This window comes from Sciurus vulgaris (genome assembly GCF_902686455.1).
Source record: "Sciurus vulgaris genome assembly, chromosome: 17".
In the NCBI taxonomy this organism is placed as follows: domain Eukaryota; kingdom Metazoa; phylum Chordata; class Mammalia; order Rodentia; family Sciuridae; genus Sciurus; species Sciurus vulgaris.
The window spans coordinates 73115105-73186926 of record NC_136478.1 but is presented as its reverse complement, the minus strand read 5'-3'; the positions used below and the strand labels follow the sequence as shown (position 1 = coordinate 73186926).

The following is a 71822-nucleotide window of genomic DNA, read 5'->3' as shown; positions in this document are numbered from 1 at the left end:
GTCTATAGGGGAAGAAGCAGACCACAGAAAATGAACACTAGTGGCTCTTCCCTGCCCTGGAGCAAAGCGACCTGAGGCTAAGCTTAGCACCTCTGTGACTCTGGACAAGGACAGAACCTCCCCTAAGCCTCAGTGATCGTATCTGTAAAATGAGGACAAAAAATGATTCCCACACGATAAGGTTCATGTTGGCATAAAGATAAGTAGAACATGCTGCATTGGCAATTACAGTCTACAGAATCAAAGTTTTATGTTTTCAATGCAAAAGAAGTGGAAGAATTTTGAAATTTTGGGTATTTCCCCTACTTCTTAAGGTTTACAAAAAAAAATAAATATATAAAAATTTTTATTGTAAGCAAATACTTAAAGGTAAATGAACATCCCAACAATTATGAAGTGCTTAAATATAATCTGTTGATTGCATTAACTTCCAACTGCCTAGCTATGTATACACATGTGGATATGGGTTAATTAGGGTAATAAGTATTTTATAAATTCTTAAATTGTTGGGAGAGGCCAAGCAGGCAGCTCAGTGATTGGTCCCTTCAGCAACCAGGCCTGCGTGTTACATTAATGTTTGGAAGGATGTTTCCTGGAGTCCATGGTATGAGAAAGCACGTCTGGACCAATGTTCCACTATCCCAATTGCTATCTCCCTTGTTTCACAGAGTGGTCCTAGGGGTCTACAGAGCCTATTGGTTTAACAACTTACTTCTCCATTCCAGGCATCCTTACTTCATCCAGGCCTCCTTCTGTACAAACAGAACACTTACCTCAGATCTGCTCTTTTTGAAGGGAGGTCAAGGATATCCTCCTTATCCACTATCCCCCATAGTGTACCTTCCAAGTCTGAGCCCTCACCTTCCTCACTAAAGAGCACATCTGAAATAAAATAAGATTCTTCCTTTTCAATCTGGTCCACAGGCCAGGCCCTGGTCCTGTTCACACCTTCTAACCCTACGAAAGCTCCAGACCTGCTACCTTCTCTGACTTTTGGAAATTATGTCCAATTCCATGGGATGTGTCCACCTGTAATACCTCTGAATCACCATATCCAAAATCCAGCCTAGGACTGAAGCCAGAATTAAGGACAGGTAGTTAGTGTAGAAACAGGGGAATCGGGTCAAATCGAGGAAATGAAGCCACAAAGCCATTTGCCTCTGGAAGTTGGAGACTGCCCCTGGAAGAATGGAATGTCAAGGATCTCCAGAGCCCATTGATTACCAAATTTACCTGCCTTTATCAAAGACTGCAAGCATGGAGCTGCTAATTAATGCCCCCTGTGCCCTCCCCCTGCCCATGGCTTCACACTTAATGCAAAACCAGGCCTAGTCAGGCAGGCAGGAAGGAGAGATAAGTGGGGAGAGAACTGGAGAACAAAAGAGACTTTAACCTATAAAAGATGTAGGGTGGGAGAGCGCCAGGGTGACCCACTGGAAATTTAAAATAGTTTGGAGTCAACACTGATTCCAACCATGGGTTTGTCAGCCTCTACTCCTGCTGTTCCAGTTCAGACCTCAAAAGCTTCAGATCATGAGGCAGCATCACCACCTTCAGGATGCCCAATGCATGAAGGGAAAAATGAAAGGCTGTCCAGTGAGTGCGGAACCCTCTGCTCAAACCTGTGAGAGCAAAACATACTCTGTGCCTGCCCACCAAGATCGTGCATATGAGTATGTGGAGTGTCCTGTTACAGGCGCTGCTGCTAAGAATGAGAACCTGGATCCTTCAAATCTGATGCCACCACCTAATCAAACACCAGCTCCAGATCAGCCCTTTCCTTTGTCTACCATCATAGAGGAGTCATCCATTCCACAAGCAGATTCAGAGAAAAAGTGGGTTTATCCTTCTGAACAGATGTTCTGGAATGCAATGTTGAGGAAAGGGTGGAAGTGGAAGGATGAGGATATTAGAAAGATATGTATAATATCATTAGAATTCACAATCAGAACAACGAACAGGCTTGGAAGGAGATTTTGAAGTAGGAAGCTCTTCATGCTTTGGAGTGTCCCTGTGGTCCATCATTGATCCGATTTGGAGGGAAAGCAAGAGTATTCACCAAGGGCAAGAATTCATTCCTGGATGGGGTATGAGTTGCCCTTTGACAGGCACGATTGGATCATCAACCGCTGTGGCACGGAAGTTAGATATGTGATCGATTATTACGATGGTGGCGAAGTCAACAAGGACTACCAGTTCACCATCCTGGATGTCCGTCCTGCCTTGGATTCGCTCTCAGCAGTATGGGACAGAATGAAAATTGCTTGGTGGCCCTGGACATCATGACCACTGTTTTGTTTGTGATGCAAAGTATAAACTATTTTTTTTCTGAGAGATACATTAAACTATTTTCCTCAAACTGAATTGCACTCACAATGTAATGGGACCTTCAAGTGGGTAATCACACTTCACCTCCACTTAGCAAAGGACCCTTGCTCCACTCAGTTTTGAGCTGCATTTTGCCTTGCAGTTTATAGCAGATCGTTCTGTTTTCTTCTCATTTGGTTTAAGTGGGAAGCAGTCCCTCAGTTTGTCCCTTAGCTGCAATATTGCCTGTGTATTTCATCTAAAAAGTCTGAAAAACTTCTGAAAAAAAGTTCTTAGAAAGTGAGGAAAGCTGCTTTTTTCTTACTGTTTTCTCAGGAATATTTGAGAGGTAAAACCTGAAAGTCAGTGCACTGCTCATGAACTTTTACCTGGTCAAACCTTTTAACTAAAATCATTTATTATAGAATAAGCAATATCTTTTTAATAAAAGACTATTATTTCTGAAGTCCCTACAATTTAGTCGAGACCCTGAACAAAATGCAAAGCCATACCCTTGCACTCAGCAAGACTAAGGCATGTCTTGGCTCTCTAAATTCTCTATGCATTTTTCAGATTGGGCCTTGTTACAGAAGTTTCAACTCACCATGAGGTGCTGATGCAAATACTTTGAAACATATATTTTAATTTTTAAAATACTTTCCTGTTGTTCTGATATGTAACTGTGCTCTCCCAAAATAGGTCTCTTCATTGTCCCTAGAATTTCAAATATTCCAACTTTGAGTCCCATTCCTTCCTCCATTGGAAGCCTTCCCCCTGGTTGAGCTAATCCAGATTTTAAAATCTGGCTCAAGTCACAGTGCCAGTGATTATATTTAGCTGAGTATTAACATTCATAAGAAGAGTATTTTTCTCACATGTAGTATGTTTGCATCAATTCACTGTCCCAATTTTTGTTTTCAGAAAGCTTTAAGCTTGCTGTTGAAATTTCTTGTATCAATAACCCAAAAACTGTTTGTTCTAAATACAGCATGTTACAAATGACTGTTTTTAAGTGTTAATATTAAATCCTTTAATTTATCCTGAATACTGTATTGTTAAATTAGTGGATGGAATTAGCAGTCTATGAGTGATTAATTTGGTATGGATTTCTTGGGTGTGCCAGTTTTGTGGAGTTTCAAGAATCCATCAAGCTTAAGTTCTGCATGTCAGAATATTTGTACATTTTTAAATAAAGCTGATAGTTAACAGGTTAAAAAAAAAAAAAGATGTAGGGTGCGCTCACTTCTGGGGACTTTAGACCATCAGCCATGGCCCCCTTCTTCCTGCCGGGAGAAGTCTGTATTATTACCTTTAAATAAAACCTGCTTAATATGCCTGCCTTGGTGTGTTTGTCTAGTGTTCAATCTTCAACATTAGGAGGAGCAGAACTCGTCACCGGGAAAGGCGGTATCAGGACCACTCTGAAAGCTGCTCCCAATTCCATTCTTTCAGATTTTCAAGTCAAAAACAAAGGGAAAAAAACCACGAGATGGACCTCTACTCCCTACTCGGCCTTAGGCACATGGATGTAGCAGGAAACCGGTCGCATGTGCCCTCTTTCGCACAGTGGCCTAGGGTCTTCGCGGGGGCCTCCGAACTGTCCCTGCCCTCCTTCCCTAGTCCTCCCCACCCCAACTTTAAAGCCCCCGCCCCGACTTGCCCCTCCCCTGGTTCCACCTCGGGCGCCCTCCCGGCGCCTCCACCCCGCCCTGCCCCGCGGCCCCAGGCGCCGGCTGGGCAGGGGGCTGAAGCCAGGCCGCACGGAGGCCCCGGGCTCTGGACGCCGGCGCGCTGCCGAGGGCGCAGCAGGCGCCCTCCCTCCGGGCTGCGGCCTCCGAGGCGGTCGGGCTCCTGGGCGCGGCCTCCGCCCACCGAGCGGGGAGCGGGCGCTACGGGGATCGGGCCAAGGAGGCCCAAGCCCGGCTCCGTGGCTGCAGTCTCTGGGCAGCAGGCACAACCCCGTCCTCCCGCTTCGCGACCCGACGCTCCCGGATCCTTAAGCCAATGAACACAGCAGCGTCGCCCCGGCAGGAAGTCCCGCCCCCACGCGTAGCACGCGCCCGTCCACGTCCCCTTGCGGGGCTCCCATTGGCTCCGTGGCTCCTCGCGCCGCAGGGTCTTCTGGGTCATGTGGTCCCACACCCCTGCCCTCCCCGCCTCGGAGCGCAGGTCCGGCCGGAGCCTTCGGCTGGGAGTCGCAGTTCCGGGCTGCAGGGAAGAGGCGGTGCTTCGCTAGCCCATAGGCGGCCAGTGCTCAGGTTTCTGTTTTGTTTTGGGGGGATGTGCGGGGCGGTGTGAGGTGCTGGGAATTGAACCCGGGGCGATTTCCCACTGAGCTGCATCCCCAGTCCCTTTCATTTTTCACGGAGACGAGATCTTGCTATATTGCTGAGGCTGATTTAACAAGCAAACAAAGAGTAACTGCAGGTTGAGTGCAGTGGAGCAGGCCTGTAATCCCAAGTGGTTCAGGGGCTCTGATGCAGGAGGATCCCAAGTTCAAAGTCAGCAGAAGCGAGGCACTAAGCAACTCAGTACGACCCTGTCGCTAGATAAAACACAAAACAGGGTTGGGGATGTGGCTCAGTGGTTGACTGTCCCCGAGTTCAATCCCCAGTATCAAAAAAAAAAAAAAAAAAAAAAAAAAGTAACTGTAGGATCATTTACATAAATTATAAAATCCAAACTATAACTCATAAATGAAATTACTGGTGACCGAGCATAGTGGTACAGGCCTGTAATCCCAGTAGGTCGAGAGGCAGAGGCAGGAGGATCAAGAATTCAAAACCAGACTCAGCAACTTAGCAAGGCCCTGAGCAATTCAGCAAGGCCCTGTCTCACACTAAAAAATTAAAAAAGACTGTGGCTGTTGCTCAGTGGTAAAGTATCCCTGGGTTCAATGTCTGGTACCAAAAGGGAAAAAGAAAATTTAGTGGCAACCTGTGATCGGCAAGTTGGGCTGGGAGAGAGAAAATACAAAAAGTCCAAAGAAAACTAACAGGGAAATAGTTAACTTCATTATTTAGATTTTGATAATGGTTTCTCTCTACATACATATACAAAAATTGATATTACTTTTAACAGATGTAGTTTAATGTCATTAAACCTCAGATTTGGTGTCTACAGATTCCATGTAACATCGGGATCTGTCTTTCCTGTACAAATGTCCTATGGCAAAGGCTGTACTTACTCCAGTCATAACCCATTCATTCTGTGTCTTATGTGTGTTGATTCTTAGTGGCAGTTAAAAGAGCAATGAAGGTCAATCATGTCCACCTGAGTCACCAGGAATGAGTCTTGGTCACAGAGACCCTAGGACTATACCATCTCCCTTCTTTGTCATAAATCCCCTGCTTATGCCACTATGGCTGAAAATAATGGCCCGGGGAGTCTAAAAGAACCCATACACCTTTGGAGTTATCACTGACAACAACCCTGGTTACAGGAGGTACACAGGTTTTAGGTCTGTGAAATGTGTATTGCCTCATCCCATGCTTCCACAGTCCATGGGACATTTGTACTCTTTTGGGGGTGCTAATTCATCGTGCTATCCTCTTGTCCATTTCCTTTAAATCCAACTACTATTTCCTTGCCTGACTCTAAGTATCTACAGTCAGGAACATGATTTCTGAACACATAGCTCTTAGGCAGGTCATGAAAGACAGCTGTCCCTCAGCAATATAGAGGAATGTGGGATCCCGTTTACATCCAACTCACATTGCTGCCAAATGCCAATTATAAAGGCAACTACCCTGCCTTTTGGAAAATTGAATTAATTCTTGTATTCAAAGCATGAGATTTGGTACAGAAATCCTTCCAATTTCTCTACGAGGCCTAACACAACACTGCAAATTAGTCCAAATCTGGCAAGTCTTTATCTCAGCTCTTCCCTCAGGTGTATGCAGAGGGCCCAGAAAAACTGTTCATTCTTTTATTCTAGCAGAGACCAATTCTGTCTAAACTCATAGCATACAGTAAACAGATATGGTAGCTTAAATAATATGAAAATTGGAGAAAGAGGAGGAGTTCGTGGTATGGTTGACTTCGAGCTTGGAAAAATCCATCCTGGGAGTCAGAGGATGACTAATAATGCCCTGAAGGAAAACTTCTGCAAGCTGCCAGCCAGTGGTAGCCCACGTCCTCTGTCCAGAGCTGACATCCCCAACCAATCATGAAGGAAGGAATGAGACCCCCAAAGGTGTCAAATACCTGGTGAATCCTCCAGGTGAGATGAGGCCACAGCATGATGTCATACGCGAGCACTGAGCATGTTAACATGACAAAGTTTTTACACCACCTGTGTTTCTCTGCACATTGCTAGATGGAAGATGACTTCTGTTAGTGAAATTACTCTGACATAGGTGCCAGGCAAACTCAAAAGTGCCACACAGTTCACAGGTTTTCCACAGATGTGGCACTACAGCGAATAATCCTAGTGTGGACATTAGCAGATCAATTGCTGTCTATCTCCTTATGGAGCTAATTCCCAGAGCTTTGCTCTAATGAATTATGTTGAACAAGGAAAGAACACACGCCTGTACTCCTAAGGCCTTTCTCCAGTGTGAATTTCCTGGTGTTGAATGAGGTCAGAAAAATGGCTAAAGAATTTTCTGCATCTGTGTGTGTTGCTGAGGATTGAACCCAGGGCCTGGTAGGTTGCACAACTGAGCTACATCCCACTGCCCACTGCCCACTGCCATTTTAATAGCTTTCTTGGTATGGATATTTTTTTTTAAACAAAGTTCATGTCAAGAAATAGCATGATGTTACTTGAATGTATATTAAAGGCAAAAGTATTTATTAATTACAGCTAAGAAGGAGAGAAGAACTCAAGCAGGGCCCCACAAGGAGTTGCTCCAGGGCAGCCATGGCAACCTGAAGTTGCAGGGGATAGCTTTTATCAGACTACTAGATTGAATTAGGTGTTTCCCAGAATCCCTGTGAATTGGCTAATTTGAATAATTTAGGCTGTGTAGAGTGACCCAGAGTGTAAAAGCCCAACAAGGTAAGTAGTTGGGGGGTATAGATATAATTAGCTACTCCAACAGAGGAACTGATCTACCTCTAGCCCAGGCCTCTAAAGGGATTCAACATAATATTTACTTATAAAATTTAAAAGTGTGAGGGAAGAATATGCCCCAAACAAATCTAGATGTTACATCAATAAAACCCAATGACAGCATGGCAGAAGAAATGACAGAAAAGGAGTTCAGAATGTACATAATTAAAATGATCAGGGAAGCAAACGATGAGATGAAAGAGCAAATGCAGACATTGAATGATCGCACCAATCGACAGTTAAAAAGAGCAAATACAGGACGCAAAAGATCATTTCAATAAAGAGTTAGAGATATTGAAAAAAAACCAAACAGAAATCCTTGAAATGAAGGAAACAATAAACCAAATTAAGAACTCCATAGAAAGCATATCCAATAGGATAGAACACCTGGAAGACAGAATCTCAGACATTGAAGACAAAGTTGAACAAACAGAGAAGATGGTAAGAAATCATGAACAGAATCTCCAAGAACTATGGGATATCATGAAAAGGCCAAATTTAAGAATTATTGGGATTGAGGAAGGCTTAGAGAAACAAACCAAAGGAATGAATAATCTATTCAACGAAATAATATCAGAAAATTTTCCAAATCTGAAGAATGAAATGGAAAATCAAGTTCAAGAGGCTTATAGGACTCCAAATACACAAAATTACAACAGACCCACACCAAGGCACATTATAATGAAAATACTTAACATACAAAATAAAGACAGAAATTTAAAGGCTGTGAGAGAAAAGAACCAAATTACATTCAGGGGGAAACCAATACGGATATCAGCAGATTTTTCAATCCAGACCCTAAAAGCTAAAAGGGCCTGGAACAACATTTTTCAAGAAAGAAAATGGATGCCAACCAAGAATCTTATACCCAGCAAAACTTACCTTCAAATTTGACGATGAAATAAAATCCTTCCATGATAAACAAAAGCTAGAAGAATTTACAAAAAGAAATCCAGCACTACAGAACATTCTCAGCAAAATATTCCATGAGGAAGAGATGAAAAACAAAGAAGCAAATCAGCAAAGGGAGGAATTATCCTAAAGGAATTGTCAAATAAAGGAGGAACCAAGTCGTGTCAAATAAATAAATAAATAAATAATATTTAAAAAATGAACCAAATGACCGGGAAACCAAATCATATCTCAACAATAACCCTGAATGTTAATGGCCTGAATTCATCAATCAAAAGACATAGACTGGCAGATTGGATTAAAAAGAAAGATCCAACAATATGTTGCCTGCAAGAGACTCACCTCATAGAAAAAGATACCCATAGACTAAAGATGAAAGGATGGGGAAAAACATACCATGCACATGGACTCAGCAAAAAAGTTGGAGTATCCATCCTCATTTCAGATAGTGTGGACTTCAAGCCAAAGTTAGTCAGAAGGGATAAAGAAGGACATTTCATACTGCTTAAGGGAAGCATAAATCAGCAAGATATAACAATCATAAACATCTATGCCCCAAACAGTGGCTCATCCATGTATGTCAAACAAATCCTTCTCAATTTCAGAAACCAAATAGACCATAACACAATAATACTAGGTGATTTTAACACACCTCTCTCACCACTGGACAGATCCTCCAAACAAAAATTGAACAAAAAAACCATAGATCTCAATAACACAATCAATAATTTAGACTTAACGGGCATTTATAGAATATACCATCCAACCAAGAGCGAATACACTTTCTTCTCAGCAGCACACGGATCCTTCTCTAAAATAGACCATATATTATGCCACAAAGCTAATGTTAGCAAATACAAGAGGATAGAGACACTACCTTGTATTCTATCAGATCATAATGGGTTGAAGTTAGAAATAAATGAAAGAGTAAAAAACAGAAACTATTCCAACACCTGGAGATTAAACAATATGCTATTATATGATGAATGGATAACAGAAGATATTAGGAAGGAAATTAAAATATTCTTAGAGGTAAATGAGAACAAGGAAACATCATATCAAAATCTCTGGGACACTATGAAAGCAGTACTTAGAGGGAAATTTATTTCATGGAGCGCATTTAATAAAAGAAGTAAAACTCAACAAATAAACAACCTAACACTACAGCTCAAAGCCCTAGAAAAAGAAGAACAGACCAGCACCAAAAGTAGAAGACAGGAAATAGTTAAACTCAGAGCTGAAATCAATGAAATTGAAACAAAAGAAACAATACAAAAAATTGACAAAATAAATAGTTGGTTCTTTGAAAAAATAAACAAAATTGATAAACCTTTAGCCACACTAACAAAGAGAAGATGAGAGAAAACCCAAATCACTAAAATTCGGAATGAACAAGGAAATATCACAACAGACACGATTGAAATACAAAACATAATTAGAAGCTATTCTGAAAATCTATACTCCAACAAAATAGAAAATTTCAAAGACATCAACAGGTTTCTAGAGACATATGAATTGCCTAAACTGAACGAGGAGGACATACACAATTTAAATGGACCAATTTCAAGTAATGAAATAGAAGAGGTCATCAAAAGCCTACCAACAAAGAAAAGTCCGGGACCAGATGGGTTCTCAGCCAAGTTCTACAAAACCTTTAAAGAAGAGCTCATTCCAATACTTCTCAAAGTATTCCATAAAATAGAAGAGGAGGGAACCCTCCCAGACTCATTCTATGAAGCCAATATCACCCTGATACCTAAACCAGACAGAGACACATCGAGGAAAGAAAATTTCAGACCAATATCCTTAATGAACATCGACGCAAAAATTCTCAACAAAATTTTAGCAAATCGCATACAAAAACATATTAAAAAGATAGTGCACCACGATCAAGTGGGTTCCATCCCAGGGATGCAAGGTTGGTTCAACATCAGGAAATCAATAAATGTAATTCACCATATCAATAGACTTAAAGTCAAGAATCACATGATTATTTCAATCGATGCAGAAAAGCATTCGATAAAATACAGCACCCCTTCATGCTCAAAACACTAGAAAAAATAGGGATAGTGGGAACATTCCTTAACATTGTAAAGGCCATCTATGTAAGCCCATGGCTAATATCATTCTAAATGGTGAAAAACTGAAAGCATTCCCCCTAAAAACTGGAACAAGGCAGGGATGCCCTCTTTCACCACTTCTATTCAATATCATCCTTGAAACTCTAGCCAGAGCAATTAGACAGACCAAAGAAATTAAAGGGATACAAATTGGAAAAGAAGAACTCAAACTATCCCTGTTTGCTGATGACATGATTATATACTTAGAGGAACCAGGAAATGCCACCAGAAAACTTTTGGAACTCATACGTGAATTCAGTAAAGTAGCAGGATATAAGATCAATGCACATAAATCTAATGCATTTTTATATGTAAGTGATGAATCTTTGGAAAGAATAATCAGGAAAACTAACCCATTCACAATAGCCTTGAAAAAAATAAAATACTTGGGAATCAATCTCACAAAAGAGGTGAAAGACCTCTACAATGAAAACTACAATACACTAAAGAAAGTAAAGAAAACCTTAGAAGATGGAAAGATCTCCCATGTTCTTGGATAGGAAGAATTAATATTGTCAAAATGGCCATACTACCAAAAGTGCTATACAGATTCAATGCAATTCCAATTAAAATCTCAATGACGTACCTTACAGAAATAGAGCAAGCAATCATGAAATTCATCTGGAAGAATAAGAAACCCAGAATAGCTAAAGCAATCCTTAGCAGGAAGAGTGAAACAGGGGGTATCGCAATACCAGATCTTCAACTCTACTATAAAGCAATAGTAACAAAAACGGCATGGTATTGGTACCAAAATAGAAAGGTAGATCAATGGTACAGAATAGAGGACACGGACACAAACCCAAATAAATACAATTTTCTCATACTAGACAAAGGGGCCAAAAATATGCAATGGAGAAAAGATAGCCTCTTCAACAAATGGTGCTGGGAGAATTGGAAATCCATATGCAACAGAATGAAACTAAACCCATATCTCTCACCATGCACAAAACTAAACTCAAAATGGATTAAGGACCTCGGAATCATACCAGAGACCCTGCAGTTTATAGAAGAAAAAGTAGGTCCACATCTTCACCTTGTTGGCTTAGGACCAGACTTCCTCAACAGAACTCCCATAGCACAAGAAATAAATGCAAGAATCAATAACTGGGATAGATTCAAACTAAAAAGCTTTCTCTCAGCAAAGGAAACTATCAATAATGTGAAGAAAGCCTACAGAGTGGAAGAATATCTTTGCCACTCATACTTCAGATAGAGCGCTAATTTTCAGAATCTATAAAGAACGCAAAAAAACTCTAAACCAAGAATACAAGTAATCCAATCAACAAATGGGCTAAGGAAATGAACAGACACTTCACAGAAGATGTACAAGCAATCAACAGATATATGAAAAAATGTTCAACATCTCTAGTAATAAGGGAAATGCAAATCAAAACTACCCTAAGATTCCATCTCACCCCAATTAGAATGGCGATTATCAAGAGTACAAGCAACAACAGGTGTTGGCGAGGATGTGGGGAAAAAGGTACACTCATACATTGCTGGTGGGGCTGCAAATTAGTGCAGCCACTCTGGAAAGCAGTGTGGAGATTCCTTAGAAAACTTGGAATGGAACCACCATTTGACCCAGCTATCCCACTCCTTGGCCTATACCCAAAGGACTTAAAATCAGCAAACTACAGGGATACAGCCACATCAATGTCCATAGCTGCTCAATTCACAATAGCCAGACTGTGGAACCAACCTAGATGTCCTTCAATTGATGAATGGATAAAGAAACTGTGGTATATATATACAATGGAATATTACTCAGCCATAAAGAATGATAAAATTATGGCATTTGCAGGCAAATGGATGAAATTGGAGAATATCATGCTAAATGAGATAAGCCAATCTCAAAAAAACAAAGGTCGAATGATATCGCTAATAAGTGGATGAGGACACATAAAGGGGGGAGGGAAGGGTTAGTGTTAGGGTTAGAGTTAGGGTTAGGGAGGGGGGCAAGAATGGAGGAAGGACTGTATAGAGGGAAAAGAGGGGTGGGAAGGGTGGGAGGGGTGGGGGGAAGGGGAAAAAAATAACAGAATGAATCAAACATTACCGTATGTAAATTTATGGTTACACAAATGGTATGCCTTTACGCCATGTACAACATGTATCCCATTTGTTTACAATAAAAAAAATTTTAAAAAGATCATTAATTATACTCTTGAAGATTTTTTACTTAACATTTCATTGTATTAACCATGAAATTATGTAATCAATACCAAAGAAAAAACATACAAAAAGACTCTGTGAACAATAAAGATTCAGATTCAGCCTCAGGGGAAAAAAAAAAAAAAAAAAGTGTGTAACTGTACTCTCATAAAAATATATAGAACAATTGAACAGATTCATAAATAAACCCTGGCAGATATGGTCAAATGATTTTGAAAAGTGTTCCAAGACTATTTAATAGGGGGAAAGAAAAATCTTTTCAATAATTGGTGGTTAGAAAGCTAGATAGCCACATGACAAAGCATGGAGTTTTGCCTAATATTCTGTACAAAAGTAAACCTTAGCCACACACACAGTGACACACACCTGTAGTTCCAGCTACTTGGGAGGTTCAACGGAAGATCACTTGTGCCCAAGCGTTCAGGCTGGACAACATAGCAAGACCCTCTCTCAAAAGAAGATCAAAGACATAAACATAAGGCCTTAGGGAAAATGCTTCATGACATTGGATTTGACAGTGATTTCTTGATTATAACGCCAAGTGCATGGGTAAAAATTTAACTAGACTATATAATAATCAAAATGCTATCAAAGGACATAATCAATAGAACAAAAAGGTAACCTATGGACTAGGATTAATATTTGAAAAGAATATATTTAGTAGGTAGTTAAAAATCCCAAATGTTTTTAAAATTTCTATGGTCTATAACAAAATTCAAATAGGCCCATTAAAAAATGGAGGAAAGACTTGAAAAGATATTTTTCCAGATATACAAATTTGAACAAGCACAAGAAAAGATGTTCCCCATCATTAATCATTGGCAAAAGTGAAAAATGCAGTGTTCCACCTCACACCAAACAAGATAACTACTAAGGAAAACTCTCTCTTACAAAACAAACAAACAAAAAAGAAAACAGAAAGAGAAAACTGAAGTATTGCTAAAATACAGAAAGTGAAAACCTTGTGTACTGTTGTGAAAATGTAATTGGTGCAGGTAGTATGGAAAACAGTTCCTAAAAATACTTCATGATCCAACATTTCCCCTTCTGAGCATATACCCAAATAGAACTGGAAGTGGGGTTTCAAAAAGTTACTTGTATGTTTATGTTCATAACGGCATTTTCCTTAGTAGTCAAAAGGTAGAAGTAACCCAAGTGTTCATTAACCAATGAATAGATAAGGAAATGTGGTATATACATACAATGGAATATTATTTCACTGAAAAAAAAGGGCAGGGGGAAAGATTTCTGATACATGCTACAAATAGGTGAACCTTAAGAACATTATCCTAAGTGAAACAAGCCTTTCACAACAAGACAAATGTTGAAAGACTCTACTTATATTGGACGCTAACAGGTATCAAATCCATATAGCAGAGTGTACAAGAGTACTAGTCAGGGACACCAGGAAAGAGGAATTATTTAAGGAGAATAGGGTATCACTTCTGCAAGATAAAAAGGTTTCTGAGGGTTTGAAATATGAATTTACGTAACATTAAACTGTCAATTTAAAATGGTCAGTGGTAAATTTTCTTCATTGTGAAATCTCTAATGTTTAATGAAGCTGAGGCTGAACTTAAAGAATCCCCCACATCTAAGGGACAGACAAGCCTCTCTTCACTGTGGATTTTCTGGTGATGAACCAGATGGGATTTCCTAATGAAGGCCTTCCGGCACTCACTGCATTCATAAGGTCTTTCTCCAGTGTGGATTTTCTGATGTTCAACAAGTATATGTTTGTGGCTAAAGGCTTTTCCACATTCACTGCATTCATAAGGTCTTTCTCCAGTATGATTTCTCCAATGTTTAATAAGGTTGGAGTTGTACCTAAAGAATTTTCCACATTGACTGCACTCATAAGGCCTTTCTCCAGTGTGAACTCTCTGATGTCTAATGAGTCTGCAGTGGTATCTAAAGGATTTCCCACATTCACTGCACTTATAAGGCCTTTCTCCAGTGTGACTTCTCCAATGTTTAATGAGGTTGGAGTTGTACCTAAAGAATTCCCCACAAATGCTACATTCATAAGGCCTTTCTCCAGTATGAAGTCTCTGATGTCTAATGAGTGTGGAGTTATACCTAAAGAATTTCCCACATTCACTGCACTTATAAGGCCTTTCTCCAGTGTGAACTCTCTGATGTTTAATGAGAGTGGAGCTGTCCATAAAGAATTTCCCACATTCGCTGCATTCATAAGGCCTTTCTCCAGTGTGAACTCGTTGGTGTCTAAAGAATGTGGAACTGTACCTAAAGAATTTCCCACAAATTTCACACTCATAAGGCCTTTCTCCAGTGTGAACTCTCTTATGTCTCATGAGTCTATAGTTGTACATAAAGGATTTTCCACACTCTCTACATTCATAAGTCCGGTCTCCACTGTGAATCCTTTGATGTTTCACAAAGTTGGCGTTATATCTAAAGAATTTACCACATTTACTGCACTCATAAGGCCTTTCTCCTGTGTGGCTTTTGTGGTGCTCAACCATTGAATGTTTGCATCTGAAGGCTTTCCCACAGTCACTGCATATGTAATCATTATGTCCAGTTTGAAGGGCTTCCTTGCCCTCAGTTTCCTGGTCTGGCTTCCACCCACAGTGAGAGACTTGGTGCTGGAGAAGGCCTGAGGTGTCTGGCAATTCCTTCCAATCTTCCCTGCATGTGAGGGCCTTCTCTGCCATGTGAACTCTGTGGTTCTTCAAAAATGAAGGTTTCCAACTGTCCCTCCTGGAAAGATTCTTTCCAATCTGCTTTTGGGGCTGGTAAAGGTCTGTCTCACAAATATGTATCTTTTGTTCAGTTTGTGTTCTATTTTGTTCAGCCAGGCGCAGAATGTCTTTCAAGAGTGGGTCACATGTCTCACTAGGCTGGGCATTCTGGGCGAATGAACCTGGTTTTGAAGTCCTGACCTGTGATGCTCCTACAGAAACACCTTGCTCAGAAGGTGACTCCTCAGCCTCAGCTCCATGCCAGCAACCTGTAAGAACAGATGGATGATGAGATGCAAGTGAGAGGGGGAGTCCCATCACAAAAGTGTGTCAGCCACCCATGAGTAAGTCCCTGGGATTGCTGACAGGAGGTGGAGGCAAAGCAGTGAGAGGAAGGCCTGCAGTGCGGAGCTGGGCCTAGCAGGCTCCCATGGTGGAAAGCTCTGGCAATGGATCAGGACACAAAAGAGGGCTGCAGTACAGGGGAAGAGGCAGGATTCCCTCTGCAAATGAATTCAATGGGCCATGGCTGTGGGTGACTGGTGAACAGTGTGTAGGAGGTACGGCTGTGGGTGACTGGTGAACAGTGTGTAGGAGGTACGGCTGTGGGTGACTGGTGAACAGCGTGTAGGAGGTACGGCTGTTGGTGACTGGTGAACAGCGTGTAGGAGGTACGGCTGTAGGTGACTGGTGAACAGCGTGTAGGAGGTACGGCTGTTGGTGACTGGTGAACAGCGTGTAGGAGGTACGGCTGTTGGTGACTGGTGAACAGCGTGTAGGAGGTACGGCTGTGGGTGACTGGTAAACAGTGTGTAGGAGGTACGGCTGTTGGTGACTGGTGAACAGTGTGTAGGAGGTACGGCTGTTGGTGACTGGTGAACAGTGTGTAGGAGGTATGGCTGTAGGTGACTGGCGAACAGTGTGTAGGAGGTACGGCTGTGGGTGACTGGTAAACAGTGTGTAGGAGGTACAGCTGTGGGTGACTGGTGAACAGTGTGTAGAAGGCTATATCTGGACCTGGGAATATCTAATGGTAATAGCATCAGGTGTTCAAAGACTATTGAGAGATGCATGTAGACTTCACAATACCTAAGTAAAGCTCATATGTTGCAGGGCCCTGCAAAGGGAATGGGTGAAAGCCACCAAAGGTGGGGAGGGGATGTGTGGGACAGTGGTAGACAGGGGTAGGAAATCAGAGTAGATATGACAATGAGGAAGAAAAGGTATAAACTGTGGCTTCTGGCCCTGGCACCAAACAATGGTGAGCACAGGGAAGGTTCCCAGTATGATCTGAACCCAGCTCTGACATCACCCTTGGCAACTCCCAGTCAACAGGGTCAAACCCCTTTAAGTCTCTATCACAATTGCTGAAGTAATATCCACTCTCTCAGTACCAGGACTCTCCCTATCACTCAATGTGACAAAGTGCATGGGACTTGAAAAAGGTTGGTCCCAGGGGGAAGGGAAAACTGGACCCAGAGATCCACCCCATGACATACCACATTCCATAACCAAAAGAATGTCAGAAAAGTCCCGCAGAATCAATTCGATAGCCCCCACATTAGTGGTCATTACGGTGCCAGAAACTCCTGTTCTTGGTCAGGTCATTCTGTTCAAATGTATGGCACAGAAGGTACCATGCATAACCTGCCAAGAATAGACAAGGTCAGTGGAATCTCTTAGACAAACTTGACATTTCTGTCTTGGTCTTTTCTTGCAAGCCCTCAGAACACTATGGGATGCGGTTGCATGGGTAGAAACTCTTCAATGGGCAGAGCTCAGGCCTGGCTCCTACAACATATCTGTGTGGAAATCAGGGAAGGAAGCAGCACTCATGATCATGCTACAGGAAAACAGAGGTGCCCCTGGGTAACAGGGGAAAGAGCCCAACCAAAGATACTGTGTAGATGTGAGAGCCTTACCTAGTGAGGACAAAAGTGTCAAATTCTCCAGCATCACCTCACAGTACAGGAATCTCTGAGCCTCATCAAGGTGCCTCCACTCCTCCTGGGAGAAATATATGGCCACATCCTCAAAGACCACACGACCCTGCCACAGTGGAGAAAGTTCAGTAGATGAGTGCCTTCTTTTCAAATTGTGTTGTCTTAGACTTTACATTGATCCAAGTGGCACCCATTAATTACAGGGCTAAACTAATAGGTTTGTTTACATCTCCCATGCCATGCTAAATCCATATTCTGAGTGACCTCCTCATCTAACTCTCAGAGATTAAGCCTACAGTACCCTTATCCTAAGTCAAACCAGGGCCAAACCCCTGTGCCCCCGGAATGTTGGAATTATTTACACAGCCAAATTTAAGCTGGTCATCCTGCCCTGCTTGTCTTTCCCTTGGGAACCCCAATAAAGGCTGTAGCCTAAACGTCCCCTTTCATTCTGACCTATGCCTTCTGACCCAATCAGTTCTTTTCTACATGGTCAGGCAACATGTAGTATGTGCCCTTCTTGGGAAAATGTAAGAAAAAATTCCTTCTTTGAATGTCATTGCATATACCTGTCATCACTCATTCACATCCATAAATAAAGCCCCATGGGTACAATCACTGCTACACTTGTGTCCAGGTTTCCAGGTCTTCCCTACAATCACTCACTGCTCAATCTCCTCCACACTTCCCAAAGTGGAAGAGACACCTGTGTTTAACACACAGAAAAAACAGGTGGGGGAAGGAGTAAACAAGCACCATGTAGGCTGTGGGTCTGGTGTACAGAACTCTATCCCCGCATGACAGCCAGTTTCCCTGGGTCCCCCAGATCTTGCTTCCCAGACATCCAAACTCAGACTTGCCTTTCTCCCTCATGTGCCCAGTCCCATGACCTAGACTTAAACATCGCTCCAACCTACACACCGCTCTTTGAACTGCATTTGATCACAGCTTTGGCTCCTCCACTACTACAGTTTCACAGACCCCTCCCAACCCACGCCACAGGTATTTCCATTACTCTGCACATAGAAACAAGGTGGCACATAGCAAATACATCCAGTGTCAGTTCAGTCCCAGTCCTGGTACAGAACACCAGACTCAGCACCAGCGGTAGATCCGAGCCCTATGAAGGTCTCCGCACCTAGCCCTTTTCAACCTCACTCAGCCACCCGAGCCCAGGCAGGAACCTTACACACTGCTGGCCATCTCCAGCTTCTGCTCTGCGTTTCTTGTCCCATAAGCAGTCATAACTATCTGCTCTCCACCAAACCTTCACTCAAAACTCAGCTGCACTGACCTTCAAACCTTCAACCCCAACCTCACCACACCCCAATCAAGGCTTAGCAAGGTTAACTGATCCCCTTCCCCATATCATGTTCACTCAGTCTTTCATTCCTCCACCCCACTATCTCACACACATCTCCTCACTCGCTGTGCTTTGCAACTCCCACCACTGCCATCTGAGTGCCCCACTGAGCTGCAGTTCTGTCCCCTTGATTTCATTTCTTGTCCCTAAATAGCATTACCACAAGAACCCACAAATGTTCCCTCCTAATTCTGACCCACAGTTTCATGCCCAGCACACACCAGACACCATGCTGTGGACGTCTCCAACATGAACTCCACCAGGAGTCACCTCAACATACCACTTTCTACATTGTGAACTATGGGCAGCTCCAGGATAAGACACATACTGAAGCCAGAGGAAGCCCTTTCACCACCTGTATCCACGCTGCCTCCACTCTCCTTCCATCTGTGTGAAGTGTCACCACCCTGTCCCCACGCTGCCTCCACTCTCCTTCAGATCTGTCTGCAGTGGCACCGCCCTGTCCCCATGCTGCCTCCACTCTCCTTCAGATCTGTCTGCAGTGTCATTGCCCTGTCCCCACGCTACCTCCACTCTCCTTCAGATCTGTCGGAAGTGTCACCGCCCTGTCCCCACACTGCCTCCACTCTCCTTCAGATCTGTCTGAAGTGTCACCGCCCTGTCCCCACGCTGCCTCCACTCTCCTTCAGATCTGTCCCCAGTGGCACCGCCCTGTCCCCACGCTGCCTCCACTCTCCTTCAGATCTGTCTCATGTGTAACCACCCTGTCCCCACGCTGCCTCCACTCTCCTTCAGATCTCTGCAGTGTCACCGCCCTGTCCCCATGCTGCCTCCACTCTCCTTCAGATACGTCTGAAGTGTCACCGCCATGTCCCCACGCTGTCTCCACTCTCCTTCAGATCTGTCTGCAGTGTCACCACCCTGTCCCCACGCTGCATCCACTCTCCTTCAGATCTGTCTGAAGTGTCACCACCCTGTCCCCACGCTGCCTCCACTCTCCTTCAGATCTCTGCAGTGTCACCACCCTGTCCTCACGCTGCCTCCACTCTCCTTCAGATCTGTCTGAAGTGTCACCGCCCTGTCCCCACGCTGCCTCCACTCTCCTTCAGATCTGTCTGCAGTGTCACAACCCTGTCCCCACACTGCCGCCACTCTCCTTCAGATCTGTCTGAAGTGTCACCGCCCTGTCTCCACGCTGACTCCACTCTCCTTCAGATCTGTCTGAAGTGTCACCGCCCTGTCTCCACGCTGACTCCACTCTCCTTCAGGTCTGTGTGCAGTGTCACCACCCTGTCCCCACGCTGCCTCCACTCTCCTTCAGATCTGTCTGCAGTGTCACCACCCTGTCCCCACGCTGCCTCCACTCTCCTTCGGATCTGTCTACAGTGTCACCGCCCTGTCCCCACGCTGCCTCCACTCTCCTTCGGATCTGTCTGCAGTGTCACAACCCTGTCCCCACACTGCCTCCACTCTCCTTCAGATCTGTCTGAAGTGTCACCGCCCTGTCTCCACGCTGACTCCACTCTCCTTCAGATCTGTCTGAAGTGTCACCGCTCTGTCCCCACGCTGCGTCCACTCTCCTTCGGATCTGTCTGCAGTGTCACCACCCTGTCCCCACGCTGTCTCCACTCTCCTTCAGATCTGTCTGCAGTGTCACCACCCTATCCCCACGCTGCCTCCACTCTTCTTCAGGTCTGTCTGAAGTGTCACCGCCCTGTCCCCACGCTGCCTCCACTCTCCTTCAGGTCTGTCTGCAGTGTCACCGCCCTGTCCCCACGCTGCCTCCACTCTCCTTCAGATCTGTCTGCAGTGGCACCGCCCTGTCCCCACGCTGCCTCCACTCTCCTTCAGATCTGTCTGCAGTGTCACCGCCCTGTCCCCACGCTGCCTCCACTCTCCTTCAGATCTGTCCACAGTGTCACCACCCTGTCCCCACGCTGCCTCCACTCTCCTTCAGATCTGTCTGCAGTGGCACCGCCCTGTCCCCACGCTGCCTCCACTCTCCTTCGGATCTGTCTGCAGTGGCACCGCCCTGTCCCCACGCTGCCTCCACTCTCCTTCGGATCTGTCTGCAGTGGCACCGCCCTGTCCCCACGCTGCCTCCACTCTCCTTCGGATCTGTCCACAGTGTCACCGCCCTGTCCCCACGCTGCCTCCACTCTCCTTCGGATCTGTCTGCAGTGTCACCGCCCTGTCCCCACGCTGCGTCCACTCTCCTTCAGATCTGTGTGCAGTGTCACCACCCTGTCCCCACGCTGCCTCCACTCTCCTTCAGGTCTGTCTACAGTGTCACCGCCCTGTCCCCACGCTGCCTCCACTCTCCTTCAGATCTGTCTGCAGTGTCACCGCCCTGTCCCCACGCTGCCTCCACTCTCCTTCGGATCTGTCCGCAGTGTCACCGCCCTGTCCCCACGCTGCCTCCACTCTCCTTCAGGTCTGTGTGCAGTGTCACCACCCTGTCCGCACGCTGCGTCCACTCTCCTTCAGATCTGTGTGCAGTGTCACCACCCTGTCCCCACGCTGCCTCCACTCTCCTTCGGATCTGTCTACAGTGTCACCGCCCTGTCCCCACGCTGCCTCCACTCTCCTTCGGATCTGTCTGCAGTGTCACCGCCCTGTCCCCACACTGCCTCCACTCTCCTTCAGGTCTGTGTGCAGTGTCACCACCCTGTCCCCACGCTGCCTCCACTCTCCTTCGGATCTGTCTGCAGTGTCACCGCCCTGTCCCCACACTGCCTCCACTCTCCTTCAGATCTGTCTACAGTGTCACCGCCCTGTCCCCACGCTGCCTCCACTCTCCTTCAGGTCTGTCTGCAGTGGCACCACCCTGTCCCCACGCTGCCTCCACTCTCCTTCGGATCTGTCTGCAGTGTCACCGCCCTGTCCCCACGCTGCCTCCACTCTCCTTCAGATCTGTCTACAGTGTCACCGCCCTGTCCCCACGCTGCCTCCACTCTCCTTCAGGTCTGTCTGCAGTGGCACCACCCTGTCCCCACGCTGCCTCCACTCTCCTTCAGATCTGTCTGCAGTGTCACCACCCTGTCCCCACGCTGCCTCCACTCTCCTTCAGGTCTGTCTCCAGTGTCACCGCCCTGTCCCCACGCTGCCTCCACTCTCCTTCGGATCTCTCTGCAGTGGCACCACCCTGTCCCCACGCTGCCTCCACTCTCCTTCGGGTCTGTCTGCAGTGTCACCGCCCTGTCCCCACGCTGCCTCCACTCTCCTTCGGATCTCTCTGCAGTGGCACCACCCTGTCCCCACGCTGCCTCCACTCTCCTTCGGGTCTGTCTGCAGTGTCACCGCCCTGTCCCCACGCTGCCTCCACTCTCCTTCAGATCTGTCTGCAGTGTCACCGCCCTGTCCCCACGCTGCCTCCACTCTCCTTCGGATCTCTCTGCAGTGGCACCGCCCTGTCCCCACGCTGCCTCCACTCTCCTTCGGGTCTGTCTCCAGTGTCACCGCCCTGTCCCCACGCTGCCTCCACTCTCCTTCAGGTCTGTCTCCAGTGTCACCGCCCTGTCCCCACGCTGCCTCCACTCTCCTTCAGGTCTGTCTACAGTGTCACCGCCCTGTCCCCACGCTGCCTCCACTCTCCTTCAGATCTGTCTGCAGTGTCACCGCCCTGTCCCCACGCTGCCTCCACTCTCCTTCAGATCTCTGCAGTGTCACCGCCCTGTCCCCACGCTGCCTCCACTCTCCTTCAGGTCTGTCTACAGTGTCACCGCCCTGTCCCCACGCTGCCTCCACTCTCCTTCAGATCTCTGCAGTGTCACCGCCCTGTCCCCACGCTGCCTCCACTCTCCTTCAGATCTCTGCAGTGTCACCGCCCTGTCCCCACGCTGCATCCACTCTCCTTCAGGTCTGTCTGCAGTGTCACCGCCCTGTCCCCACGCTGCCTCCACTCTCCTTCAGGTCTGTCTACAGTGTCACCGCCCTGTCCCCACGCTGCCTCCACTCTCCTTCAGATCTGTCTGCAGTGTCACCGCCCTGTCCCCACGCTGCCTCCACTCTCCTTCAGATCTCTGCAGTGTCACCGCCCTGTCCCCACGCTGCCTCCACTCTCCTTCAGGTCTGTCTACAGTGTCACCGCCCTGTCCCCACGCTGCCTCCACTCTCCTTCAGATCTCTGCAGTGTCACCGCCCTGTCCCCACGCTGCCTCCACTCTCCTTCAGATCTGTCTGCAGTGTCACCGCCCTGTCCCCACGCTGCCTCCACTCTCCTTCAGATCTGTCTGCAGTGGCACCGCCCTGTCCCCACGCTGCCTCCACTCTCCTTCAGGTCTGTCTGCAGTGTCACCGCCCTGTCCCCACGCTGCCTCCACTCTCCTTCAGGTCTGTCTGCAGTGGCACCGCCCTGTCCCCACGCTGCCTCCACTCTCCTTCAGGTCTGTCTGCAGTGGCACCGCCCTGTCCCCACGCTGCCTCCACTCTCCTTCAGGTCTGTCTACAGTGTCACCGCCCTGTCCCCACGCTGCCTCCACTCTCCTTCAGATCTCTGCAGTGTCACCGCCCTGTCCCCACGCTGCCTCCACTCTCCTTCAGATCTCTGCAGTGTCACCGCCCTGTCCCCACGCTGCCTCCACTCCCGCAGGCACCGACCCCGCACTCCTGGCCCGCTGCGGTGGCCTCGCCAGCCTGGCCAGCCTCGGCCCATCCTGCTCCTCCTAACCCCCGCCGGCTCCCTCCCCTGGTTCCGCCTCGGGCGCCCTCCCGGCGCCTCCACCTCGCCTGCCCGCGGGCACGGGCGCCGGCTGGGCCGGGGGCTGAAGCCAGGCCGCACGGAGGCGCCGGGCGCTGCCGTGGGCGCACACTGCCTCCCTCCGGGCTGCGGCCCCGGAGGCGGTCGGGCCGCCCGCCACCCACCTGAGTCGGGCTCATGGGCGCGGCCTCCGCCACCGAGCGGGGAGCGGGCGGATGGGGGCCGAGGGGAGCAGCAGACGGCGCCGTCGCCAGCCGGGGTCAGCCCAGCCTCGTCCCCGCCGCCGGGTGCGGGCCACCAGGCCGCTTCTCGCGCTTTCCCGCTGTCCCCGAGGTGACGACCAAGTACTCCATAGGCCCGAGCGGAGGGAGAAGCCACAGGGCAGCCAAATGGCTGCGCCGGAAGTCCCGCCCCGAGGTGCGCGCGCACGTCGGCCACGCTGCGTTCGCCTTGATTGGCGGCCGCCCAGGGGCTTTGTGGGTGATGGAGTTTTCACAGAGCTGCCCGACTTGGCTGGTTTGGTCCCTCCTTGTTTGTAAGGGCCCGGCGGCTGGTGGGACTCTGGCAAATGGAATTTCAGTGCTCCAGAAATAGGAAGCTTTCTTTTAAGGGCGGCATATCCACTTCTCTTGCAGACACCCATTATTTCAGATTCTGTGAAGCACAAGATATTAAATGACCACTTATCTAAAGGGATACACTATGCCATGAAGGGGCTCCACGTCCCCTAACGTTTTTGTCGGCCGTGTTGCTTTTCAAAGACATACAGAGAGAAGTTTTGGAGTTATTTCATAGTCCTCAAGGGGGCAGAGCGCATATATAGCTCAGTTGTGATGCGTGTGCTTAGCAAGCGTGGGCCTGTGGGTTCAGTCCCCAACACTAATATAAAAACAGTAACAGTGACACTGATCTTCAGTGTTTGGTCCAGGAGAAGACAGACTCCCACGGGAATGTGGAGGAGGGATGATAGGAGTACTGATGTGGATTGAAAGGGTGAAAGTGCGTTTGATTCCGAGAGAAGACATCTTACCTGGCTGTTCAGTCAGTGATTGTTTTCCTACATAGAGAACAATTTTAGTCAAATAATGCTTAATTATTTCATATCTAAAATATTTTCCAGTTACTTTAATAATCTCAAAATGAAAGTGAGAGCAACTGATCACATGCTATTTCCTGCCAAAACAATATGTGCCGTTTTTGTAGAAGTGTATGTGCAAAGCATGAATTTTATCCCCAAGAAAAGGTGTGAGATTCCATGATTTCATCTCGCTGAAAAGTGATTTATTATTTCATTTGTGATTGCAACACTAGCTGCGCAGAGTTGAAATCTAGAAATCACTTGTGAAATGGAAGTTATCCAGAGCCATTTTTTATGATTGTGTAGTTATTCAAAACCAGTTCTAGAGAATCATACCTGGGGCATGTGAGAAAAAAAAAAAAAAACCAGCTCAGTAAAGTTTGAGAGAGAACTAAGTCCACGAAGTCAGTGAATTAAGCTGAGCCTGTTACTGCACTGAACCATTTGCCACACTCATGTTTTAATGTGATGCTTGTTCTTTTCTTGTCCTCCTCTTCCTTCCCCCAACCCCCATACTGGGAATTGGACTCAGGGCCACTTTACTACCCAGCTATATCCCCAGTTCTTTTGAAACAGGGTCTTGCTAGGCTGCTGAGGCTGGCCTTGAACTTGCAATGCTTCAGCCTCCACGGCCACTGGGATTATAGGCATGCACCACCATGCCTGGCTCTTTTTTCATTCTTGAGAACTTTGTTTAACTGCCTGGTGGAAGTAGTAGACTTGTCACAAGGGTAAAAAAAATTAATAGGGAAACAGCGCAGTGATGAGTACTTACTGCTTTATCGAATGTAGCATATAATGTCTCAGGCACAATAGTACATGGGACACACTGGGAATAGGGTTTCCACCTGCTCTGTATTTAGAGCTGTTTTGTGTTTTCTTGATTCAGCATTTGTCTACTTGATATTCATTAATCACAGGGCAAAACTAGCATTTTTTTATTCTTTCTTGCATGTTACTTTCTTGTGGGCACAAAACTTATATTATAACCCCCCAACTGACCTGGCTTCCTGGTCACAGAGCTGCACAGCCATTGTTGGAGAAGAAATGGTAAAGCAGTCTAGCACTGGCTAGGGTCAGGTGCAGGGCAGGTGGCAAGCATGGACTGTGCCTTCCTGTGAAGCCTGCCATGCTGGCACAGGCCTGAGGAATGTGAGCCAAGGCCCAAACAAGCTGAGGTGCACCAGCCTGTCACACCACTGTGGGCCAGTCTGGGCCCAGTGCATACACCTGCTCCACACAGCATGTACCACCAACCTCAAACTCTGGCTTCCTGATGAGCAGCAGGATAATGGAGTTGGGTATAGCTGAATGGAGATGGGAGGACCAATAAGTCTTTTTTCAAACTCTGACTAGTATAAATTTGGACCAATAGCCATTGACCCAAGTTATATATAAACCTCTAGACCAGCATATAAGGCAACCCCTATCGGGTCCTCTCTCATTCTGTGAGAGCTCTTTCTCTTTTCTTCTCACATGAATAAATCCTATTATTTTACATTCATTCTTTCTTATCTGTGGATTTCATTCTTCAAATTTGCAAGAACCTACAAAGAAGAAATTGGCAGTGAGTTTCTGGAGTCTACTGCAACACAGAAGATCACAGCCTGCCATTAAGAACTACAACACACCACTCAATGGCAGTGAAGAATTGGGCTTTGCCAGATGTGACCCTCAGAACTGATGGTGGCAGGTTCCCTGCCTTGATTAGCAGTAACATGACAACAGGCTTTCTCAGCTGCAGAAGTGTGCAGCTTATGCAGACCCCACCTGCCAGTACAAGTGGAGAAACTCCAAAATCCCAACGTGCATATTCCCTTCCTGTCCAATGAGGATATCCCTCACCTAATTATTCCTTGTACTTTACACAAAAATCATAGTCCCCATTACTTTATTCTCTTGTCTCCCTCTCTCTGTACACACATCACCTCCTTTCATGGGCTCCCTGACTCCATGTGTGTGATTGCTGAAGGTTCCCCTCTACTTTAGTGTCTATCTGTAAGTAATAGAAACTTTGTATGTTGTGTATTCTGATTAGTGATCTTTCAAATCTTTCAATTTGAAAGATGCCAACTTGAAACACTAACACCAGGTATTAAAAAAGAAAAATTGTGGGTTAGGGCAATAATGGACAGGCAGAATATAGGACTTTGTATTTTCTGCTGAAGATTTCAGCAAATTGAACAATGCCCCACGAATATATTAAAACATTTAAGTGTTGACCATATCTGTGATCCTTCCATTTTATTTCTATGATTTCGCTCAGGTAAGTGAATAGAATACCAACTAACAACTTGGCTACAGGTGACATTGTAAAAAGTACATTTCCTTAAGCATTCCATTACCTTTTAAAATTTCCCTTTTTGAATTAATATAGAAGTCTCAATTTAGTCATTAGCCTTGAACTGATACCTATTAGGGGAAACTCGACTTAGGCGATAACATTTTGGAACAGATCCATCCTAGAACAACTGTCACCCCAGGGTCACCCTGACCCAGACCAACAGTCAGCCTGACCTAAACCCCAGACAATATCCTACAATGAGAATTGTTATCTGGTACTGAAATCTTGATAAATACCGTTCAAAATGGAACAGCGATAACCAAAAAGAATGACAGTAACAAACGTAAGATCCCTTCCCTAACAATTCCATAGCAATGGCCATACTGAAAAATTTTTCCCATCCCTTACTTTCCTAAGCTATAAATGAAAGATAAGCTCCAGGCTACACAGGGACCCCCTGCTGCAGGTTTGTCCCAAATAAACCTGTTACTGTTGAGTCACCTCTTCTACATTCCTCCATTTTTCCTTTGTTCAGTTCTTTCCTTACAATACTGGACTTGGGAACTTAACAGTGTAAGGCCATTCTTTCCCCAGCCCTTTTCTTGGCTCCAGATGTGAGCATTTACTCTAACACGCACTCCTGACATGAGTTTCCACCCTTGCCAGAGACTCAAACCAACAGGAATGTCCAATCTTAAGCTTGAACCTCCAGACCTCTCTATATTTCATAGTACCATGTCAGGCATTTTGTTATGACACAAAGCTGACTAATGCAAACAGAAATAAAAACCCATGAAAAAACTGGGTAAGTTGGACTTGACTAAAAACTTCTTCACCAAAGACACGATTAAAAAAGAATATGAAAATATGTCCTTGACTTGTCATTAGGAGATTACAAACTAAGCAATAACACTACACACCTTTCTGAATGGCTAAAATTCAAGTTGGCAGTTTAGAAACTAAATATGCTCTTAATATGTAATCCAACAAATTGTGCTCCTTGGCATGTACCTAAATGAGTTGAAAACTTACATTCACACATAAGTTATATACGCAATTTTGTAGCAGATTTACTCATAATTGTCAACTCTTGAAAGCAACAAATATTTCTTTCAAAAGCTGAATGGATAAACTGGCCCACCCATACGATGGAGTATTATCTCATAACTTGAACACATATCTACATAGCAGCTTTATTTGTAACAGCTCCAAACTGGGAACAACCCAAACATTCATTAACAACACAATGGATTTTGAAAATGTGGCATGTACTGTAATGCTACTTAGCAATACAAATTCCTGATGCATGCAACAAGATGGATCTCAAAATAGTTATAGTTAGTGAAAAAAACCAAGCCCCCACTCTCAAAATAAATTACCATTTATGAAATCCTACAAAATGCTTGCTGTTTTAAATATGGAAGAATTGGGAAAAATAGGATTACAGAGACAAAAGTATTTGTGTATGTGATACATTTGGTAACTGGATCATGATTGTTTCAGTTGATGCATGCTGTAACAGCACACACTTTATACTTTACATTTTTGCAGTGTATTGCTTGTTAATCATACCTTGGTAGAGTTATTAAGAACAATACATTCCCTCATAGAAACCTCTAGCAACCATTCTTCATGGAAAGTTGAATCTGCTAATTATTTTGGCTGTTCATACTCATTTTCCAATTTAGGAGAATAATGCCTGACTCAATGTTAGCAAAAAACTGAGAACAATGTTTGTGCCCATGTCAGTCACTTAGAGTGCCGGTGGGATTAGAGAAACCCTATCCCTCCTATCAGTTCTGTGATCCCCATCTGTGCAGTGATAGCTATAAAGTCAATAACTGGAGGGGTGGTGTACAGAAATACACAAACCTTTATTTACTCTGATGGTAGACTTGGCCACAGGAAATACCAATATCTAAAGACTCAGAATTTCCATAATCCTCATTCCACACAGCCATACTCTTGGGTATTTGTGGGCAACCTGTCAGAATGTACAAATCTTTAGATTGCCAGTCACACTCACCCCAATATTTCAGTGTTTATGTACCAATTATTATTCCTGCCTTGCCCTGTAGATCTTAACAGTCAAGGGCACTTGCCTATGATTTGCTGGATATCAGAGAGTGGCCCCTGCACAGGTCCAGGAGATGGCAATCCCCCAACAGTGCTGGGGGATGTGACATTAAGGGAACCCTACTCAGGTTACTGTTACGAGCATGTGACATGTTCATACCAATTATGCCTTCCTAAGAATGAACACTGGGATCACAAAAAATCCTTGTATTCAGAGCAAGAACCAGGCACACAGAACTTTTCAGTCTTTCCTAGGCCAATGGCAATAGGACACATTAAGTAAATTAGACCTAGAACTGTTGTCTGCACTCCTGTGGTCCCCTCTGAGGCAAATATAGGTTGTACCCACAAAAAGTGTTTCTCCCTTTATGTTGGCAGAAACCAATACTTTTTTTTCACAATTCACTCTACAAAGTAAACATAGCAAAATGTAAATAATGACATAAAGTGCCTTTATAATTGTATAAACAGCAGAATGGAACAGGTAGTTGCAAGATTTTGTGACTTAGCACTAGGAAAAATACGTCATGGCTATTGTGTTCACAGCCAACATTGTGGATCAAGGGAAAATTTTTCTCAAAATCCTCAGCAGACCCTAGTTCAGATCTTAATGATGAGAGGAGAAATGAGGACCCTCAATGGCCTAGAACACTCAAATAGTAGAACAAGAAGAGACTGCCTTCCTTCAACAGAATGGTGGGATTGACCCACAGGCTTGGTAGTAATAAGATGGCTTCTGCCACAGGTGCTGGCAGTGATGTTAACCTGGACTCATGAATAGTTAAGAAGCTCCAATACACCTCAGGAAAACATCACACATATCTGTGCTTACTGGAAATCTCCCCAAAGTAGCTGTAAGAATGTACAAGGTTCACATGTAGGCTGATGGTTCTCTCACAAAAAGTACACAGAGATTTTCTCTGATGTGAGCACAATTACTTGAAAAAGGAAATAGCAAATTTTCTGTATTCATAAGATCTTTTCCTAGTGTGACATTTTTGCCACTAAACAAATTTAATACAGCTAAACAGTCACCAAAACTGTTGAACACAAGGCCTTTCCCCAACATGAACTTTCTGGTGCCTTACAAGATGGGAGCTTCTGCTATAGGCTTTCCCACATTCATTGCAGACATAAGGCTTTTCTCCAGTGTGAACTCTCTGGTGGAGAATAAGGCTAGAGTTGCGGCTAAAAAATTTCCCACATTCACTGCACTCATAAGGTCTTGCTCCAGTGTGAACTTTCTTGTGTTGAACAAGGTGAGAGCTACTAATGTAGGCCTTCCCACATTCACTGCACACGTAAGGCCTTGCTCCAGTATGAACTCTTTGGTGTAGAATGAGGCTGGAATTGTGGCTAAAGCATTTCCCACATTCACTGCACTCATAAGGCTTTGCTCCAGTGTGCACCCTCTGGTGTACAATGAGATTGGAGCTATGTCTAAAGAATTTCCCACATTCTCCACACTCATAAGGTCTTTCACCAGTGTGGATTTTCTGATGCTTCACAAGTGTGTCTTTACGGCTGAAGGCCTTCCCACATTGACTACACTCATAAGGCCTTGCTCCAGTGTGAATTATCTGGTGCTGAATAAGTGTATCTTTGCAGCTGAAGGCTTTCCCACATTTGCTGCACACATAAGACCTTGCTCCTGTGTGGACTCTCTGATGTTTAATGAGGCTGGATTTATGACTAAAGAATTTCCCACATTCAGTACACTCATATGGCCTTGCCCCAGTATGAATTCTCCAGTGCTCAATAAGGTGAGAGCTTTGACTAAAGAATTTTCCACATTCACTACACTCATAAGGTCTTTCTCCAGTATGAAATCTCTGGTGCTGAACAAGTGTGTCCTTACGACTGAAGGCTTTCCCACATTCGCTGCACTTAAAAGGTCTTTCTCCAGTGTGGACTCTCTGGTGCTGAACAAGTGTGTCTTTACGGCTAAAGGTTTTCCCACATTCACTGCATGTGTAATGCTGCTTTCCACTGTGAAATTTCTGGTGCATTTTTAGGTGAGACAAGTGAACGAAGTCCTTTCCACACTCTTTACACACATGAGATGTTTCTCCATTGTGAATTTTTCTGTGATTAAAAAGAATTGATTTCTCCTTGAATACATTTGCACATGGTACGCATCTCAAAGATCTCACCTCAGTATGAGTTATCTGTTTGTTAAAAAAAGTGAAGGTGTTCAGGAAGGTTTTTTGATTATCTCCCCAACTGTAAACCATCTGTCCATCATGGTCTCCTTGGTGTTTCCTGAGACTGGAGCTCTGAGACAGAGGCTTTACGCACTCAGGCCTTTTGTAGGGACACAATCCACTGTGCTTGGGCTGGTGCTGGAAGAAGTCAAAGCTGTCTGGCAAGCTTATCCCTTCATCCCTGCATGAAAATGATGTCCCTGATGTGCAGACTGTCAAGGTCTTCATAAACGAGGTCCCTCTATCATCCCCTCTGAAGGGATTCTCTTTAAACTGAGGCTTCTTGTGCTGGTAAACTTTGGCACTAAAGAAGAATTCTCTCCCATGTGGCCCATACGTATGCAGTTTCTCCACAGGGCATGATCCCTGGTGTTCATCCAGGTGTAAAATGTCTTTCAAGAGTGGGCCACACATCTCACATGAATAGGCATTCTGGATGAAGAGACCTGACTCAGGAGGTCTTATCTCCAATTGTCTTTCTGCTGAAGTGCTCTGCTCAGAAAGTGCCTTCTCATTATCTGCATCACACCAACAACCTGAAAATAAAGAAATGTTCGTGAAGACAATGTTGACTTGGGTAGCAAGCAGTAGTGTCATTAGAATAAACAGTCAACTGGCTTATAGGAGGAACCAGGGAGCCAGGATCAGGGTGAGGAAGGGCCACTTGACTTCACAGGTCACAGACTAGAGGAGCCTTAATGATTGGCAAAGACCTAATGATGGCATATAAGATAGGGAGTCAGTGGAAGGCATCTAATTCACGCCTCTGCAAAAGATTTCAGCAGGGCCCTGGGTGCTACTGTCAAATAAGCTCTGCATAGAGGGGTGTGTCTGGGACAAGGAAAATCTGACTCCAATACTAATGGTTCTCAAGGACTATTTAATGTGCACAACTTAACACATGTTAAGACAGACCAGTGTCATAGAACATTTCAGAGGGAGCAAAGGAGAGTGAGTGACACATGGAGGCCACAAAGGAGAAGAAATAGTCAAAAGACGGTTAACAGAAAAGAAATGGCATGTGAACAAAGTGCCAAGGATAAAGAAGAGCAGGAATGAGACTTGGCAACACAATAGGCTCAACAGGGACCAGAACGTAATTCAAGGTGGATATGAATCTAACCCTAATATGACTCTTCCCCAGCTCCCTTTTAGGGAGAGCCAGGTCTTTACCAATTCTCTCTTACTATAACTAAAGCAATGTTGGCCCAATCAGACACCCAGGGCTTTCTGCCCCTATGCAACTGGGCATTACATGGGATCTGGAAGAGGAAAATTTTCAGGAAACAAAGAGAAAGTGACCAGCTCAGGTCAGCCCACCCTATAGGAAACTAAACAAAATATGAGACAAACCAACCCTGAAACACAAGGAGAATTTGCCAGAACAGTTCTGTGACCACTTAGTACCTCATATTATGGGAACAGAATTCCAGGAAAAAAACTAGTCCCAGTGCAGGAGAACTGGCCACAGGTGCTATGATTCTGAAGTGCGAGGCAGATCAGAATTGCGGGGAGTGCAATTTATTGGTGACAGAAGCATGGTCAAAGGTGTCAGTCCAGACCAGTTAATCTGTGGGCTATGGGTCGAGATAATATACTTGTTAGGTAGAAGTGACTCCATCCACCCACAATGTACCTGGTTTATCTGAAGCTAATATCAAGAACATCAGTCACATTCTTGCTGTAACAGCATCAGGTTCCAGTCAGAGAGCTCCACATACCACTCTAATGGTTTTGTTTATAGCATGCTAGAAAACCACACGGGAAAATCAGATTTTGGTTACTCAGGTGATCATGACAGTTATGATTCAAGATGGTTTCAGTCAGGTTGAGCTGAATCCCTTTTAACCCATCAGAACTGAGTTATATAATCTCACACGCTTCTCTCTTCTGTAATGTATGTCACATACAGAAGGTAACATGTCACATCACCTACAGAAGGGACAGGCTCAGAGAAGACATAAATTTGGACTTGATTATAGCACTGTTTCCAAGGTAAAGAGGAAAAAAACAAATACTGAAACTATGGGCAAAAAAAAGTGCTTAGATGAAACTTGTAAAAGTAAATCTACACCATCACCATCCAAAAAGACACTCATGCATCAACTGTCACACAACACGGCATCAGCAGCAGCGTGAGGGCTATTGTTTTGGAACACAGCACATACGCTGATCAACAAGATGGGGTCCATGAGTGATTCCTAAGAAAATGGGAAGGTGTCATGCCAGACCTGGAGGCTATTGCAGTACCCCAATATTCCCTTTAGCCCACTTAGGACATATGACCAAAGTTCCAGAGTCTAACGGGATCAAAAGGAAACATTAGTCAGGCACTGGACTTCTCGAACTGTGGCAAGTGATAGTCAGCCCACCTTGGGGGAACAGGTCTCCACAGAATTGTTCCCCTGACCTGGATTAAATGCTTGCAGGATGCAAAGCAGAAGTGATGTTTGTTAACACCTGCATAGTATCTGGATGTACTGTGTGGACATGGATAGTGCTGAGGATGAACGCAGAATCCCCAGGTGCTCGTAAAGGGTGTAGCCACCACCAAGTCCCTATATTTTAGGGGCAAACCTGAATCCGCAGCTATGTTCCACCCTATTTTAGCATTTTTCTATCCACCCTTTATGTATCTACAGGGCCAAAACTACTGCCTGAGTTAGGCCCAAGGCCTGCACTTTAGCCACAGCATCTGCCCCCATACTTACAGATGCAGAAGTCTTGAGTGGGTACCTGACATAGTTAACTGTGCTCTAGGTTCGTGCAGCCAGCCAAAGCAAACATTTGTTGCCACATTGAGGTTCCTCAGAGAGGTTTTCAAAGTTTAGGCCTGTGTTTCATTGCCATTATGCCATCCAAAACTTAGGTGTGGGCACACTGCCCAGTTTTTGGTACAACCTACTAGGGGTGGCTTATGAGTCATCATTAGCCAGTAGCTCTGCCCAAAGGCTGTTCTAATCTATACCCTCTCAGATCAGATGGTATCAGGGGTGGGTTATACCACAGTGGCAGTCCAGACACTTGGGCTCGCTGTTTTCAGGTATGAGGCCGCCTCCACTTGCACTTTGAAATATGGGTACTGGAGTGACCATTTTGGATTGGAAGGCTATTTTACAGGTAACTAGCTTTCATCCTTGATATTTTTTCTAGAGAACCCAATTCATGCCATATGCTGTATAGGTGACATCTAACTGCATTGGCACAGCTAGTAGAAGGTGCCCAGCACCTGCACCTGGGGTTATCAAAGCCTCTGCTTTTTCAAATGCTCCCAGCTGGGAAATATTCTAGCTCCTCATAGTTCCTTTCTTAATCAATCAATGCAGTGGGAATACGCTTGAGCCAGATAAAAAGTGAAAGCCCACCAAAAACCCAGAAGCCCCACAGAAGCTTGTACATCCTTTACCATATAAGGATTGGGAAGGTATGCACTTTATCTCACACTGTGCCTATAATCAAACAAATATTACCCAGATCACCAGACCCATACCTGGGAACTTCAGATGGTTTGGGGCCCTAAATCTTGTTGGAATTGACAGCTCATCCCCTCATGCACAGAGGAGCATGCAGTTGTTCCATTTTTTTCTAGTTATTTTAACAGGCCCCCTAAAACTTTCCCCTGCCATTTTGTTTGTCCCTTTTATCAGATTTTGTGACAAGGTACACCCTGTCCTGACTAAATTCTCTCTCTCCCAGGTCAGAAACAGCCTTGCCCGCATAATATACATCTTGTCAACAATCCAGCTAAGCAGGGAGAAAACAAGGCTATGCCATTCTGAAGAACAATTTTCTAACAGTTTGCTTTTCATTCCAGCTATAAAATTTGGCTTTACTGGCTCCTTGAAACACAGGCATAAGTTGCTTGTTGCATGCCCAATTTCTGCAGAATACCCTTGGCTTCCTTTGTTTTTCCACGGGATATCTGTCCTCAAAAGTCTGTCTCACTGGACCATGCCTCTTCTCGTGCCCAAGATAATATCATCTATGTGGGAATTACTCTGTGGATTTGGCAGGCATTATGCAGGTGCTGCCAAAGGGACCAATGAGTGACAATATTGATTCCTTTCTCAGTTTCAATCTCACCAGAGAAATATCATCTCCTCCCATATCCCAGAATCTCATCACCCAGGCAGTGAGATACTCATAGGGCAGTTGTTTAAAAAAGTTTTTGCAATATCTGGCAATTCTGCTGTCAGCCTATTCCCAAACAGCCACAGTTCCTTGAACTGGAGGAGCCCCCTCTTGCAACTGAATATGCTATCCTCTACATTTCATTGCATTAACAGTTGAGCAGAAAAGCAGGACTCACAGGCAGCAAGGGGGTCCATATTCCCTATCACTCAGATCCTTCCCCACTCCCTTCCTCTCAGGGATTCCAATTTCTTGCATCCCATTCTGGGCCTGAGACAACAGCTCACACATGATTTTGCTCTCAGTAATCTGCCCCAAGCTGCAGAAATCATCAGGCTGGGGTTTTTAGATTGGTAATCTGGTCTTCCACTTTCTCAGTCAAGTAATAGGCTAAAAAAGAGGTAGATGCATATCTCTTTCAAGCTGCAGATCTTGCAATTTCTTTGCTCTCCCTTTCACAGTCAGCTGGACATCAGTGGTCAATTGAAAAGCCCACAGCAATGGCCAATGTGCTACAGCATAAATACAATCTTCCCCTACTGAGGCAGGGTAAATAGCATTCAACAAATAACTGCCACACCCAGCAGCATTTCTGGGTCATTCCTGTGTACAAACAGTGGCCCATAAACATCTAACAATGGGTCACCCCTACCACATATGGATACATGGCCAATATGAGATTCCCCCCCAAGAGCTTCTTTCCTCTTCCCCATTTTCTTGGTCTCCAGGCTGGCATGCAAACAGCTCTGGGAAAATCCAATCCCAGCATATGAGAACAATATGCAAAGTGCTGTGAAACCAAGGAAAAAAAAAAAAAAAAAAGGTAAATGAATCCAGAAATGGACAAAGGGCAATTTATGGGGGACTTAATTACAGCAGTGTAGCCAAGGACAGTAGCAAGAGATATCTGCAACTTAAATAGAGGAAGAGGGCTTATATAGAGATCAGGACAGAAATGACTTCATTTAAGATAAATGTATACTAATTTATCTCCAGCTAAAAAGACAAGAGTCAAATTCCTGGTGCTGACAATGCCAGGGTCAGGTCATAAAGCCACATACCACTCTAATGGTTTTGTTCATTTATAGTGTGCTGGGAAAGGAAACTATGTGCACAAATACAGCAGGGCTGTGCAGTGGCAGTCAATATGGTTAAGACTCAAAATGGCTGCAGCTAGGTGAAGCTAAATCCCTACACATATTCATGCCTCAGAAAATGATAGCTAGAGGATGAAACAAAACCTGTGAAACACAGGTAGAGAGTGGAGGGCAACAGGGACAGTGAGTGGCAATAGGACAGTGAGTGTTCAAGGTGTGTCAAATTCTTTGAAGACTACAACACCCCTGAAACCCCAGACCTCTCTTCAAGGCTGCATAAAGTGGTGTGGGGACTGTTGAGGAAATCCACAGCATCCACTCTGGTAACTCAAGAAAGGAGGGTGGGCTAGGAGTATAGCTCACTGGAAGAACACTTCCCTAGTACAGGCAAAAGGCCTTGGGTTTGATCACTGCTAATGCAAAAATAAAAAATAAAATAATCTAATATAAGATAAAATAAAATAAAATAAAATAAAAATGTGGTAGGGGTGTGTGGAAGACTCACTGATGTGACAGTGCACAAAAGCTATACCTGGCAAAGAATCAATTCAAGGACACCAAGATAAGTATAACTGTCTATGGATGGACTCCTCAAAGCTGGCCAAAGTGATTCCTACTTACTGGTACTCTGACCCCCATGTAAGCCTCTTTCCTTTATTATAAGCAGCACTGACTAACTTATTTATAAAAGAGAATATGGAAAAATAAATAGAATGTTACTTTTAAGATGAAGTTACAATACTGGGTTTCCATCCTAGGCACTACCTCTTGCTCACTTGCTCAATCAGAAGTCAGCCTCCATGATATGAGGTACACTGAGAGGTCTTGGGCCAACAGACAGCAAGGAACTCATGCTCTCAGTTCAAGAAGGGACAAAGTTGGGCTAGGGGTTTAGTTCAATGGTACAGTGCCTGCCTTGCATGCATAAGGCCCTATGTTCAATCCTCCGTACCCCCTCCCAAAAAAAAGGGAGAGTGTAAGTAGACTCTTCCCAAGTAGGCCTTCAGATGACACCTCAGTCTGGCTGACTTCACTGAAACCTCATTAAGAGACTCTGAGCCAAAAACACCCACATGTGCAGTGACCAAGATATCTAAGGCACTGAAACTAAGAGATAATAGTTCTCATTGTGGTAAGTCTTTAAATTTTAGAGTGATTTGCCATGTAGCAATAGATAACTAAAACAGGGACTTACCAAGTGTGGCCACCAGTGCAAAGTTTTCCAACATCACATCACGATACAGGAATTTCTGAGCCTCTTCAAGGAGTTCCCACTCCTCCCAGGAGAAGTATACAAACACATCCTCGAAGGTCACACAGCCCTAGCATGATGGGGACAGTTGAGCCCTCAGGCAACATCTCTCCCCAGTCCCCCAGTTTATCCACTCACATAATAGGCAGCACTTGGTCCCTCTCCTGGCCAGTCTCCCAATTCAGGAGATACCAGGCCTTGGCGCCCCTAGTGCCTGCTCCTCCTCATATCTTTTTCATCATTGTGTCCAGCCCTGGCCATAACCAGGCAAGTGTGAAGATGCTGCCTAAACTATGAGTCTGGCATGGAGTGCCCCACTCAACTGACGACCAATATTGTTTTGTCCATACCATGGTTGCTGGATACGACCTAAACTCCACTCAGCCTTCTCCCAGGAGCCACCAATAGGAGAGCTGTAAGGCTGTTAATCGACATTCCTTCCAACATGCACATCAGCCTCAGAACCAACCTGGCTGACTCTGGGACACCCAAGCACCACAACTCCTGGCCCATACCATCTCCATGGCATTCCTCCCAAGTCAACAAAAACATGTACCACTGCCACCTGGGCAGCTAAGCAGACTCAGCTCTCCATCCTTCACCCTCAGTTTCATCTTTCTTACTTGTTTACTATGACTTGCTACCATGACTGGAAGATATTCCCATAGCTACACATATTGGTTACTGTCTTTGGAATTTCTTCAATAGAAACCCTCCCCAGAACCAAAAACCTGGATATCCAGTTTGTTAACTCCACTGGGGAGTCTCTAGGACTCCTTAAATGGACATGGCCAAATATCTAATATAAACACAAAAAACACTCCAAGAACTTCTCCATATAGGTGAGACCACATTCAACACTCTACCAAATAAAAAACAACAAAAGAAACCTTGGAGTCATTCACAATTAACTTTCTCTCCTTCACCCTTTACATCAAAAAAGACCTGTCACACTACTGTAAAAAAAAACAAAAAACAAAAAAAAACAAATTCGCCAACTTCTTTCATCCATAACTCTCAGTCAGATGCTATCAATAATATTCCAGTAGACTCCTCCCTCGTGCACAGTCAGTTCTCAACCTGAAAGGCAGGAGCCTGTGAAAATTTGAGTCACATCATCTCTCTCCTCTGCTCCAAATCTCCCCTGGCTTTCCCACACTCAGAAGAGAAGCCCGGTTTGGCGAGCTAATATTCTTGTCTTACCCCTGCGCAGGCTCTGTTCCCAACAGACACACTAGAGCTGTGGTTCCTCCAGCACTCCCAATCCAATCTTCTGTCCAAGCGTTTGCACATGCCACTTGCTAGGTCCAATACGCCTTTCCATTCGTTCGCACTGACCACCCGGAGAGCGACCTTCTCCTTAGAATACGCGGTCTGGATTCAGGATCTTGAGCTAGTAATGACACCCATCAGGGCCCTTGGACTACAGTGTACGCAGGATGGCCGATGGGCCCCTCAGAACACATGCAGAACACGCAGGCTTCTCGCCACCGCCACCACACTGGTCCCCCACCATCGACACTCACCTACGCGCTGCAATGCGCTCCGTCCTGGGCTTCCCGCCCAGGCCCCCCAGCTCTCCACTCTGCAGCCAGAGGGATCTGCTGAGACCGGCCTCCGCGCCTACACGGACCCTCTACGGCCCCGCCGCCTCAGAAGCGAGCGGTCACTCTCGGCCAACCCTGAGACCCTGCTCTCTCTCCTCGCCCGAGCCTGCCCTCCTGACCCAGCAGCTGCACACGCTGGCTCCCGTGCCTGGAAACCGCCTGCCTCTCATCCCACGGCCCGTTCGAGGCACGGGAGACGAGGCCGAAGCGTCCAGCGCTCTCCGGCCCCGGCGTCCGGGTCAGCGAGGACCCGCGCGGCGCTCTATTCACCTGAGCCGCGTCCATCGCGTGGACACCGCCGCCGGCGGGACCGGGTGGCGACACGCGGGCGAAGGCGGCGGATCCCGCCAAGCCCCAGCCTCCGCGGAACCGCCGCGCCTCAGCCTGCCCGGGACAGATGGGAACAGGGTCCCGGTCCTCGCACGGCGGCGGCGAGCCCGCTCACCCACCGCCGCGCCCCGCCGCGGAGCTGCGAAGAGACCCGGCCCGCAGCGCCAGCCCGCTCAGCCCCAGCGCACCGACACGCCCCGCGGCTACGTCACAGAGCGACGCCGGAAGTCCCGCCCACACGCCGCGGGGGCAGGAAACGCCCTCCCCCGGCGGGTGTTGGCCCATCGCGGTCGCGTGCTCCCCGCGCAGACTTCTGGGTAATGCAGTTCGACCCTGAGGCCTGCGGGACCCTGGGCACCTTTGGATTCACCCAAACGTCAGGATCAGGGCTCGAGGGTAGGTAGGGGAGAAAGACGGAGGAAACCGTGTCTCAGTCGCGCTCCCTTTACAGGGGCGTGCTCAGGTTTCCGTCGCCACATGGGACGGTGTCAGGCCTCAGATGGCTGCAGCAGGTGATGCAGTCTACAATCTCAACTGCTTCTAGCAGGACCAACTCTCAGCTTTTGGAGACTGGACTTCCATTGTTATAAACGAATACACCTTCCTCGTGGGGACTCTAGGTACCAACATTAAATGCTCTTCTAATTCTTTGATTCACAAATTGGAGTCCCATGTTTCACACATATGCATGCTACAGACATAAAAATGCAACTTCTGGGACCCAATCTATATGCTCCCTTGGGGTTGGGGACCAACCTCATGTTAGAGAACCGGAATTTTCGTTTAACTCTAATTTTACCTCACGTTCTAACTCGTCTCTCACTAAGATCCTGAGGCTTGCCTTGAACGTGCAACCCTCTGCCTCACACAGGCACCCAAGTAGGTGGGCTTTCAGGGTGCACCTGAATGAATAAATGAATTTGAATATGTCTTTTACTGTGTTTGTTTTAGCCAAAATATACCCATGGAAAAATGTTGAGGACTTGAAGAAGACCACAAGAGATTTAAAAACAAAAGGAAAAATTTAAAAAAAAAAAAAAAACTCATCAGAAGAAATTGTTAGGAGACACCTGTGAAGATGGCATAGCTACATGATCACTATCAGGCTTTAGAGAAAATAATAAAGGAAGAAGTATATCGGAAGCAAGAAATGTGAGAGTGATAGATATTTTAAAATGACATGAATAAAAGCTGTTTTTGGCTCAGTTTTAAAAATCAAACCTTTCTTAAGTGAAAAGACATCAACAATATGACTTGATTAGAAAGCTTCAGACACACTGAATAAATATGAATCAAATTCCCTCTAGAAGAAATCTACAAGGACTTGAGAGACTCCTAAACAGCAGGCCACTATCTATAAAGGAAATCTAAAACGGAAAATTTGAGACATGCTCTTAAAAACCATGCTCATAAAAACCAGATGGGGTACATCACTAGCAAATGGGAGGGAGCCCTTACCTTCCAGCTTCTCCATGCGGAGAAAAGGGTGTGGGCCACACACTTTTTACAGTTGATACTCCAGGGACTGGCTACTAACTTGCCAGGTGGATGCCTCAAGATTTCATCACACTGCTCAAATAATGCCCAATTTAAAACTTGCAATATGTGTGTAACTGTGGACGCTGAAACCATGAGATGTATAGCAAAAATTATATTGCTTCCAAAAATAAGTTACAAAAAGATCAATTTCCATCTTGGATGCTGTTTCCTATTTATGTGAATTAGCCAGTTGTCTTCTTTTCACCTACCTATGGAAACAGCTGGCAGGAAACTTTCGCAGAGTTCTTGCCGTCAAGGATCTAACTCAATCGCACATAACTTTGGACGGTGCAAAATACAAGGCCCAGGGCGCTGCCACTGGGAGCCGGAGCGAAGGAGGTGTGGAACCCTTAAGTACAAGCCCTTATGAATGCGTGTTCCAGACAAACAAGAAGGTTGACGTCTTGCGTCCCACAATCGGAACCTCCCTCTCAGCGACGGCGCAGTTAAGTGAGATGAGGTCTTCCAAACGACACTGAGGCGGGCTCCCCCACTCCATACCGACTACATTTGCTCTGTTCAGGAAAGCAGTCCCTGCAACACACTCCAGTCAACGTGACTGATGGTGAAGAAACAGTATAGTCTCCCTCTGCGGAGCCGGAAGCCCTGTCCCTGCAGGAAACGCCCCTTTCCCACGTCTCCCTTTGCTTGGTGCTTGAGGAAGCACAATGGGATGGGTTTCGAAGTAAAGTAGTTCCTGGGGTTTAGGCGTCCACAGGCATGCATCTGTTGCGTTCCCCTTAGCAACGGCCAGGCGGCACTGCTGTGACAAATTTTATGAGGAAATAAAAGTTTCCGAGCTCCAACTACAGGGGTAGAGTTTTGCTTCCTAAAAGAAGTGTTTAAATTTCCGTAGCCATGGAGCGGCACAGAAGACACTTTCCCTGGCCTTCCTACCTGTGTTGCCCTGGACAAGCTACTTCACATATCGGAGAAGTGAGGACAGAGATTGATTATGAAAAAAATAACACTTTGCTCTTGGGAATAGCACTAGTAAACATTTCTTTAATTTGTTGTTTACAAAGTCGTGGTTCCTGTACGGGCAAAGTGGGGAGGGCCTTTAGCCTCCTTGGGAGGCTGAGGCGGGAGAATCACTTGAGTCCAAGAATTGGAGGGCACTGGACAATTTAGTGACACACGCTTCTCAAAATACACAAACTAAAAGAGAGAAGGAAATTGTAGTACCCAGACAGCTCTCCCAGGACTTCGGACCTGGATAGAAATGCAGGTATTTTTAACCCATTGGGACCTACTAACTCAGAAACTCTGGGGACGGGACTATGAGTTCCAACTCCTACCCTGTCCCTTTCACCAGTTCAGCTGTCTTAGTCTTCCTGCCCCCACCCTTGCACCACTGCAAGTAGTTTTCCTGTCTTTGGTCAGGAAGATCTGAACAAGTAAACCCAGTTGTGCCAGTCCTTTATTTAAATTCACCTTTCTTTTCTGTAACAGCCAGAAAGTTTGCCATGGCCTCCATGACTTTTCCCACATTGGGAAAATGATGAGTCTCTCATCTCCCACATTTTATGGCTTCCTCCTTCATTTTCCAACCAGATCCCTTTTTTTCTCTGAAATTTACTCCCAAGGGAAATTTGCTACAGACTCCTCTAGTATCTTCAGTTAGCAGCTTTTTTGTCCTTTGTTCTCAACTTCAATGTCATAGCTGGATGCTTTTGTGCAAATATGGCATTCTTCCTCACTTCAGCCCACAAAATACAATTAATTTCTACTGCTCTAGTTCCCACCACACTGAGGTCCAGGATTGACCTGGAATTCTGTCTTCCTTGCCACCCAGTTCATCGGCACTTCCCTTGTTTCAATGAGTACTTCTATATTCCACCAATAAATCCACAGCCTTTAATTTGCCAAATATTGAGGGCCATCTTGGACAAGATGGCGCCTGGCAGCAAGCCAATGGGCACTACTGGCTGCAAAAATGAGGGAGTACCCAAAAAGACTGTTTGCTGTTACTAGTTCCTTGGAGACTTATGACGTGTTAATGCCAGGCTCAAGGATTGGCTATCTAATATCCTGCCGCGTGTGGACAGCTCATGATTTATATAGTATTATGCTGGCATTCCCATGCATGCTCTCCTGAGAGAAAACTTTGCTATAATTGGCTGATAGCTAGGAGCCTGGGGGAGGAGAGAGGGAGAGAGAAGAAGAAGAAAGATAATGAGAAGGCAGGAGACAGAGAAACAGGGAGGACGCAATAAATCTCGTCAAACTAAAGAGTAGTAGTGTCTCCTTTCTCCGCGCCAGTTCCGCTGGACGGAACACCAAAGGTGGGTACCATCACATGTAACTAAAGAACACTGAGGACTGCAGCTTTCCTCATGCATGATGGGCATTTGCTGAACTGTACCGTAAGGTTTTGGGTCAATTAGTGATAATTAGGAATAATGATAACAGGAATGCATTTGATAATAAGTACAAAAGTCTCCCCTTATACAGTGGAAATAGGTTCCAAGACCCTCAGTAGATGTGTCACTAATTTTTTTTCATGAAACCTCGTTCTTCTTTCTGTTTGAAATTGTAGAACCAATAACAAGATGAGGCACTGATTGATCAGTGAAGGATGCTTTATTCTTGGTCAATAGGAAAAGCAAGGGAAAGTTTCACAGTCCAGCTTCTACCTATTGTGGAGTAGGATAGAAGGAATAGGAAATAGGTAGAAAGGGGAAATAAATTAAGGTCAAGGAAAAAGTATTTACATTCTATGTGCTTTTCCAGGCCTGTCACTCCCTAAGCTAGTCTCTTTCCCAGGTCTGTTACTATCAAATTTCTGGGAAATCTGTAAATCTACTTGTGTACTGTACTAATTCCCAAAAAAATAATGAGAGAGATGATATATTGAGAAACCTATAATTTAGAGAACTCTCCAGTGCTATCCACTGATCAGATAATGAAGACAACATCAGCCTAAGGATAATCTTAAGATAATCAGATATCATTCCTGCATACCCACACCTCACCAAGTTTCCTTTAAAAAAGCCAGAAACTGTAAAACTGCACTTGAGATGGCCTGAACTCTTCCTTGAACGAATCTACTTTCCTAAATAAATGTCTATGCCTCTGAGTGGTGAGTGCTGAAATTCTTTTTTATCATATAAGCCAAGGGTCCCACTGGTGTTGGGGGACACAATTTTAAAAACAGACTGATCACCACTGAGAATTCCAATCTGAGAGTCTTTATTAGTCAGCTGACTGCCTCACACAATGCCAAAAATGGCTATTGGGAGAACAGCACTAACCATGGGGTTGCAGAGTTTTTTTATACCATAAGTCAGTACATCAGTCATAAGTCTGTTGCTACGATTCAACATTACAAACTAACATCATGAGATCACAGGCAAAAGGGGAAGTGCATCAAAATGAACTTACTTGGGTACAAGTTAAAGAATGGTTACTAAAATCTAGAGAATGACTGTTGACATGGTACATTGTCTAAGAAAAATAGGAATCAAAAAGAGAACAATTTTTCATTATACAAGACTTGCCATTTTGCATTGCCAAACATGTCATGCTAAGCAACTGTTGATGGGTTCAGAGGTGGGGTGTTCCAACAGGAGAAGCACTTCCTACATGACATGGAGTCTTGAGGTAAAATGAAGTCTGTTTGGTCACTGCCTATATAGCCTGGTCTATAACATTTCCATGGAGCCAAATATGTCAACCCATCACACTGGTACTTAGTCAAGTTTCCCCTTCTCTCCTGGAACTCCTCAGACCTTTCTTCTGATTCACCTTTTCTCCTGTGGCATCCAGAGGGGACACAGAGCAAAATGGGAATTGTGGGGAGTCTTCCATGTCTTGTGTGGATGAGGGGAAGAGTTTCTGTCAGAGGACAATGGTGCTAGCAGTCAATTAAATACTAATAAAATTGTCTATTCAATATACACAAAAGCCAATACTCTTTTTAAAAGGAAGGGGGTGTGACAGATTGGGCCATACCAGATCTGGCCTCCAACAAGATGGAGGACCCCACCTTCACCTTTATTTATAGTCACATAGCTAGAGGGGCCCAGACCAGGAAAGGCTTCCTCTGTGAGGAACAGGATGGGGTGGAATTTGGGAAGCCATTTGCTTAAGGAATTGGCATATCAGAAGGTGAGCCCCTTCTATATAGGGCCACTTACTCCTGAGCAGTCTGAAACAATCTCTCATGACTGCCAATTCCTGGGAGTTAGTCCTCTGTATCCCATGATTCAGCCAAGCCTGATTCTGCTAAACATGGATGACTCCCCACAAGGAATCATGACACACACCTGTAATTCCACCTTCTCAGGAAGTTGAAGGAGGTTGATCCCAAGTTCAAGGCCAACTTGAGTAAGTTAGCAAGATATTATCTCAAAAAAAAATTTTAGGGGGTGGCTGGGAATGTAGCTCTGTGGTAGAGTACCCCTGGGTTCAATCTTCATGAAAAACAAAGAGGAGGATGGAGGAAGAAAGGATGGGAGGAAGGAAAGAAGGAAGAAAGGAAGGGAGTGAGGGAAAAGGAAATGAAAATTTTGAGTTAGAATTCAGCACTCAGCCTTAACAAACACTCTCATTACTAGATATAAGAAATAGAACTGAAATATTCATGGAGTTTACATAAAAAATACTCTTCACACACTGCTCAATAAGTAAAAACTATTATTGTTCTCATTAGCATTAACATACTTCCACACATATTCTGAGGAAGTCTGTCAGGTATGCCTCTTTACAAGGATTATTGGCAAATATTAAATAAAATAATTCCCTGACTTGGGAACTACACATAGATACTGAGTGAACTCTTAAATAAAGGCACACATGTATACTAATTGATTTTTGTTATTTTTTTTTCCAGTACTGAGGATTGAACCCAGGGGTACACTATCATTGAGCTACACCCCTATCCTTTTTTATTATTTTTTTGAGACAGGCCTCACTACATTGCTTTGTCTGGCCTCAAAGTTGCAGTCCTCCTGCCTCAGTCTCTTGGGTAGCTGGGATTACAGGAATGAAACACTTTTTCATTCCTGGAAATAGAAATACTTTTTCCTGGAAATAGAAAAAAAGCATCTCTATCACACTATTCATGTGAATTTTGAAGCAGACCAAACACTGTAGCTACTATTACTTGTGCACTCAGCTGGCTTTTGTTATTAAACAGCACAATACCACAAATTACCTCCACTGACATTCAACATATACTAGATCAGAGACATAGTAGGGCATCATGAAGTTGCCAATAAGTGCCAACCTGTATTTCTGCACACATTTCTAGTCTTTTTTCAAGAAAAAGCTTGAAGTAAGACTATATGATATCAAAAATTAAAAACTTAATGAACTAACCCTAAAGTCTGTGTTGAAATCCAAGGGAGGTGATCCCAGTTGAAAGGTTTGCAATGATAGAAGGAATGAGAATTCAGGAGAGGCGTGTATCTAAGGATCAAGAATCACTCATTATCTGTACAAAACAGGAACAGTAACTCCTTCTTCAGTAGAATTACTGTGTCAATACCAGTTCTCAATAAAATCCTCTATATTGCCCAAGAGCAAGGCAAAGTTATTAGTAATATGAGCTCTGATGTGTTAAAGCCTTGCATTATAAATTTTGGCTTACAGACTAGTGAATATATTTCAAACTAAAAGAAAAATAAGAATATATAAATAACATATTTAAAAAGACAGTAGCAAGAAACAGAACTGAAACGAAGGAGAAAATAAGAGGTATTTAAGAAAGAATATATTAGCTATTACATGAATATGGGAATAAGTACTGAAATTTGTTTTTTCTTTTGCAGTATTGGGTCAAGATCAATAATAGACAATCCCCAAAAGCTTTTTAAGGTGTGCTTCAAAATTAAGCCACAAAATATTAAATAACCCATATATAAAAGAATCAAAAATAGTTGAGGAATGTTCTCTTTGCAACATAATGCTTTCCCTAATGCCGATTTGATAGGTCTTTTATAAGTAGTATTCTTACAAATTAGGAGCAGTGGGGGTCCACCCTTATATTTGCATCTGCACCTGGGTTTTTCACCTAACCTCTCTGCACTTTCATTTCTGTATCATTTCACAGAAGGGGGTCTCCCTGGTCCCTGAAAGTGCTCAAGTTCTATTACTCAATATATATTTTTGTTGTTTTAAAATTATGGGATTCAATTTGAAGGGTTGCATAGGATAAACCCTAAATGATGTCATCTGCATAATTTTCATAAGGTGCCATTAAGGAAGTCTAAAGGAATACCATTTCATGTACTTACTGTAAATGAACCCTGATAATTAGAAAGGTATACATTCATTTAAAAATTTCTGAAAATAATACAGTAGTTTTTCCTGGAAATAGAAAAAAAGCATCTCTATCGCAGTATTCATGTGAATTTTGAAGCAGACCAAACACTGTAGCTACTATTACTTGTGCACATTTAAGTTACCAAACTAAGAATAAGTAAGAAAATAAGTAAATTATGGAGCACACTATCCTTTTCACTGTTGGATGGAATTTCCAATACAGTGAACTCATATGGGGCATGCAAATCTTTTTCCATTTTTTAATGAAGAGGTGAGTTCATGAGAATTATTTTTCTTTTCATACATGTTTATCGATGAGATTAGTGGACACATATTCAGTATACAGATTGATAACTCCCTATATATTTCCCATGTAATCTCAGGCAATGCAAAAGAACGAACATTCCCAATAGCTTTCCAGACACACACTTGCTTTCCGTCTGTTCATACTGCATACATGATCAACATTCTGTACTTTATCAGCATATGAGGTCCACCTAGTGATGACCTTATTGAAAGTTTCACTGTATATACTTTGTGTCTGACACATCACTACAGATTTTTTAGGACTATACCTTTTTGCTAAGGAATCCACTTCTATGCCTGCCATGATTCCAGGTTCTGGATGCCTTGCTCTGGATTTTTTTGGTCACACTGTCATTACTCCAGACCTCAACAGAACCCCTAGACTCACGAAGCCTCCAACCCAGCCCTACTATTACTGGCAAATACCAAAGCCAACATGTTGGAGGATTTTTCAGAGAACATGATGACTGTTTTCACAAGACAAAACTACCATTTTGTTATGAGTCAGATAGCATTCCCAAACCACAGACAGGTTGGGGTCTACACAGGCTTCAATTCCTTTTTCCTGTAAAATTAATTCATCTTGTTGCATTAAAGCAGTTTTAGGCACTAGGTTCTCATTCAATGACTCACAATTAAGCATATTACAGTTAACTGTCATTTGAATTGTTTCCAGTTTTTGGTTATTGTTCTAAACCTTTGCAAACAAGTATTTTGGCTTATGAAAGCACTCAAATCTAAAGGGTATGCCCACAGTGCTGCCCTCTCTGAATGTAAGTACACCTAACAAATTCTTTGGATTGATCACCCTACTGCTTTCTGCTTCATTCTTGGGAATCATAACCGGCCAAATCTCAGGACTTGCTGGGGGGGAACTCTTGTGGGGAATCCCGTCACATTCTGGTGCACCTCCTGCTAGTTTGGCAAAACAATGCACATGACTTTAAATATAAAAATTTTCAACAAAATACTAACAAATGGTTGCACACGTGCATGTGAAATTAGTGCATATGCGCGTGCATGTGTAGGTACACATGTATGCACGTTCTCCCCCCCCCCCCACTGCAGCCTGGCATTTATTGCAGGGATGCAAAGCAGGTTCAACATTGAAAACTCAATCAAAGCAATTCATCATTATCAATAGGTTACAGGAGAAAAATCATATAATTATAATATGCATAATAAACTCTAAGCAACTTAGAAAGGAAACTATGTACATTCAATAAAGAACATGTAATAAAAACCTATGAGCTGGGTGCAATTGCATATGCCTGTAATCCTAGCAACTTCTAAGGCAGGAGCCTCACAAGTTCAAGGTCAGCCTCAGCAACACAGCAAGGCCTTAAGCAACTTGGTAGACCCTGTCTCAAGAAAAAAAAAAAAAAAGGTTGGGTATAAGCTAGGTGGTAAAGCACCTCTAGGTACACATCTCACTACACACACACACCAAAAAGAAAAAAAAAAAAAAAACTACAGCTATTTGTTTAATGGTCAACATTGAATGTTTTCCCCAATATAAAAATATCATTTTTTACCATTTTATTCAACACCATACAGTAGATATAGGTAGTAAAGAAGAGAGGAAAAGGAAATGAAGGGATATAGATCAGGAAATTGGTTCTCTATTTATTAATAACACTATACTTTATTAACAAAATCCTGAGAAATCTATCAAAATATACAGTTAGACTTAATAAGTGAGATCACCAAAGTCAAAACTTACAAGGTCAATATGTAAAAATTAATTATATTTCCCTCTAACAGCCAAGATCATGTGCAACCTCAATTTCAAGTCTGGAGTGGTCAGTACCTGCAGAGACTGTAGGTTGAGGAAGGACTGCTTCATCTCAGGAGTTTGAGGCCAGTCTGGACAACAAAGAAAGACCAAAACAAAGACACACAATTGGACACAGTGGCACACACCTGTAATCCCAGTGACCCAGGTAGCTGAGGCAAGAGGATCTTCAAGGTCAGCCTCAGCAACTTAGTGAGACCTTGTGTCAAAATAAATGGATTGAGGATATAGCTTAGTGGTAAAGTGCCCTTGAATTCAATCCCCAGCACCCCAAAACCAAATAAATAAAATCTTCAATATCACATAAAATGGTCCAATAAAATAATCTGCAAAAAATCTATAACAAAATATGTCCATTACTTACAAGCCAAAAATTACAAAACATGAAATAAATGAAGATCTACATAAACAGAGACATCATATTCATGAACTAGAAGACTCAACATAGTAAAAGAAGATAGTATGGTGGCAAGTTTTGGCCTCTGCCAATAACAGAGAACTAGATTGATAAAATAGAGAACCCAGAAAGAGACCAACATGAAGAAACCCAAATGTTATTTGACTAAGACACAAAAGCAATTCAATATAGGTAGCACAGTATTTAGGGGAAAAAATGGTGCTGGAACACTGAAGTCATAGGCAACAGCAGCAAAAACTCAACCTAAACCTTAGTATAAAACCAACAGTATGGACCAGGGATTCAAACATAAAAGGTAAAGAGTAAAAGTGTTAAAAGAAAATATGAGAGCCATGTGCTGGAGCACATGCCTATAATCCCAGCAACTCCAGAAGCTGAGGCAGGAGGATTCCAAGTACAAAGCCAACTTCAGCAGCTTAAGGAGACCCCAAGTAACTTAGTGAGACCCTGTCTCAAAAAATAAAAAGGGAGCTCAGTGGAAAAGTGACACTGGAAAGGAGGGAGGGAAGGAGGGGGGAAGAAAGGAAGGGAGGGAAGGAGGGAGGGGGAGAGAGGAAGGAAGGAGGTAGTGAAGGAGGGAGGGGTTAGAAAGGAAGGAGGGAAGAAATGAAGAGAAGGAGTGAGGGGAGAGAGAGGAAGGAAGGGAGGAAGGGAGGATGGGAAGAGGGAAGGAGGGAGGGAGGGGAAGGAAGGAGGGAAGGGGAGTGATGGAGGGAGGGAGAGAGGAAGGAGGGAAGGAAGGAGAGAGGAAAGGAGGAAGAGAGGGTGGGCGGGATGGAGGGAGGAAGGAAGGAAAAAGGGAAGGGAAGGGAAAAGAAAAGGAAGTATATGCAGGACTTACAACTTGGTAAAGAGTTCTGAAATAAGATGTGAAAGCGACAAAGAACTGCCATCACAATAAAGACACAGATTAACACAACACAAAACGATACCCCCTACAATGCGAATGTGAAGTTACATGTGGTCACCTCAAAGGCTTGGCAGGGAGTTCAAAGTAAACACACTATTATTATTATTTTTTTTTTTTCTTTTTGCGGTGCTGGGGATCGAACCCAGGGCCTTGTGCTTGTGAGGCAAGCACTCTACCAACTGAGCTATATCCCCAGCCCTATTATTTTTATCTTTCTGTACAACATGCTTTTTAATGTAAGGTAATACTACTACAAGTAGATAAAATACAAGGCTCTGAGAGGAATCAGCCAATAGGGACTAAGCTCCTGATGAAAAAGGCAACTCACACATAACTGCAGACTCACCTGTTGACATTACAGACACTTCACAGTGAATCTTCAATCTTTTAAAACATTGAATATGAGATTCCTACTTTGTTATTTTTCTTCAGAGTTTATCCTGCTCCTTTAACCTAGTTTAGCTTTGCATTTTTGTTTTGGTGTTAATTTGACCTCTAGAAAATTGCTGAGGGGTACGTGGAGAAGCCTAAGGAAGGGAGAGAAGTGAGAAAACTAAATCTGAGGAAGACCTGGGACCTAACTGAGTTTACTGTGTTAGGAACACTACCTTCTCCTCCCACAGAAAAACAGAGACTACAGAGACTAGGACCAGGAAAGTATCGGAGTGGGTAGGTGAAGGCACAAGAAAATAGTTGTTTAAAAAGAATCAACTTTGTGCAGTGAAGGTGAAGATGTGCAGTTGTGTGTTCAGCCTCATCGCCGTAGAGAGGAGCCCTTCACCACATGACCTCTGGTCTCCCAGCAGACTGCTCCTGCTCCTCAGACAGAGGCAATGTTAGTGGATGAAGGCAGCTTTCCAGGTCTTCCACCCTCACAGTCTAACTGTCCTGACGCTGGACAGCAGTGAGTGTGCACACAGAATAGGGCTCTTTCATTTCTGAAACAAAACTCCCCTTTTCCCAAGTATAATCATAAAAGAATGGCAAACTGCTTGTCAAAGTGTGAACAAAGGTGTTCCTGCATTTCCTCCTCTTTTATCTCCTCCTGGTAGTGTTTTTGTCTGTTTCTGAGGACTGAACAACAGGACCTTGCACATGTAGAGCTGAGTTACACCCTGAGCCCTACCCTCCTCCTTTAAAAAATATACCTGAAGTGCTGGGCATATGGCTCAGTTGGTAGAGTGCTTGCCTTGCACGCAGAAGGCCCTGGGTTCAATCCCCAGCAACACACACACACACACACACACACACACACACACACACACACACACAAAAGCATGGATATAATTTTGGGCTGGGGAGATAGCTCAGCTGTTAGAGTGCTTGCCTGGCAATCACAGGCCCTAAAAAAAAAAAAAAAATATATATATATATATATATATATATATATATGTATATATATATGATAACATTTTAACTTAAACAAAGAAGAAAGATGTGGCTGAAGGTTTTTCTAAGAGCAAATAAGAGCTTCCTCTCTCATGGAAGAATTCCCACATGTAGAAGTCTCTAGGCTGGGTCCATTTTAAACAAGACTCTTCAGATGCAAATGATGATTTATAATTTTTTTTCATAGAGATGGCACTAAAGGAGTTTCTCTTGGCACGAATGGCCAGAGGCTGGGTTAGAAGTTGCCTTTGACCACTGATTTTCTTCACTGATTACATTTAAAAGTCTTCTTAACATGAGTCCTGAGATGTTGACTAAGCTTTCCCACTTGATAGGCGGCCCCTCCTCTGCCATGCTGACAGGGTTCCTCCCAGTGTGCATCCTTTGGTGCTGAGTGAGGGATGAGCTGTGGCTGAAGGCCTTTCCACACTCACTGCACTCATAGGGCTTCTCTCCAGTGTGAATGATGGAGTGTCGGGTGAGGTTTGTGCTCCAACATAAAGATTTCCCACGCTCCATACATTCATAGGGCTTCTTCCCACTGTGAATCTGCTGGTGCCTTGTAAGGTGTGACCATCTGTTAAAGGCCTTCCCACACTCTATGCACTCATAAGGCTTCCCTCCAGTGTGGACGCTGAAGTGGCGAATGAGAGGTTTTCCCACATTCTTTGCATTCATAGGGTTTTTCTCCAGTGTGGGCCCTTTTAGGAAAGATGAAAGTGGAGTAGTGGGTGAAGGCCTTCCCACGTTCACTGCACATGTAAGCCTTCTCCCGACTGTGGATGCGCTGGTGCTGCTTGAGGTGAGACCTGCAGCTGAAGGCCTTCCCACACTCCGTGCACATGAGCTGTTTGAGGTGAGACCTGCAGCTGAAGGCCTTCCCACACTCCGTGCACATGAAGGGCTTTTCCCCAGTGTGGACGACGTGGTGCTGAATGAGGTCAGCACTTTCACAGTGAGTCTTCCCACACTCACTGCACTCAAAGGGTCGCACTCCAGTGTGTCTGCTGGTGCCACTTGAGGTATGACTCTTGGCTGAAGGCCTTTCCACATTCCGTGCACACATAGGGTTTCTCCCCAGTGTGGATGATGTAGGGTCGAATGAAACCTGGCCTATTGTGGATGGCTTTGCCAGTCTTTGCACACAAAAGGTTTTTCCAGTGTGGCTCCTGTTATGCAAGACAAAAGTGGAGTGGTGGGTGAAGACTTTCCACATTCACCACACTTATAAGGCTTTTCCCCACTGTGGATGCGCTGGTGCCATATTTGGTGAGACCTGTGGTTGAAGGCCTTCCCACACTCCAAGCACTCATAGGCCTCTCCCCCATGTGGATCTGGAGGAGATGAGTGGTCTTGCTGAAGGCCTTCCCACACTCTGTGCACTCATAGGATTTCACTCCAGAGTGGATTCACTCATGTTGAATGAGAAGAAAATTCTTGTTAAACACTTTCCCACATTCCTTGCATTTGTAGGGATTTTCCCCTGTATGCAACAAGGGACCTGCACCTGGTTCACCTGAGTCACAGACATACATAGCATCATCTAGAGAGACATGGATAGTCCTTGAACACAAATTCCTACACAACCATGCCCAGAGATCATGCGCTCAGGAAGCTTCCCTATTGCTGGTCTCTGAAGCCCTGCCTGCATTTCAGATGTCCTAACCTGACCCCTGAGCTGCCCCAACTGGGAGTTCTCCAAGGCCCTCTGCATCAGTTGTTCCTTGTGTAAGGTCCACTCCAGCCAGGCCAGGCAAGCAGGGATGGGCTCTGTGGTTTTAGGTTTTGTGTTGCTACCTGCAGGAAATACAATGATCAAAAGGGCTTGTTAGTGATGGTGACATTAAAGAAATCAACAACTCGGTAAGAACAAGGAGATGGGAACAGTGGCTCTGTGCCTGGTATGGAGATCCCTGGAATCCACATTTGCAAGGTCTCTGTGTTCCCTGGATTCTTGAAACTTTTTTACTTTCCATAAAAAATCACACCGTTTTTTGCTAGAAAATGAGAAAATCTCACCTGTTACTTTGGCACATTATACTAGTTTGAAATGCCTCAGGAGCTGCGGATATAGCTCAGTCGCACAGGGCCCTGGATTCAATCCCCAACACTGCCAAAAAAAAAGAAAGAAAAGAAATGCTTTGGCAATGCAGAAAGTCAATATTGTTTCAACCAACATCTTCAATTCTACAACATTCATTTACAAAGAAATAATGTCCAACACAGGAGTCTTGAGACTTTTAAAGGAAAACTCAGATGTGGCTAGAACAGGGGACCCTTGATCCACATTAAGACGGGGGAACTCAGTGGCAGAGTGCTTACGTAGCAAGTGTGCAGCCTGGGTTCCATCCCCTGCACCACAAATAACCAAACAAAGATGGGTGTGGGGGAAGGGGCATTGGCGACACAGTCAAAGGGGCCTGGGCAAGTGGCCATGACCCAGTGGGGAAGCCAATCACCACACAACAGCTCCAGGGCCTTCAACAGCCCAGATGTGGGGCACAGATGCCAAATGTCACCTCAGTCTCTACCAAACAGGAAGACTGAGAAGAGCAGGGAACCTTCTAGTGTGATATTTGGAGGGTGGGAGGGTGGAGGCAGGGAAAGACGGAATGCAGAGGACATCAAAGGGCCTCATTTCCTCAAGTTCAGAAGGAAACATCATATATTATCACTATGCACAATTCAGGAGGCTGAAGCAGGAGGATTGCAGGTTCAAAGCCAGCCTGGGAAATTTGGCAAAACCTTGTCTCAGAAAATAAAAAGGGCTGGGAGTGTGGCTCAGCTCAGTGGTAAAGTACCCCTGGGTTCAGTCCATATTACCAAAGTATATATGTGTCTGCATGCATGTACTTGTGTGTACAAAATCAATATTCATGTGCACTAGCAGCATGTAAGCAGTGCTAATAGCTTACTCTTATTGAGCCACTCACTGCAGTCAGGCACACTGTGTTCCACACAGGATCGATCACATCCTCAACACAACGACATACAAACCATCATTCCCATCACTGCCTAGGAGCGAGGGTGGTGCCCTAAGATGCTCAGCACACCACATGTTCTTTCCTTCTCACACAGTCCCATGCACACAAGTGTGTCCAGATGTCTTGTCAGTGAAATATAAGGAAAGTCATGTGCATGGAAGAAGGTGTGATATCTTCTCTTCCTCATCTCCCCTCTGCCAAATGGAGCATGCCAGGGACACATTGACCCCTTGTGATGTGAACAGAAGGCACCTGGGTCCATGAATAACTGCAGTACAGAGTCCCTGGGGTGAGAAAATAGTTTTTATATTCTGAACCAGGGAGATCTAAGTACACTTGCTAGTGCAGCTAGATCTAGCACAGCTGAAATCAGAAAGGTACAATGAGGTCTTGCAACAACCCCAGTTCACAAGGCTGTCTGTTAAAGCTACTTGTTGAGTCCAAGCAGTTGGAGCCAAGCAAATGACTTACAGACTGTGTCTGCTGAGTCCCCAGGAGCTGTGTGGCATGAGTGGCTGAGGCTAGGGGGCAGAGGAAACCACAGGTTAAAAGGCCCAAATTCCCAGAGAGGCCACACAAACATACATACACACACACACACACACAAAGCCAGAATTGGGGACAGGTAGTTCGTGTAGAAATAGGGAATCAGTCAAACTGAGGATATAAAGGCCAGGAAAGTCATCTGCCTCTGGAAGTTGGAGACTGCCCCTGGGAGAATGGAATGTCAAAGATCTCTGGAGCCCATTGATTACCAAATTTACCTGCCTTTATCAAGGAGTGCAAGCAAGGAGATGCTAATTAATGCCCCCCCCCCCCCCCCCCGCCCTTACCTGCCTGAATCACCTTGGCCCTCCCCCTGCCCACGGCTTCTCACTTTATGCAAAACCAGGCCTAGTCACTAGGCAGGAAGGAGAGATAAGGGGGGGAAAGAGAACTGGAGAACAAAAGATACCTTAACCGATAAAAGTTGTAGGGTGCGCTCATTTCTGGGGACTTTAGAACATCAGTCATGGCCCCTTCTCCCTCCCGGGAGAAGTCTGTATTATTACCCTTAAATAAAATCTGCTTAATATGCTTGCCTTGGCATGCTTCTCTAGTGTTCCAACTTCAACATTAGAGGGAGCAAAACTCGTCACCGGTAAAGGGCGGTATCACACACACAAATCCGATTCCCTCAAGGTTCAGAGGCAGTGTCACCTCCAAGTCTGCCAGCGGCCACAACCCCAGCCTTCCACCTGTTGGCACCCACTTGGACAGGAGCCTTGGGAAAGTTCCCTCTTCACCTTCTGTAATTCCTGGCTGTGCTCTATCTGGCAGATCAGTTCTGATATAGACAAAGGACAGCCTGTGCACAAGAACAAAGGAGGACACAGGGACCCCAGTGAGAGGAAAATCTCCACCTAGCCTGTAGTTTCAGGACAGGGGTGAAAATGTAAACTGAAGTTGCTCCCATCAAAGTGAGCAAGATGCTGAACTGCCTTCTGGAAACAAAAGGCACAGTACCACTGCTGGGATGCAATACCACAGACAGGAGAAACAGTTGCAGACAGACTCAATTCTGGCCTCCACCCTACAGGAGCTCAGTCCAGTCAGAAGTGTTTTCCTACAGGTATTTTCTAACCACTCAAAGTCACATGTATTTGACCTATTTGAACCAGTAAGACCTAGGAATGTGTAGTTGCCCCTCAAACCAACTGGAACAAAATCTCTGTGGGTAAGCCTGGGCATCAGACTTAAATACTCCTGGTTGACCATGGTCCGCAAAGATGTAGAAGTGCCTTGATATCCCTTTGGCACATAGCGTTCCCTGATGCTCTGTGGTCTGAGGTGGGCAGCTAACCTACATCAGGGACTGAGGAAGGAGGAAGCTGATATTCCAAGAAGGGCTAAATGACAGGGTCTTCCACTCCTGTTGCCTGTGGCACCCTGAAACTTCTGTGAGGGTATGTGCCCTGGACCAAGCAAAGGAAGGGAGCAAAAGGACAAAAAAAAAAAAAAAAAAAGCAAAAACCAACCAACAAAACCCCAAATAACCAGGTCAGCAATATTAACCCAGGAGCCTTACAAGGTAAGATAATACATTTCTTAAATGACTGAGGTGCTGCTCTGTCACTTTTAGCTAAATACTTATCCGTAAATTGGCTGGGGTTAAAGACACAGGACTCTGGAGGTGCGCAGACCCACAGAAAGGCTCACCAGGAAGATCCTGACCTATAGCTCAGAACTCATCAGTCATCACTAAGACTGGACTCTGATCAAGCAGCCCTTCCTTGAGCTCTCCAATCACACTCCCCATCACCTCATGGCCTTCCAATCTTTCTACCAAAACACTGCTGCACCTGTATCTTGCCACTTCCAGTTAACCCTTAAACTTAAGAGTCTGAGGTCTTCACTCCTAATAGTAAGTAAAAAACTGATATTTACATGGTCGAGTCATATATACCTCTGAGGACTACGCCTAGCAATTTAAATCCACTGTATTTTGTAAATTTTGAATTAAAAATACAAGCATTAAGAAAAAAAGTAACATTTTAAGTATTATGTCTTTTCATTCACAAAGAATGTATATGTCCTCATTGATTCAGTCTTTTTTAGGTGGTAAGCAAAATATTATACTGCTTTCCTATGGGCCTTGCATAAAAAATTTATCCTGGGAATTTCTCACAGCATGCACCTGAAGTATACACTGTGATCAGCAGTGTGCACAGATAAAGAAACTAAGATTCAGGCAGACAGTGACTGCCAGAATCAGGGAAATGATGCCTGGCTGGGCTAAGATGGAAACCTAAGTTGCCTCAAGCATCTGGGCAATTTGTCAACAAAATCATCAAACCTCATTCCTGAGAATGCCAACTTTGCCAGTAAAGAGGATCATCACAAAAATGATGATGCTGATGATGTCAGCAACAGTAGTGAAAGCAGCAGGGGTCACAACTGATAACCCACACAAGGCTGGTTTCACCATGCACTATTGTGAGCCATGTACATTCATGAGAGCTTGTGCAATGCTACACTGGCCCATTCTACCCATGAGATAACTGAGGCATGGAGGTGTTTGGTTACTTTCCCAGAAATACAAAGATCAAGAGCAGCATGGCTAGGCCTAGACTCTGGACCCTGACCCTGGTCTCCCAGTGCTACACTAATGAGCCAGCAAGCACATCTATGTGGAGTCAACAGCCTTATACCAAGTGAGCTGTGGAGGTGAGAAGCAGCCATCATTAGGAAAATTCATTCTTTAGGAACAGGGGACAGTGAAGAGCAGTGTTGGTGACTCCAGACTTCAATATTTCATGAACCACTAAAAAATAAAAAATTGGGAGGGAATTCCACATGGTGATTTGGGTACACACAGACATCTGCAGAAATATCAGCTACTATTATCAATATCACACAGCAGAAATAACTTTTACTACCAAATAATGCAAAGAATGGCATCTCACAGTAAAGGTTTATCTCTTAAAGTGAATGAATTAAAATATAGGAGGGACTCACTATAATGGCCTTGTTTTCCATACTTGACAAGGATGGGAATGCTAGAAGAATTTTAAAAAGAAATGTGAACAGAAAAACAACAATAATAATAAACAATAAGCATATAGAAAGATAGGCAAGGAATGTGTGGGTCTCAGAGACAATCCATGTGACAGAAAAAAAGCCACTGTGCAAAGACAGGGAAAGAGAAGACCCAGAAGCCACAGCACAGCCATGCTTCCTCCCAGGTGCTGTAACAGTCCCCATGGATCCTGGCTGGAAATGCTGCCTTTGGGTTCTGCGAAACACCCGTTTCCTTCCATCACATCCCTCTCCTTTGACTGCAACCAGAGGCAGACTATTTTTCCCCCCAACACTTGCTGAGACCAAGGAGATCAAAATAAAGTGGTGGGAACAAGAAAAAAAAAAAAAAAAAAAAAAGCCTGAAATTGTGGAGAGCAGGGAGGGCAGCTTCTGAGACCTCCTTGACCAGTCAGGCCTTGAGTCAGAGGACAGAGGAGGGAAGCTTCTGGTGGCCCATAGAAGAGAGGGGAGAGGCCTTACCCAGAGAAACCAGAAGCCCGCAGGTCTCCAGCATCACATCCCAGTATAAGGTCCTCTGGGTAAGGTCTAGCTGCTTCACTCCTCCTGAGTGAAGGTCTCAGCCACATCCTTAAAGGTCACAGACACCTGGAAAGTCAAAGAAAGGCAGTAGTATTTGCTGTTGGCCTGTTGGATAGGATTAGTACCTGTCAAGTGAGCACTACAAAATAGTGGAAATCCAAAGTCCCAATCAGCAAATGCCTCCAAAAGGCCTGTTCTTTACTGGGCTCAAGGAGGTAACATTGCCTTGGACACATTACAGCAGCAAAGAGAGAAGTCTCCTAGGCAGAAAGACACTGGGGCTCGAGACAGGGATAGGACAATGCTTTATAGACCGTGAGACACAGAAAGTTAGTGCTCAGGGTTATCAGAGGATTGGAGAAAATTACAGTAAAAACCATGTCAGAGGAGAAACAGCACCCGAGCCTTACTGGTCCCCACTGTGGCCTGCTTTGTATTGGGGACTTTATATGATAAGGTAACTGAAGTCCCCCGCTCAGAAGTCAGATTCTTACAGTTAAAAACAAGCTCTGGAAATCATCACTTGCTCCCTGTGTGACCGTGGAGGCCTTATTTCATCTGTCTGAGCCTCTATTCCCAGATAAATACAACAGTATTTTCTACATCACTGTGAAAATCATACAAATTAAAAATATTTTGAAAGAAACACATAACAGGCCACAGCCCATGAGGTCAACATCATCATCATCTCCATTTCAAACCCAAAGACCTGAGATCCAGAAAGCCCTATAAGCTCACCCCAAGTTTACATGCAGAGGCAGAATCTGGACCCAGGTTCCTCTAGCCTACAGTCTAATCATGCAACCATCACACTCATCTGTTAGTAAAGTTAATCCTGGGTTGATAAGGATGTAAAGAACTCCAGATAAAATTCACTGTCGTATTCATTTCCGCCACCTCTGAAAATAGTTCCACAGACATAGGCAGAAGAGCAGAGAAGAGGAATCACCACCAACCACCTCAAAGATGAATCATCTGCCATTGTGGCTCTTGCCTGGAAGTGGCAGGGCCTGGGACCAGCTCCCTTGGCCTCCTATATTCCTCCTGGTCTTCAAAGATGCCCAGGGAGGATAGATAAGGAGTCATCACTTCCTTTTCCTCCATGAATTTTACCAGCACTCATTGCTGACTCCAGGACGCTAAAGGAATAGTGTACAGTAGACAAAGAAGACATAGCAGGTGGTGGTGGAGAACATAGGCCCTTAACTAGACATGATGTTTGGCCTTGATATGCGGGATGGAATGGCCATCAAAAGGTCAAGCCATCCCTCTCTCCTGCAATGTGTCATCAGGTGGGGGCAGGGAACCACACAGGTCCTCTGTGGAGTCCTTTTAAACCAATACAGCTTTCTTCTGTCCCCACACAGTTCCACCTGCCTGAAATGCCATGTCCCCACTGTGACCAGTGTTACATTTGAGAAGGAAGCATGCCCCCCCCCACCCCCGGCAAAATTTATTTTAGATGTCTACCCCAGCCTCCTAGTCCCTCTGGGTAGAGAACAAGGTACAAACACAGAATCAATTCAGGTCTGGTACTATGGCTCTTCTACAACTACTTATTTCCTCTTTGCTCCCACAACATTCTGGACAAAGTAACCCAGCAAGCTCCTTTAATTTTACCAAAATCCCTACACAAAAATTCCAGAAAGCGAGTGGACCTGGAAGGGCCACTTTAGCCTGAGGACCTTAAGAAAAGGTCTCTCCAAACAAGTTAAGTTTGAGCAGAGACCAGAGAATATTAGAAAGAAGCCCTGCAAAGACAGGGGCAGTGTCCCAGGCAAGACACAGGCAAGGACAAGTGGGGTGTGGCATGGCGGAGGGTTTGCGAGTATCAAGAGCACCGAAAACGGACGGAGACCGGGTCGGGGTGGTGTCCAGGGCGGGTTGGTAGGACCTGTGGCCTCAGTGAGAGGCTGAGGGCGTGGCAGGAGCCCTCGGAAGGAAGCCTCATTCACCCTCAGGCACTGCCAGAGGCCCGCGGTGCTGGAGGACAAGCCACGGCCGCTCGTCGTCAGTCAAAGGCAACAGCAAAGGGACACCGGGGGCCTCCTCGGCTTCCGAACCTCCCCGCTGGCAGAAGAGCGGCAAGGCCGAAACCCCCGCCGCTCACCTGCACGGGATCCCGCAGCGCCGCCGCCGCCCTAGGCAGGGACGACCGGACGACCCGCCCGCCTGCCCGCCGCACCCCGAGCCTCAGTCTCCCCGAGCTCAGCGGGCGGGCGCCCTGGACACCCGGCGGGACTCAGCGTGCCGGGCCCCAAAAGCGGGGGACCCGCGCCACCGTCTCTGTGGGCCGCGCGCCGGGAGATGTCGCAGCGCTGCCGACGGAAGCGGCCTGTCCCGGACCCTCAATGGCCCAGAGCGCGCCGCAGGCCCTCCTGGGTAGCGCGCCGCAGGGCCTCCTGGGTAGCGCGCCGCAGGGCCTCCTGGGTAGCGCGCCGCAGGGCCTCCTGGGTAGCGCGCCGCAGGCCCTCCTGGGTAGCGCGCCGCAGGGCCTCCTGGGTAGCGCGCCTTTCCCCCCGGCCTCCCACCCCCCCAGTCCCTCGGGTGCCGGTCCGCCTCTGGCGCTGCTTAAAAACAAAAAACAAAGAAAAACCGTGGACTTGAGCCGGGGTCCAGACCGTTGGTTATCCGCCCAGCCGGGCCGAGTCTCGGGAGGCCCCGTGCGGCCGCAGAGACGATGCCCGGCGTCTGCGGAGGGAGAGCAGGGGACGGTCAAGCCGACGAAAGGGGTGGGCGGTGTTCCGATGACCCACGGCGGAGTCAGAGCGGAGCGGGCGGTCGCTGCCGGAGAGCGCGCCGAGCGCGCGAGTGCGGGCGCCGCGGGGCCCTGAGGATCCCGGGGCTTCCCGCGCACCCGGTGGCGCACAGGCCCGGGAGACCGCGCACGCAGAGGCGCTTCCTCCGACCCTCAGAGCCGGGAGTGCATCCGAAGGCGGTTGGACCCTCCCAGAAGTGTCAGGCAGTAACAGGTCACGCGGAAGCCGACTCCCTAAAGGCCCACAACCCAGACCCCTGGAATCCTGAGCCTGGGTGTCGGGTTTCTACTTGAACAGCTCCTCCTGGGTATGGACCCGCTTCCATCCATAGTTCTTGATCTTGTCTTGTTTGATGCAGTTGCGCGAAAAAGCTTATTTGCTTTGCTAGACTTATTACTCAGGAGTGGTGAGCCAAATGACATCGGTACAATTGCCAAGACACGCCTTGGTCCTTTGTTGAGGTCCCCCAAGAGGAATGGCGCACACCACAACACGTGGAGCCAGGTGGAAAAGCACCAGAATTGGTCACAAGTGAGGGGAAAGCAAGGGCAAGAGCCTTTGCTGTGCTTTTCCAGCAAGGAATAGGCAAGGCAAGTAAGGCAGCTAAGGTGTAGGGTTGGCTAGTCGATAAAGACCATCCTAGTTCCTTGTCATCTGGCCCCGGGATAGTAATGGCAGGGAGTTGGTGGCTTCATTTGCCAGACCTTGGTGAGCAGGCAGAATAGTAAGAATTTCCATACAGTTATCAAGTCGGTAAGAGCAAGGGGAAAAAGTATAGTCTTGACTGCCAGGTCCGTGCTCTTGACATTGCTCCAAAGGAGTCAAAATAAACTGTGTAACAATTTAGCAAAGACCATTTGTTGTGAAATGGCTAACATAAACAGATTACTGCTTATGACCAAAATTAAAAAAAAAAAAAATTGTGAGCAAATATTGTCTTTGATCCGCAAAACTGAAGCATATCACTGAGCACTGCAGAGGAAACACTGCTAACCACTACAGAGGAAAGGCCATGTGTGGCCAAGTGTGCATGAAAAGTAAGCTGTACATACATTAGACCTCATGTCTCTCTCCTGCTTCGTCCCTGTAGAAGGCTTAGATGGAACCGACTGCTCCCACTCCCTCCAAAAGAGACTCGCAGATCCATAAATGAGTAAGTCTGCAACAAGATGTTCTTTAATCTCAAATTAATGATGCAGGAAGTATTTATGAACCCCATATTCTTTGCTGTACTCAGAGGTTATAACATTCAATAACAGGAATACGGGTTAGATGAGATATTACTGATATCTGCTATGGAAACACACAGCATTTATCTGGGCGTTACATCTTTACAGAAATGAAGCTACATACAGAATATTTGCAAGTCAGACCACTTGAAGACCTATCTGTGTAGATATTGGGCAGAGAAAAGGGTTCTTACCAGACTACCTCTATCCTTTTTCATTTGACCAGTGATTGAACCCAGGGGTGCTTAACCACTGTATTCCATTCCCAGCTTTTTAACTTTGAGTCAGGGCCTTGCTAAGTTGCTGAGGCTGGCTTTGAACTTGCAATCCTCCTGCCTCAGCCTCCCAAGTTGCCCCACAGTGCAGCCTATAAAGACAGCTGTGCTAGCTTCACTAAATCAAATCCTAGTTTAAGAATTGCCACTGATTTTTAAAAAATGGTTTCCAGGTAGAAGGCGTCATCTAAAAGCTACAACTATTTTGTAGAAAATAGTATTTGCTTAATGACAAAGATATTTGAATTTAGCAGTTGAGTCCCGTTTATGCCACTGGGAGATACAACACAGTAGTTTATTCTTTGACTTTCCATGTTTCACACTTGACTGGAGTTTGGGACTTTATTTTTTTGGATTGCACATTATTCCCAGAAAAGAAGAGTGGTTAGCTCCAAGTGCCCTAATTGTTCACGTCAACAACATGGCTTATGTGGAACACCTGCTATCCTTTTGGAGGTCTAGAATCGTAGTATGTCCGGGAAAGCATGTACAGTGCAAACTCTCTGCAATGAGCATCAAGAGTCCCTAAGAGACATATGTGGTCATTAAGTTCCAGATGAAGCTTAAATTAAACACATTCCATGTGACTTCACTGAGACAGGCTCAAGGATATAGTGCCTTGTTTCCTCTATGAGTCTCTTCCCTTCAGTAAGTGCTTTATATCCTTTGGCTCTGTTAGATCATAACCATTGAATATGACAACATCTGAGTTCTCTGAGATTTCCTAGAAAAATCATCGAACCTGGAGGTCGTCTTCAGGACTCCAACATAGTCACTCACTACACTTCTAAAATATCGCACTTCTGTCCATAAAAGTCCATGTAGATTCTCTCTGAGGTCATCATGTTGTATATGGTGCTCACCCTATATACAGCTTTATGGGGAACACTGGAGGACTCAAAAACGATAATAAAACACCCTGCTCTATGTGGCTGATCACTTAACATATAGTTCCTCAAGTGTCAACTAGGGAACAAAAGGTAGAATGCACAGAATGGGGCAGAGGCTCAATATGGGGATGATAAAAGGAAGGGGCGAGAAGGCTGCAGTGTATCTGGGGTAGGCAACAGGGCCAAACTAGGGAGATTCAGAGGTGCTTTTCAGGCACATCAAACACAATACCTAAAGACAAATGCATGCCTTGGCCCTTTTCTGCTCCTATTTCCCTGTCTCCCTGCTTTTCTCATACTCAGGCATTCTCTATATTTTCTACAGTCATTTAAGAGTATGGTTAATCTCACTTGCTTAAAGGGACAGCCAAGATTGTATTCTTAAATAATTAAGAATAGGGCTGGGACGATAGCTCAATGTGTAGAATGCTTGCCTTGCAAGCACAAGGCCCTGGGTTCAAACCCCCAATACCCAGCACTGTGAGAAAAAAAAAAAAAAAAAAAAGAATAGGTGGTTTCGGATAAATGAGCCTGTTTAATGCATTCTATTAAAAATGAATGATGACCAGCAGAACAAAGATCCATCCTATGACAGCCAATCAAGTTAAAGATGGATTCTGGAATTAACCACATGGACTCCAGTCCCTAAGTTCAAGCTTCAGAAATGTGCAACCTTTGGCATATTCCCTCATCTTTCTATAAAATGGGTGAAATAACTAAGAGATAATGATGTTATAAAGGTTAAAATAGTTGATACATGTAAAACATCCCAAACAATCTCTAATACACAGCAATACCATGTTTGCTTGGTTTTTATGTTGCTTATCTGTAGCCACATGGTTGATACATGCATACTGGTATCACTGTGCATGAATACAGTAAAGATGCAGGATGACCTGTGGGAAAAAGACATGAGAAATGTTCAACTGGGAAACATGATTTTGGGAAGTTCTATAGACTACTGACAGTAAGATGCCTTGAGGGGGAATTCACTCATTTGTGGGGAACAAGAAAAGTAAGAAAAAAAAAATGGCCATGATGGATCCTGAGAAGTAAAACTGCTTATTGGATAGAAGACATAGTTCCTGTAATGGAAGACAACAGCAATTCAGAGAGGTGGTTAGCAGTATATAGGTCCAAAAGGGGAGCGGAGGGGTCTAAAAGGACCTCTGTGAGAATTCACACTGATGGAAGTAATTCTGTAGTGTCAGAGGAGTGAAAGGAATGTGAGGTATGGGAAGGGGAACAGTTACAGAGAGTATGTCTGTGAGAGAAAGGGAAAGGATGGGAAGAGCTGGGTGGGTAAGCAGGGTATAAACAGGCAATGGACCAGACTTAAGACTTGAACCCAGCTGCAAATTATAGGGAAAGAGATGGCAAATGAAAAGTTAAAGAGTTAAACAAGGAGAGTCTGAAAGGATAAACAGGTCAAGTGGAGGTATGTGTCCAACAAAGGGCAAGAGTGAGCCTAGTACAGAAAAGTTCACTTTGCTTAGAAGATATAAGGATTAGAGCTAGAGAATTTTATATACAAACCTTCCCTGGAGAACACAACTGGAGTACTCTGCAGACCACTCTCAATTATAAGATCAACTCACAGAAATATTTGTTAAGTTCAATACGAAAGATTATAGAACTTCCATTCCTCCAACAGATTTAGGATTCTATTCAAATATCAAGAGAATCCACCAGAAGACCATGACTTTGGGATACACAGTTTTATGTGTATTCTGAAGAGTCCTTCTTTAGCATTAAAAACTTTGCAAAAAATATAAGATGTAAAAGGCAATCAATGGAATTTAAATCATTGAAAAATATTAAAAAAATAAAGGAAAACTCACTGGGAATGCTCAGTAGCAGATTAGATATTTCAAAGGAAAGAATCAGTGAGTTCAAAGAAAGTTCAGTAGAAATTAATCAATATGAAGAAAAGAGAAAACAGATGAAGGGGGTGAAATGAGAACTGGGAGACCTCTGGGAAGTGACATACGATGCATCATTAATGTTATGGAGTTCCAGAAAGAAAGAGGGGATAAAAAAGACATTTGGAGAAATTATGGCTAAAAACCTCCCAAATTTGGTAAAGAACATAAAACTATAGATGAGAAAGCCAAATAAACACCAAACAAAATAAACTTAAAAACTTCCATGTTACACCATAAACAACTGAACATTTTCTTTGAAGGTTACTAAGAAAAACATTTTGAATGTAACAGCTTGATAGAAACCACACATTATAAACTAAGAACAGTGGATCAAATAGCAGGCTTCTCAGCAGACACCATAGTGTGCAGAAGAAATGGACATTATTAGTATCAAAAGAAAAGAACTGCCAACCCTAAACTGGGTGTAGTGATGCATGCCTGTAATTCCAGCAGCTCGGGAGGCTGAGGCAAGAGGATCTTGAGTCCAAATCCAGCCTTACCAAAAGCGAGACACTAGGCAACTCCATGAGACCCTGTCTCTAAATAAAATACAAAATAGGGCCGGGGATGTTCCTCAGTGGTAGAGTGCCTCGAGTTCAATCCCCAGAACCCGCTCCCTATATCCCACAGAAATATTCTCTGGAGACGAAGAGAACACAAGGACATCTTCAGATGAAAGAAACAATGAGCGTATGTCCAGAAGACTTTCCTAAAAGGAAGGCTAGAGGAAGTTCACCCACCAGAAAGATGTTAACAGGTGTGCAAATTCAAGAAGAGAATAAACAGTGGAATGGGCACACGAGGTAAAGATGTCCTATGACTTCTGTTGACAGTTTTGTAAAATACTTTTGAAACAAAAATTAAATCTTACAAAGTGGTGCTCAGTGTATGAAGATGAAATATCTAAGATGATTACTGTAGTCGGTAAAGGAACCTAATGGAAATAAGGTTCTACACATCAAGGTGCTAAGCTGTTATTAACCTATGGTAAGTTATATATGTAAATTGTAGTAACTACAGTAACACTATAAATAATATACAAAGATATACAACACTATAGATACATCAAATGGAATTCTAAAAAATGGTGAAGTAACCCATGGGAAGAAAACAACAAAAATGAGAGAACAATTAGCAGGAACAAACTAAATCCAATCATAAAATAGCAGTTGTGAATGCCAGCATATCAAAGTTACTTTAAATGGCCTAAATATACCAATTAAAAGACAAATATATTAAAAGAATATAAAAGAAGAACCAGTGTATATGCTATTCATGAGAAACATATTTCAAATATAATGAAAAAGGTCTGAAATAAAATAAAAAATATATATAAAGTATATGAGCACTAGCCAAAAAAAAAAAAAAAAAAAAAAAAAAGAGTGGCTATATGAACATCAGATAAAGTATACTACAGAGCTAAGAGTACTTACAGGGGCAAAAACAGGATATTAACAAATGATAAAAGCCGGGAGTGGTAGTGCATGCCTGTAATCCCAGGGGCTCAGGAGGCTGACACAGGAGGATTGAGTCAAAGCCAGTCTCAGCAATGGCAAGGAACTAAGCAACTCAGTGAGACCCTGTCTCTAAATAAAATACAAAAATGGGCTGGGAATGAGGCTCAGTGGTTGAGTGCCCCTGAGTTCACTCCCTGGTATGCACCGCCCAAAAAAGCAATTATCAAAAGGTCAATACACCAAGAAGTTTTAGCACCTACATGTGTGTACATATCAAACATAGAGCTGTGAGTATGTGAAAGAAAAATTGATAGAACTTAAAAGGAGGAACAGATAATTCCATTCATATAGTTCATATGGATCTTTACAGAAATTTCACCCAATAGCAGCAGAACACACATTTCTTTGCAAGCGACCATACAAAACCAGGTCATGAAAGACTTAACAAATTTAAACAAGGAAAATGTGGAACAAATTAGAAATCAACAACAAGGAGATAAAAGGAAATAGTCAAAAATCTAAGAAATTCATGCATTAGAAAGGAAGCCTCAAACCAACAATTTCAGAATTGGTTGAAATACAATTAAAACATTAAAACTAGTAAGATGAAGCTAACAGTGTGGTGATTCAAAGAACTTCATGCTTACATTAGAAAAGGCTTCAAATCAATTAACACCCACCTCAAGAAATTAGTAAGAGCCAAATATAAGTAAGTCAGGTAGAAGAAGATATAATACAGATCAAAGAAATGGGTCAAATTAAGAACACATAGTAATCATTGATACAAAGTTCTGATTAATTTTAAATAACCAAGAAAACTGATAGAGCCTAAAAAGATTACAAAGACCAAAAGAGAATGGCTATAATAGATTTCTCCCAGTTACTACGGAGGCTGAGGCAGGAGGATCACAAATTCAAGACCAGCCTGGGCAACTTAGAGAAGACCCTGCCTCAAAGCAAAAAAAGGCTGGGGATGGAGCACAGTAGAGCACCCTGGGGTCCCATCCACAGTACTGTAACAAAAAAGAGGTGGAGAAAATGGATATATTTCCAATATCAGAAGTAAAACAGGGCAGGTAATTACACATTCTGCTGCAATCAACGGATAACAGGAAATAGTTCAAACAAATTAAACAATTTGCATGAAATGAAACAATTCCTTGAAAAGAATCATAATTTATCCAATATGAAATACTCTGAATAGTTCTATACATATAAAATAAAATAAATATATAATTAAGCATCTTTTAAAAAAACCTCCAGGGATAAGTGCTTCACCAAGCATTACAAGAATTTCACCAATTGTACAAATTACCTTCCAAATACCTGAAAAGGAAAGAATGGGTCCCCATTCAGGTTGGGAGACGAGCACCACCCTGACACCAGACAAGACAATCCAAAAGCAGTGAAGACAACCTCCTTATCATTAATAACAAGCTTCCTTATCATTAATGAAACCAGGGGAAAATTCTTCAACAAAACCCTAAAAAATGGAGTAAGACAAAATTATATGCCACGACCAAGTGGAGATTATTCCAAGGATGCGAGTCTGTAAATATTCGAAGCCCAAATAAATATGACATATTGTATCAAGAGAATATAGAAGCAACATATCATGATCATATCAAATGATTGAGAAAAAACATTTGACAAATTCCAACAATCTGTAATTAAGAAAAAAAAAATTTAGCAAATTCAGAAGAAAATTTTCTACATTTGGCTAAAAAACAATCTTATATCCAACATCATTTTTTATGATAAACTGAACATTTCTTTCCTACTATCAGAAACCAAGTATGGATGAGTTCTCACTAATCCTATTCAACATCATATGGAAAATCCTAGCTAGTGCAATAAAACAAAGAAGGGAAATAAAAGGTATACAGATAAGAAGGAAGAAATAAAAGATTCTATTTGCAGAGGACATTTCTTTGTTTAAAATTCAAAGAATTCTCTCACACATATAAAAACGGCTAGATATACTTCAGCAAACTTGAGGATAGTAAGACAATATCCAAAAAATAACTACATTTTGCATACTGCCAAACATCATGTGGAAATTAAAAGTTTAAATATCAATGTTATTTATAACTGCTAAAAAAGGGTATAAATCTTATGAAAAATATATAGGAGCTATATGCTGTAAATTATAAAAGAGTAAAGGAATAAGTCAAGGAATACTTAAATGATATACCATGTTCACAAAACCATGTTCATGAACTGGATGACTCAACACAATAAAGATACAATTCTCAAGAAACTGATGTAGATTTAACTCCATTTTCATAAAAAATCTGATATTACAACATCAGAAAACTAATCCTAAAGTGTATATGGAAAGTCAAAAAATAGGAGTACTAAATCAACTTAAAAGAAAAGGAATCATTTTACCCAATTTTAAGACTTACTACATAGCTTCACCAATCAAGTAAACCTAAGAGTGGATCAAGAAAAAAAATTCTGAGAAAACATTCAGCCTTTGGTTTTTCGGTTTGTCTTGGCTTACCCAAAAAAAAAAAAAAAAAAAAAGCAAAGGCTGAATGTTTTCTCTGATATGTGGATGCTAATTCACAATAAAGGGGGGTGGGTGCACTCGGGAATAAGAGAGTTATTTTAGATTAAGTAGACTGAAGGGAAGTGAAGGGGTATGGGGACAGGAAGGATAGTAGAGTAAAACAGACATTACTACCTCATGTACATATATGATTACATGACTGATGTGATCCTAAAACATGTACAATCAAAAAAAATGAGAAATTATACTCCATTTCTGTATGATTTATCAAAACGCATAAATGCACTGTCATGTATAACTAATTAGAACAAATAAAAAATTAATTAAATAAATAAATTTTTAAAAAATTCTGAATGGTGTTTGGAAACACATTAAAGAGAGTTTGCAGTCCTATGTGGTGTGATAAGAAGAAAGTGTCCATTCATTTGTATAGCCTGGGGCTGGGATGCACTCAGTGGTATACTGCATGCTTAGCATGCTCGAGGACCTGGGTTCAATTCCCAGCACTACACATACAAACACAAAAACATGTTTCCTCATTCCCTTAAATATAAAAGTATTTCATACTCACACCCTATTTATCTTAAAAAAAATGTATGCTCCACAGAACAGAGACAATGTTGTATAACAAGGAAGTTTCTAGACTTGCCCTCAACTTTCTAACTCTCGACATTGGACAGCACTGAATGCATATACAAGACAAATAGTCAAGGTCCTTTGCCTCCTAAACCAGAACCCTCTCCGCCCAAACAAAGAAGTCCATGAACAAGTCCTATAGACTGAGTGGGTGTGTGAAAGAAGCACTGCCTGTGCTTGACTTTATCTCACCTCCTTTTTATGAACATTCCTGAGATAACATTGCACTGTAAATGAGAAGATGCTGAAAGTAGTTCTAAGTGCAAAACAACTTCTGTGTCTTTCTCCTGGATGAAATCTCAGATGGAGAATAATGTAAGCTGGGCCAATTTCTAACGAGGCTTCATATAACAAACAAGGTTCCCTTATAGTGAAGACACTTGTGGGGTTTCTCTTTGGTATGAATGATCAGATGCCATGTAGGATGCTTCCTCTTCTAAAAGGTTTTCCTCAGCAGTTACATTCAAAAAGTCATCGCCCAATAGAAGCTCCTGAATGTTGACAGAGGTGTGAGCACTTGTGAAAGGCGGCCCCTCCTCTGCCACGCTGACCGGGTTCCTCCCAGTGTGCATCCTTTGATGGTGAGTGAGGGAGGAGCTGCGGCTGAAGGCCTTTCCACATTCACTGCACTCGTAGGGCTTCTCTCCAGTGTGGATGATGGAGTGTCGGATGAGGTTTGTGCTCCAGCAGAAGGTCTTCCCACACTCGATGCACTCATAGGGCTTCTCCCCACTGTGAATCCGCTGGTGCCTTGTGAGGCCTGACCTGCGGTTGAAGGCCTTCCCACACTCCATGCACTCGTAGGGCTTCTCTCCAGTGTGGATGCTGAAGTGGCGAATAAGGTCTGCCCTGTTACTGAAGGCTTTCCCACATTCCTTGCACTCGAAGGGCTTTTCTCCAGTGTGGGCCCTTTTATGCAAGATATAAGTGGAGCAGTGGGTGAAGGCCTTCCCACAGTCACCGCACACATAAGGCTTCTCTCCGGTGTGGATGCGCTGGTGCCTCTTGAGGTAGGACCTGTGGTTGAAGGCCTTCCCGCACTCCGGGCACTGGAAGGGCTTCTCCCCGGTGTGGATGACGTAGTGGTGGATCAGGGCCGCGCTCTCACAGAAGGCCTTCCCGCA

At 44.4% G+C, this 71822-nt stretch overlaps 3 protein-coding genes, 1 long non-coding RNA gene and 1 pseudogene across 12 annotated transcripts in view; 1 reads left to right on the top strand and 4 right to left on the bottom strand.

The window, feature by feature from the left end:
• Window positions 1-1430: 1430 nt before the first annotated feature.
• Window positions 1431-2286, top strand: LOC306647656 (holocytochrome c-type synthase-like; annotated as a pseudogene). The gene has a single exon. The product of its transcript is annotated as a holocytochrome c-type synthase-like (transcript).
• Window positions 2287-12783: 10497 nt separating this feature from the next.
• LOC306647923 (uncharacterized protein) lies at window positions 12784-23438 on the bottom strand. Its single transcript, XM_079117538.1, has 3 exons — window positions 23409-23438; window positions 17201-17327; window positions 12784-15547 (listed from the first exon to the last, which is right to left on the bottom strand). Exons 1-3 carry the CDS (start codon window positions 23421-23423, stop codon window positions 14091-14093), a joined length of 1599 nt encoding a protein of 532 aa, XP_078973664.1. The 5' UTR covers window positions 23424-23438; the 3' UTR covers window positions 12784-14090.
• A 4221-nt stretch (window positions 23439-27659) lies between these two features.
• On the bottom strand, window positions 27660-39498 carry ZNF304 (zinc finger protein 304). Of its 5 annotated transcripts, none has more exons than XM_079117520.1 (3): window positions 39244-39498; window positions 37310-37436; window positions 27660-31422 (listed from the first exon to the last, which is right to left on the bottom strand). In XM_079117520.1, exons 1-3 carry the CDS (start codon window positions 39256-39258, stop codon window positions 29714-29716), a joined length of 1851 nt encoding a protein of 616 aa, XP_078973646.1. In that variant the 5' UTR covers window positions 39259-39498; the 3' UTR covers window positions 27660-29713. The 5 variants fall into 5 exon arrangements, with proteins under 5 accessions (XP_078973646.1, XP_078973649.1, XP_078973647.1 ...); XM_079117523.1 differs by lacking the exon at window positions 37310-37436 and adding an exon at window positions 32523-32634; XM_079117521.1 differs by lacking the exon at window positions 39244-39498 and adding an exon at window positions 38893-38911.
• A 13652-nt stretch (window positions 39499-53150) lies between these two features.
• Window positions 53151-61441, bottom strand: LOC306647938. Of its 4 annotated transcripts, XR_013760216.1 has the most exons (4): window positions 61123-61434; window positions 59972-60151; window positions 58953-59078; window positions 53151-53724 (listed from the first exon to the last, which is right to left on the bottom strand). It is a non-coding gene; the product is annotated as an uncharacterized lncRNA (long non-coding RNA). The 4 variants fall into 4 exon arrangements; XR_013760215.1 differs by having other exon boundaries at window positions 58953-60151; window positions 61123-61441; XR_013760217.1 differs by lacking the exon at window positions 59972-60151 and having other exon boundaries at window positions 61123-61398.
• Window positions 61442-68788: 7347 nt separating this feature from the next.
• Window positions 68789-71822, bottom strand: part of ZNF805 (zinc finger protein 805) — a 9285-nt gene continuing 6251 nt past the window's right edge. The window contains exon 4 of the mRNA XM_079117519.1: window positions 68789-71822. This exon is cut by the window's right edge and continues 866 nt beyond it. Within this exon, the coding sequence (XP_078973645.1) occupies window positions 71064-71822 (759 nt within the window). The 3' untranslated portion in view covers window positions 68789-71063.

Bases quoted from the DNA above. Each gene is read 5' to 3' on its own strand.
- LOC306647923 (XM_079117538.1), bottom strand. The intron at 15,548-17,200 runs GTAAGGCTCTCA...CTGTTCTTACAG, and splicing joins GACACTTTTGTCCTCACTAG to GTTGCTGGCATGGAGCTGAG.
- ZNF304 (XM_079117520.1), bottom strand. The intron at 31,423-37,309 runs GTAAGTCCCTGT...CTTTATTTTCAG, and splicing joins TGCACTGGTGGCCACACTTG to GTTGTTGGTGTGATGCAGAT.